The sequence below is a fragment of the Idiotropiscis lumnitzeri genome, chromosome 7 (genome assembly GCF_059441095.1).
Source record: "Idiotropiscis lumnitzeri isolate Australia: NSW breed Sydney's pygmy pipehorse chromosome 7, RoL_Ilum_1.0, whole genome shotgun sequence".
NCBI lineage: Eukaryota > Metazoa > Chordata > Actinopteri > Syngnathiformes > Syngnathidae > Idiotropiscis > Idiotropiscis lumnitzeri.
The window spans coordinates 11,565,451-11,637,539 of record NC_142397.1 but is presented as its reverse complement, the minus strand read 5'-3'; the positions used below and the strand labels follow the sequence as shown (position 1 = coordinate 11,637,539).

Sequence of the window (72,089 nt, the reverse complement as noted above, 5' to 3'; positions counted from 1 at the left end):
GTGTTTGGAGTGTGCGTGTGTGTGGGTGTGTGTGTGTGTGTGTGTGTATGCGCATGCACACACACGCACGCACAAAAACTCCTTTGGTCTTTTGATGATCAGTTCCAATAGACTAGTGTTAATATATAAGTTCAAGGGGAGAGGCAGGAATGAAAGGAAGAAAGAAGCAGTGGAAAAGGAAAAGAAAAGAAAGGGAGAAAAGGAGGGGCACAGCAGAGGTTGAGGGTCACCTAAACACATGGCTCTTTGGCTGAGTTTCCCTGGGTCAGAGCTTAGAGGGCGGGAAGTAGCACAACAATATCCGGCACTTCAGGTTGGGACCTCCCAGCCCCCTCTTGTGCCTCTCTCACACACAGGTCACCCAGTGTGCCTTGACAATGTATGTTGATCAAAGGCATGGTCTGACTTTTGGGTCGAGGTAGGGGTGGGATATAGGAGATTAGCCTTGGAGGCTGTGGGTGAGTCTGGGGTGTAGTGTGGGTCAGCCAATCTTATTTCACCAAGGCATATAGTCGAGAAATCAGATGTTTACATGCGAAAATAAATAAGATGGTGACGTAGCTCATTATGTCCACTTTTTCACTATTCTATGTGAAATTTATTCAATCATTTTACATGCATTGGTTTGGCTTCCACACTTCTAAGTGGCGATGATGGGTTTTTTTTTTTGCTTATTTAACTGTAGGGATTCAACGATGAAGACACTGGTTGGTTGACACGCTACATCTCATACAGTACATGTGGTGTTTGTGGTATTTGTATTTTTTGTTGGTACAAAAGAGATCTGCTTTGGTTTTTGTGGTTATTGTGGTACTCAAAAGCAGAGAAAAAAAATGTGTTGCCTGCCCATGAAACATATCAACACAATACATTTGACATGATCATTATTAAAATTATGACTTTTTTAATTGAGTAAAAAACAAATTCCCTATGCAGGCTTCCTTTTAAACACATTCCCGTTTATGACATCTACATTTTTGTTCATGGGTACTTTACAAAAAAAAAAAGAAAAAAATCAAAATGATATTCAATTTGTTCTTGATGGTCTTCGAATATTTGTTATTTTTTAGAGTGACTTTTATTGGAGCAAGGAGACGCACTATTGAATGTTGTTTGTTTGCCGGTGTTATTTTTGCAATTGTCATATACTAACAAATTACAGATATGTTATTTTTAGATTCAAAGGTGAATATAAAAATTGAGCTTTGTTGTTAAAAGAGGATTTGCTCATTCGCTCACTTATGTGAGTCTGTCACTGCTTAAAGCGGGATATGTCATAGACGGGACCGCCTTGAAAACGAGATGATTCATCTCAAGGGGTTATCACATCAATAAATAAAATTTACAAATAAATGTTCCGCCACATCCATCCACGTTCAACTTTGATTACACTTTGTAGCTTGCACCAGCATTTCTACCATTTTCATAAATGAAGGTGCAACTTAAATTGAAGGCGATACTGTGGCCTTCATATTTTTGTGTGTAAAGGTTTAAAACGGAACCCACAACTAATGTACACGCAATGCATTCTTGCACTGTGAATATTATGAAAACATCTATAAATACAAAAAATAAATGCTTCTAAATAAATTTCACTATTCTCGGGTATGTATCATTATTTTTAATGCAGACGACAGTGGAATCAAAGTAAAAACTAGGAAAAAGCACTGTGCAATCTAAAAAAAAAAAACCATCTGTTTTTATTTTAGGTTTTTTGTAACATTTATTTATGCAAAATGTTTTTCTTTGGTTCATTAGATCATATAATTTAAAAACATTAAATATGGCACTGTAACAATACAGTATACATATTGTAATGGAAAGGGTTATAGATGTTTTATTGTTTTGTGGTGTGGAGTGTTGCGACAAACATGTCATGTTCTGTTAATTGTAGTTCTCTTATTTTCGAGTAACTGAGCCTACCATACTGATCGCATGCAAGGGTGTGAAATAGAGAGAGAGGGGGAGAGAGAGAAGGAAAGAGGCAAAGAAAGAGGGAGGGAGAGAGACTGGGAGAGAGAGAGTGAAGGTGAGAGAGAGAAAGAGAGTGGGAGAGAGAGACGGGAGAGAGAAATACCAAAAGAGAGTGAAAGAGTGCGAGAGAGCAAGAGAGCGAGAGAGAGAGAGAGAAATAGTCATGAGAGGGAGAGAAATATGGGAGAGAGACCAAAAAAGAGAGAAAGAGAGTGAAAGAGAGCGAGAGAGAAATGAGAGAGAGAGAGAGAGAGAGAGAGAGAGGGAAATAGTTCAAAAGAGAGAGCGAAGGGGTGGGAGAGCGGTATCAATCCATTTTCTGTACCGCTTCTCCTCACAAGAGTCGCGGGGGCTGCTGGAGCCTATCCCAGCTATCATCGGGCAGTAGGCGGGGGACACCCTGAACTGGTTGCCAGCCAATCGCAGGGCACACAGAGACGAACAACCATCCGTGCTCACACTCACACCAAGGTCGAATTTAGATTGTTCCATTAAATGTGGGAGAAAACTCATGTCATGTCAGCTCATGTATGTTGAATTTACTATTTTATTTCATCAAGTGGTTGCACAAAACACAATCATCTGGATTTCAGATAAATTTTTAAGTAGATGCTTAAATGCTACCAAAAAAAATGTAATATTGTAATTATATGGTGATATGTAATACTTGACAAAATAATGACTAAATTCAACAAAAACTTTTTTTTCAGTGGACCTCATTTATTTATTTATCTAATTTATATATTTGTCTGTATTATTGTTGTATTGCACTGGAGAGGGGAGCCCTCTAATCTCGTTGCACACTTGAGTACAATGACAATAAAGGGATTTCTATTCTATTTCTATATTTGACATTTGAACTCAGCTAAATTTGTATTTGTATGTCAAATGTACTCACACGGTTTTCACCTGCATGCGTCATGAAGGCTCACTGCAGAGATTTTTTTTAAATGTCTCATGTGCTTGGCACTTGGTTTATTCAATCACAATAACACATGTCGCCAGCATCCTGTTGTTGTTGTGATGAGTACATCCCTTTGTTTGCTTGCTTGCTTATCAGAAGTGACACCAAAGATGATTTGACTTACAAACTCTTGCGGTGTAGTAGACAAAACACACATCAATAAAATAGATTTATGGGATGAAAGAAGAATAAAAGAAGTGGTGATCAACTGTGTGTGGAACCAAAAGGGAGGAAATTGTCCGTTAGTTAGTAAGTACAACATGTGGAAACGGAGTATAAACTTCCCGAGACTCACAGAACGCAGTGTGCTCTGGCACAGGGAGATAACACAATGACGGTGGAAGGCGAGGCTGGGCAGGTGGGTGGACATGGGCCAACATGTCGCATGGGGAACAAACCGAGGCTTCCGATAAGCCAAGCGCTGAGAGAAAGAAAGGAATTTTAATGACCCACAAACCAGCCCAGCAGGTCTGTACGACTGGAATGCCACAGATACCTTCTTCGTTCATCTCCTCTATACATCTGCCGCTTTACATGGACTCCACCTGTCGTTGGTCTACTGTAAACGTGTCAATTTAGGGCCAAACCAATAGTACTGCTGTCCCTAGCTTTGTCGTCCACCTTGTTTAATAGGATTAGCAAACTCACGTAATCCCATTTCTGTTCTTGCAGCCAGTGGTTCCTGTTTAGTTTTTCCTTCCCCACATCAGCTGATTCCGCAAGCTTAACTTTGTTCCAAGTGTGTGTAAGTGTGTGCGGATGTGTCACACGCTGCTTTCCTTTCTCAGTCAGAAGACCGAGGCCTCTCCCTCACAGGATCAAGCCTCACTCGCTCTGTTTCATTTTTCAAACAGCTGACTTACACTCTTGTCATTTGGCTGGCAGTATGCAGCGGTCACTTCAAAGTTCCCGGGGTCATGTGACTCAACGCTGCTTGTGAGTCAGTTTTGTTATTATGGGTTTAATCCTGGTGCTGTGCTCGGTTTGCTCAAAGTACAGTGGATCCTTGAATGTCCAAACAGGATCCAGGAGGCCAAATGTCCTCATAAAGGTGATCTCGAGCCTATCCCAGCGGACTTTGCATGAGAGGCAGGGAGGTACTCTCTGGACTTACAATTTTATTCTTGTTTCATCTCATTCTATTTTTGTCAGGCTTCTTGAAAATTGCTTGCTCGTTTTTTTCTAGATTAAAATCAGATTATCTTTATGACCACCAAACCTTTTGAGGATCGAAGGTCCATTGTTCCACGTCATTGTGGAATAATTTTTAGATACTGTATATGGCTTCTTTGAACCTCCACAGTAAAAGTATGTCCCTAAAACAGTAAAAGTATGCAATTCTTTTCTTGTTTTACTTCCTAGTGTCAACATGTATCCACAGAATTGTCATCTTCTCAAGCACAATCAGCAGCATGATAACGCACAGCCTGTGATTGTTGCTTTGATCTTAAAATTGAGTTTAATGAATTCGTTCCACATCAGCACTGAGTCAGACCAAGAATAGAATGAATAGTTCCCTAAAAGAATACAAAATAACAATTTAACAAGAACTTACTTTTACCGAGTATGTTTAATTTCAGACATAATCTGATTATTTGTGGTTAAAAAGTATGCCTGCGACCCTCATGAGGATAAACGTCTTAGATAATGGATGGATGTAATCTAATTCAGCTATAAAAGTAAACTTCAAAACTTATTATTAGTTAGATGTCATCAACGACATTTGCTTGTTGTTTTTGGGGAGCGTTGGTATTACTGCTAAATCCTCAACCTTTCCTCCTTTGCCAAGGTCACTTTGTGAGCCGCCAGATTGGTATGGATGCAAATTTAAGATTTTACTGAGTGTATTGTATTGTTCCTTCAAGTGTCATGTGATGCTGTATTCTTACGCTGCTGAGATAACTAGTTCACCACACACCGTTGCTAAGGTCAAAATGTCATATGACAGGACCATCATAAACCGAGGACCTCGTGTTCTCACCATTAATGCGACATGAGGTAGTGCATAAGAAGATTAGTGCTTGTGCCTGGGAGGTGTGTATAGTACATACTGTTCTTAGTATTTTTTTTTATTCTTATTAGCACCCCGTAGCCAGGGTTGAGGCAGTTGTCAGTTTGTGTTTTTTGTAGTATTGAGTTCTATCATTTTGATTTGATACTAATTGCATTAAGAGGTGGATTAAATCGGGTGAATTCTTACTGAAGGCCCAAGTATCAAATGTTTTCTATTTCTTTGTCCTGCTCTGTCACAATTATCCATCATTCCAAAAATAGTTATAGTACTAAGGTGGAAGGAAAACATGTATAGCAAAAGGGGAGTCTTTGGCTCGTGATGTTTCATATGTATCAATCGAAGTATTGATCGTGGCACATTAAATAGTGTTGTTGCTCTCAAGATCAGTCTTGTTCTCGACACCACTTTTTTAAGGGTCTCGGTCTTGTCTCGGAATCGAAGACATTATTACTCAGTCCCGGACAGGGGCGGGCTCAGGATTTCTAATCAAGACAGGTTGAGACCAGGCCAGTAGACCAGAAGCCAAAAGACAGGTAAAGTACCTGTTAAATTATCCACAGGGGCAAAGTTAAAATCAGAACACCGCAGTACAAGAAATGGAGCTAAAATAAACTCTTTTTTATCCTCAATCATTTTTTTTTTTTGCTAACATTCAGCCAAGTTAGCTTGCGTAGCATCGTCAAACGCAAGCTAACACAATAACAAACAACAACCTTGGGAGGTCCTTATGCAATGGAAACATATTATTCATTACACCAAAAAATAGGGCGACCAATGGGACATATTTCTCATCGACAGCATCCTCTGTGTTGGCGCTTCAGCTGCAGAAAGTTGATCGTTTAGCTCAGCAATGAACCGGAAAGCTAACATTGTGCTAACTAGTCCAACGTCAATTACACCGAATGAATATTCTCCAGCAAATTTGTTTGATAACGAATATTGCTTGAAAAGAAAGTTAAAGCATATTTGAAGACAATAAAACCTCATTAAAAAAAAAGATAATTTAAAGCAGTGATTTAAAAGTGAAAGTTGATTTCATTAAAAAAAAAAAATAATAACAAAAATGTGACCAAATTTTTTGGTCTCAATCTCGATACTCACAAGTATCAATACTGTACCGGCCTCGGTTCCTAATGTTAAGTTTGTACCTGAAAAAACTGTGTACTGATCCACTTAACGCATGCTCACAGAGCATTCTCTTGCCAGGAAAAGAGGTGATTGACTGCTCTGACACATCGGGTCAATGTGTTTCTCACACATTATGTACTGCAAAGAGAAGATCCTGCGCAACACCTTTATTGGATCAGCAGTACTACAACCCAAGCAGTGTGCAGATACACCAGCGGTCATCCATGATGAACGCAACAAAAGCACGTGCAAACACGTGTGACCGTTCACCTTTTGCTCCATCACTCTGAGTTAATATCTAACACTGGTTGTCATGCAAGCGCAGACACACACAGAACAATGAAGAGGACAATGCTTGTGTGTGTACACTGTGGCCTTGCTAAGAGACTGAGGGAGGAAGCAATAATCGAACGCTTTGTCCTGCATGGCAACAGGAGGTTTTGCAGTCAACACTGTGCTGTATCCTGGAATAGAACAACTGTTATTCAATACAATTCAATAAGGACTGTAACAAATGTGAATGTTTCCTGTCACGAGTTCAACAGATGTTACTTCCATAATGTCCTCACATCATTCTCAAACAATGTGTCTTTTTTTTATTTTTTACCTAAGACAGATTGAACATGTCAAAGTTAATTGAATGACCTTCTGTCTCTCATTTAGATGAACGAAACATCTAGGAGTTAAATAGCAGAGTACATGAAATCAAATGAGATAGGACTAAACAGCATAAAGGACGCTCAGATAATAGACAGCAGAAAGGAAGTTATCTCTCGAAAGAGTGCAGTAAATGTGAGAGGAGGACACTAAAATAGAGACGGGAGTGGGAGTAAACGCAGCAATAGGAAGGAAGGAGGCGGTAATGTGGAAAATGTTGCCTGCTACTGACTTTGTTCAAAGCCTCAGTCAAAGATCTCCATGATTCTCCAGAGGGTTAATGACCTTTTGGATAACGGATGTGCAATGGAGCCATTTTCATCCATTGTGGTGTCATCGAAGACACATGTGATGTGCACATTTTCCTTTTTCTTCAGCTTTTTTAGGTTTACTTTGGGAACTTGTTTCAAATGAAGGTTCAATAAGTGGAAGTAACTGTCAGAATAGTATTGAATGTTTATGACTGTTTTTGAGTATTTTCAGATTTTTGTCTTTATAGAACATTGCAAACTTAAACAGACATTTCAAACTACCGTATAAGCATACATGTTCATTTTTTCACGGGCTTACAAGCCTTTTCATACACTTTGCAGTCCGAACGTTCTGTCACTAGAAATTGTCTCGTCTTTTGTCCACAGCAGGGGTGGGCAAACATTTTGGTGGGCCACAATGGGTTATAAAATTTGACAGAGGGGCCGGACCAGGAGCAGATGAATGGAGTGTTTTGGTAACCTCACCTCACACTGACACACCACAGTATTTAGAAAATAAAACATTAACAAACTTTAATCATTTAATTTTAGTTTAACGGCATGTGGCCCCCGGGCCGTAGTTTGCCCACACCTGGTCTACAGAATAGCCATAGAAACAGACATACAGTAGATATTTTATTTATACATTTTTACTATTGTGTAAATGAAGCTCAAAAGGGTTTTTAACAGTTAGGTGGTGAATAATGTATCTCAGTGTACATTTCTGTAAGTTTCAGCAAAATTGAGTTTGTGTATAATTATATCTACAGCAACCAACAAAAGATTCCAGAAAGCACATTTTTTATAAATTGCACACTAAAAAGGTTTCAAGCTGGTCTAAAAAAGAGTAAGTTTGATCCAAGATGTGCTTACATTCAGCCTTTATTTGTACTGCAGTATTTGGACATGTACAGTATGTGATTATACGTGAGAGATTATACATTTATGTTCTGCTGCTCAGTGTGTGTGTGCGTGTGGGTGTGTGTGTGTCTCTTTGTGTACATGTGAAATCAGTCAATGCTGTCTATGCATGTAGTACAACTAAAGTAAATGTCCTTTCCCCAACAAATACAAATGTTAATTCCTCTGTCTTCTTCACTAAAATATGTTGTTTTTCTCCAACATTAATGTGTGCAAACATGCAGTCACAACAAAACACGCCACGCTTCTGTTGGTAATGCTTTCCCGTGCATGTCAGAAAGGCTGTCTGCTTTTCTGGTGTCAGACCCGTCTATTCTTCATGCCAGCAGCTTCATGGCCTATAGTGCCTAGCGTGCTTGTGTCTGCATGCATGTGTGTGCGTGTGTCTGCAGGCTCCAAGACTGCCAGCTGTACGAGCAACATGCCCAGGGAGAGCATCGCCTCGCGGGATAGACAGAGAGGGGCCGCGACCCACCTCTTTCCACGCCAACACTTCCATGTTAACACAAGCCCTGCGTGCATGTGAGTTTGTGTGTGCGAGATAAGAGACGGGCAGACAGCACTCAATGCAGCAGCGGTAGGGGGGTTGGCAGAGGTGACTTGGAGGGCTTTCACATTTCATTAGGACAACCGTTCACACATGTAAACGCACACAAGCATTTGCACATTTTGCCCACCTTCTGATCCACACCTCATTTAGCGGCCCATTCAATCACATGTTTATTCTATGCGTGCTCATATGCAAACATGCACAGACATCCTCCCATGAGAGTGTATCCTCTGTTTCAATCAGTCGCAAACACATCCACATATTCGCAGTCTCTCATGCAAACGTCAACCTCTCGTCTAAGCAGTAGATAAAGTCAATTCAAGGTCTTTAATGAACACATGCATGGAGAGCTTCATGATATTTATTACTGAGCCCAATCATTCCATTCGCTTTAGGTGGCGTTAGACATACCAAACTCAAGTTGCATATCCTCGGAGCTGGACTCCTTTGCTGAATAAAAGTCAAAGTCGGATAATGTTGCTTTTCAACTGCACAACACCAGCACGGCTCCATTTGGTTGCCTTGATTAGGGCCCGTTCGTTTTCCCACTTGAAAAAAGGCTCTTCTGTTCACTTCTCTGCATGTGGCGGTTGGCAGCGGTAGGGAGAGAAATTGATTCAAGAGGAAACTGAGGTCAGCAAGAAAACAGGCTGGTGTAGCAAAGTGGTTACTGCAGTGGAGGACTGCAACATCCAAAGCCGAAGGAATCTATCAGGCTAGGGTAAGGTTGTATACTTTTGTCATCTTTGAAGCAGTGGTTTACATCACCTATATGGTATCACTTGAGCACACTTTGTCACACTTGTCATTCTAGTGCAGGGGTGTCAAACTAATTTTGTGCATGGGCCATATTATAGTCTTAATTTCTGTGAAAGGGCCGTTATTTATTTATTTATTTGACCAGTTTTCATTGTCTGCAAATGCTTTAAATAACATCTGCATTTGGAATTATGTTGAAAGTACATTGTGTATAGAATAAAACAAATTCATTCATTTTACTCAAAAGTAAAAAAAAAAAAAATAATAATAACAAATTGATACTTTTGTAGTGGTTTCATTTTTTTCCTGAGGTGTATCTACAGCTCCGGAAACTATATGATGAGACGATCACTGCTATATAATCTTTTTATAATACTAATTTACTGTAGACAACAAAATGAATGCTAAGTTTTGAAATCAGAAGACAAAGACAATTAGTTCAGCAATAACAGAATGTTTTGGGGTTTTTTTTTAAAGGTGATTTTAAATATCCAAAATCAACTTCATTAGAATTGAAGACAACGAATGATTTCACTTGACATTTCAACAAGAAATATGATGTAAATGCTTTGCTGGAAGTATAAATTGATTCGTTGTGGTAGTTTGACCCCTGTAAAAAAGCGGAAAGGCATTTACAGTTCATGTTGTTGAGATTTTTCATATTCTTAGCTACTCACAGTCTAAAAACAAGCGTGTTGGGATCACTGAATGATCTGAAAGACTAAGCACATGCTGCTTCTCTTGGTAAATCTGCATCATGTCTTGGTGGACAAGCATGTGTAATAGTGGCCAAATTGTTACAATCTGATTTTTTTTTTTTCATTGAGCATGTGATGTTCAGCTCACTTGGCTAGGTAGAGTATACACATTGAAGTACTTCACACAGCACAGAGAAATGCAGACTGCGCTTAAGGAATAATTCAAGACAAATTCTGTTATCTCACACATGTTCCGCAACTGACACATCTGAGGATGAAGAGGCTTCCCATATGGTGTGCTGCACACATCAGAGCTCAACACATCACAGGCATGTTGCTAGAAGCACCAGAAATGATAGCCAAGAGTACAGCTGCAAACAAACGCGCATGTGATTAACATCCTTTAATCTCTTAACATTGAACAAAATGCAGAAAGTCTTACAGACAAACCTCTGAGCACTTTGGGAACGCCCTTTTCTGTTTCCAAGGGCAAGGACAAAAACGTGGTTGGATGACTTTGGTGTGGAAAAACCCCAGAGTCTTGATCTCAACCCATCAAGCATCTTATTAACTACTGAAAATACAAATTTCCAACAGCCATTTTGGGGGGTTAATTTTAGCTCTGCTGTTTTTATCTACCCCCAACACAGCATCTCTGTTCATTTCTCACACTGGTTGGGCTTAAAAAAATGTTTGTAGAATTTAATCCATTTCATTTAGCTAAGAGGTTGCACAAAATAAAATAAAATATATTTTTTTAAGTCGATTATACATCGACTTACATATTTGGACTGTAAGCATGAAATACTGTCATTCGCGCAGCCAGCGGGTGTAATAAATGTCATAGCATTATGGCACAGTATTTATTGTAAAAAAAAAAAAAAAGGGCTGGATTACAAATGTCAGAGAACAAAAAAAAAGCATAGGATTGGTCACCGTTTGAATTTCAATGATTTCGATTCTGGTTCCCAATAATTCTTGATTTTGATTCTTCGCAGGATGTTCAACCAACAACCATTCATTTGACACAGCCCGAGTCATTTGCCTGCCTTGTACTACGGTATTTACCTTCTCAAAGAAGTTTATTCTCATCTCTCATTTCCTTGTTTTCTACCAATCAGCCGTTATTTGAAAAAAATATTGAACAATTAAAAAATCTTTTATTTTTTTTTTGTTTCATATATATATATTTCCATATGTGGCATTACAAAATATTTAAATTCCCAGTTAAGTTAAATTTATCATACAAGCCATTAGAATGGACCTACTCAAAGTCATTACTATGACAGGCACTGAGTACATTTTTGTCTCGAACAAACACACAGCTGCTTCATTGGCAGACGATCAACGGCCAAATCACCACCAATTGTTTTTTTGTTTTTTTTATCACAAAAAAGTCTCAGAGGAGACAGCTGAGATACATTAGTTCTGAAATGATTACATTCACTCACAAAAACTCTCATGTCTGTCCTTGCGCTAGTATTTTGTTTATTTAGAGCCAGAGCAAATCATTTAATAAGACACGCGAATCGGGTCATTGCACAACACAGGTCGAAATCAGCTGTTCCTGTTTTTCTCCGTGATCATGGAATGGAATGGGGCAGAAAGTGAAAGATAACGCCACTGAAATAGTGCACAGTGTAGTGAAGTGTAATGATGAGATAATATTTCAACTTTGACCGGCACTGTCAGGGAGGCAATCATTTAGCAATAGGATTCAAATTTGTGTTGGCATTTGCAACACACTACTTCATACCGTGAATTCCTTTAATTGTGCTGCCCTTTTCATGAAGTTAAATACCACACCACGACAATATTCTTCAACGAATGCTCTTCTATCAATAGAAAGAAAAACAAAGTGTACCGCAATTGTCTTTGAAAATGTTTTTTAAAAAAAAACAAAAAAAAACTGCTCTCTCATCGTCAGACTCATCAGATTGTGCAAGTTGTCATTGGCGAGTACAAACTAATTGTCTTTGACGATGGAGCTCAATTTGAAATGCTTGCCAGACTATTGCAGGGCACACACAGACACATTGAAACACAAGTTAGAGTCTTCAGTGAACCATGTTGCATGTTTTTGTAATGTGGGGCAAAGTCCCTGACCAAAAACCCAAGCCAGCTCAGGGAAAACTTGTAAAAACTCCACACAAGAAGGGCGGGATTAAAACCCCCAACCTCTGAACTCTGGGATAGTTGTGCTGACCACTAACTCACTCTGCTGTCTCATACAGGAAGTCCTGAAATCCATATTATAGTCCAAACACATTTGCCTACCTATTGTATGAGAGTTTTATGAACGACACAAGCACAAAGTAAGCAGTTTGTGTGTGTGTGGGGCGGGGGGTTGTTTGGCAGGGATCCCTACTACTTTGTTTGTGCTGTGTCCAGCACTTCCTGCGTCTTTGTTTATAGCCCTCCGCTGCTCTTTTCACACAGAATTGATAAGAAAGACACACATTTTAAATGCTTTTGGCAGGCAAGTGGTGACAAACACACACACCACACAAACACGCACATACACAATTCTCCCAGATCCACTGTGGTGACCTTTGAGATGCCAAATGCTCCACTGCCAAAATGTCAACATCTTTTGCTGCTGTTTTGCTTCTGATCCAAACTGAGCTGGCAGCAGGTTAGCCCTCATGTCGCTACACATTGTCTACTTACACACAACACATTCTGTGCAGAGCATCGCCAAGCATGAAAGTACTGAGACTAGAAGTATTGTTTTATTCCCTGTTTGTCAGAAAAAAACTTCACATGAAACTTTGTGGGAGTGTGGAAAGTGCCGAGCATGAACCTTTTACATTTTGGTGAAGATTCAAATTAAACTGGAAGAGGTTCCTCTAATCTGGATTCACACTGCAAGTTCAAGAGCTCAATTCTGATTTAATGCCGACCACCGATTTTGTGACTATTGTCTATTTCAAAAGTTCTCAAAAGAGTACCACCTCAAAAATGCATGCCTTGCCAAGATCCCCAAAAAATGCCCAAAATTAAAATATAGTAGCGTAGTAGTAGTTCATCAAAAAGAAGGAAGAGGTTTTAATATTAAAAGGGTTCAACTACTCGGGAACAGGCCACACAGATGAAAGAAAAAATAAACTTGCAGGCAGTACTTCCGGTTTACTTATTATTCAAGGCTGAAAAATATTTTATTTTGAAAAGTGACCGGCTTCACTCCATCAAATCCATCTCCGATGGATTCAAGATGCTAATTGTCTCGGTCCAATAATAGACTAACAAGCTAGCAAAATTAGTAAAAAACTGAATACGTACGCTGCTAGTATAGTTAAATAAAAATGTGGCTTTACTCTTATTGTTGAAGGCTATCATTTGTCCATCTTCTTTCATCTTAGGCAGCTGGCTAAAGTGAAGCCCTTTCTTTCCCAGTAGCATTTAGAAACAGTAATCCATGCTTTCGTCACATCTAGGCTAGATTATTCTAATGCACTTTACTTTGGAGTCAGCCAGTCCTCCCTCAAACGCCTCCAACTGGTTCAAAATGCTCCGACTCATCTTTTAAACGGCGCTCGGAAGATGGATCACACAACTCCAATCTCGGCCTCTCTTCATTGGCTCCCAGTGCACTTTAGATTCACTTCAAGATACTTCTGTTCAACTTCAAATCTTCAGATGGCCTCGCCCCAACGTACCTCTCCGAGCTCCTCCAACCCCACAGACCTGCCTGCTGCCTCAGGTCGAGACTGTCGCTGTCCTTCTGGTATCTATTGTTTATGTGTTTTAATATGCGTTCTAATTTCCCGATAATTTTTATTACACCATATAGAAAGTGCTTGGTTACAGCTCCAGCTGTTGTGAAATGCGCTATATAAATAATGTTGTATTGAATTGTATCTGTCACATATTTAACTGAGGAGCAAATGACTGGGCAAATTGACTGCTCTGTGTTCACACAAACAAAAACAGAGCAGCCCGTTCTTATCTACTTGTTGTATGAGCACACAGCAAAATCTGAGGTTTATCGGAGCGAAGGAATGGAACCACGTGAGAGTTTGTTTTGGGACTGAGCTCTGCCTGGAGGGTCACCATAACTTTGCGGGAAGCTGAGCCTGTGTCATCGCAGTCCGGATGGTTATGTATCTCGGTGCCCAGGTCTGGCTGACCCAATAAATAATCTGTACACCTCCACACGTACAGTATGAGTCACACCTCTGAGACACTTACGCACTGCTAACAGAGGAAAAATAAATAAACCGGCTTTTTCTTTGTTAAAAATGAATTGCCTCAAGGACTGCTCCAGAAATGTTTTAAGATTCATAAGCAATATTACATATTTGTGTGTGTGTGCGCGCGTGTATGAGAGGAAGAGAGAGGGTGGGGCTGCAGACACAAGTTTACATTTGTTCTCTTTGGTCACACGTGTACAAGCACATGTGTGTGCAGTGTGCTGGTCGGCACGCACGCAGCTCGGGGTGAGGAAACGTTTTATAGCAAAAGTGGGCATAAAGTGTAAACACATGTTTAAAGGACAAGTATTTAACTCCCTTTTCTCGAACCCCCACCAACACCCTCAACTCCAGCCGATCACGTACTCTTCTCTTGGAGCCAACCGAGAGGGGTCATTAATCACAGGACACAAGGAGGTACCGGTGCACTACAAATGTTATTTTGGCACGTGTAACATGAACAGATTTTTTTGGCCTTTAGCGACAATGTGTTATTGTTTAAGGATCTAGAGATGTCTGCATATTTGGCTTTTAACACCTCATAGGGTTCTTGTCTCGTTTTTTTTTTGTTTTTTTTCGATTGATGCATTTGCGTGTTAGCACAATATGTACAGTTGAGTACATGGAGAAGTATTTTGATTCTGTTGTAGACAAGAGGCGGCGGATTTGATATCTTCATCCATTTTCGATTGCGTGTGTGCCCAATGGAGTCGTAGGAGAGCTGGAGCCTATCATGGCTGACACAAGTTTGTAGTTTGGGCGTTATATCGTGGTTATTTTATTTATTTATTTTTTTTATACACGTGACTACAAAGACCACTGCTCTGAACTACAGCAGACCATGTCCGCCACTCTTTCAGTGAGACAGAGAGACTTCAATAATCGCATGTTCAGATCTTGTAATAGGAAAGTTGAGGAAAGTCACAGTCATGGGCTCCATTAGCGCCTTTTCAGCTTTAATAAGGAGAAGAAAGCTGTGCACTGTGGAATGTTCCCATTCTTGTGGAGGAAATGAAGAAAAACAAAAGACATGCCCATGAGCTCCCTCTCTGTGAGTCCTTTCACTTTGGAGCACATGCCACATGTCAGCGATAAAACATTAATAAAATGTTATTTTGCTTCAAACCATCAAAGGGAGCATGTGAGCACTTGTCTGCTCGCTTGTACACATACCAAATGTGCAAAATCATTTGTTTGCAGTCAAGGCAAATGGAATTTTAAATGAGCCCTGGTGTGTCGCTCTTAAGTTCATTGCTCGAGCTTCTGAAGGAACATGTTGCGGTCCACTCAATACATGTCAAAGATGACAATAAAAGACAAGAGGCATGCATATTTACAACTTGCTGCTAACCAGGGGGACAAAATGCGACTTTTAGGTCAAATGCCCCCGGGGATGTTCAATTTGGAAATTGACCAACATTTCAGAGAGGAAAACGGTGGTCAGTGATCATGTGTCAGTTCAGTTCAGTTCAGTGAAAATCAAAGGGCCAACTTTACATGAAGGCTTTGCTTTGTCTTTGACTTTTTTGTTACTTTTTTTTTGCATCACTTATTCCAAAAGAAGGACCAGAAGGGGTTTTAAAATAAGAAGAGAAAACAAGTAGCCACACATGTCGTAAAAATAAAAAGGAATATTGTGTCAGGGTTGAGGAAGGTGAGGACCCAAACGCAGGGAAGCCAGGCAGGGGTAACTTAAAGGGCATTTATTAAACAGAAAACTAAGGCAAACAAGGAACTTGGAAAAACTTAACGACAGGAAACCAACTACAGGGAGAGGCGACAGGAACTGGCGACAGGAACTGGCAACAGGGAAAGGCAACCGGGACAAGCGACAGGGACAAGCGACAGGGACAAGCGACAGTGAAAATGCCAATGAACCAACAAGAACTGAAAGCAACCAGGGAACTAAATACACACAAATTGACGAGACAACGAGGAGCACCTGGACAAGACATGGAGGGTTGGAAGGACCGGATTGGTTGACACTCGGGCTTGGGTAAACGAGCACAGGTGGACACAATAGACAAGACGAGACAAGACACATATACAAGGCCAAAACATGAAACCAAATACTAAACCAAAAATAACAAATACAAATCATGACAGTACCCCCCCCTTAAGGGACGGATCCCAGACGTCCCAAACACAAACAAAAGAAAATTGTCCAAAATCAGGGTGGGCGGAAGGGGGCCAGGAGGCGGGACCACAGTCCGCAATCAAGGCTGGTCAGGCGGGCGTCCGGGAAGCCAGACCAGCGAGTCCAGCCGTGGCCCTTCAGGCGGCCGTCCGGGAAACCAGACCAGGGAGTCTAGCCGTGGCCATTCAGGCGGGCGTCCGGGAGGACAGACGCATAAGTCCAAGGGCGGCCATTCAGGCGGACGTCCAGGATGACCCGAACACCGCATGGAGTCCGCTGACGAGGCTGAGACGAGACGCGGCGGCTGGACGCCGGATGCAGCCGAGACCGGAGCTTGGAGCAGCGACGGGGCGGGCGCAGCCGAGGCAGGCACTTGGAGCGGCGGCTGGTCGTCGAGCCCCGCCGAGACAGGAACGTGGAGCGGCGGCCGGTCGTCGAACGCCGCCGAGAATGGAACGTGGAGCGGCGGCTGGTCGTCGAACCCCGCCGAGACAGGAACGTGGAACGGCGGCTGGTCGTCGAACCCCGCCGAGACAGGAACGTAGAGCGGCGGCTGGTCGTTGAACGCCGCCGAGACTGGAACGTGGAGCGGCGGCGCTTCGTCGGGCGCCGCTGTGGCAGAGACGAGAAGCGACGGCGGGTCGTCATCCACCGCCCAGGCAGGAAACTGGAGCGCCGGCGGATCGTCGAGTCCCGCCGAAAAAGGAGCTTGGGGCGACGGCGGATCGTCGAGCACCGCCGAGGCAGCGACGGGAAGCGACGGCGTGTCCTCGGGCGCCGCCGGGACAGGGAAGTGGGGTGGCGGCGGGCCGTCTGGCACCGCCGAGGCAGGGATTTGGAGCGGCGGCGGGCCGGGCGCATCAGAGGCCGGGACTTGGAGCGGCGGCGGGCCGGGCGCAGCGGGGACAGGGACTGGTGGCGGACGCAGAACGTGCTCCGCCGGAACAGGGACTTGTGGCGGACGCAGAACGTGCTCAGCCGGAACAGGGACTTGTGGCGGACGCGTGGTGTGCTCCGCCGGAACCGGGACTGGTGGCGGACGCAGGACGTGCTCCGCCGGAACAGGGACTTGTGGCAGACGCAGGACGTGCTCCGCCGGAAGAGGGACTTGTGGCGGACGCAGGGCATGCTCCGCCGGAACAGGGACTGGTGGCGGACACAGGGCGTGCTCCGCCGAAACAGGGACTTGTGGCGGACGCAGGACGTGCTCCGCCGGTACAGGGACTGGTGGCGGACGCAGGGCGTGCTCCGCCGGACCAGGGACTTGTGGCGGACGCAGGGCGTGCTCCGCCGGAACAGGGACTTGTGGCGGACGCGTGGCGTGCTCCGCCGGAACCGGGACTGGTGGCGGACGCAGGACGTGCTCCGCCGGAACAGGGACTTGTGGCGGACGCAGGACGTGCTCCGCCGGAAGAGGGACTTGTGGCGGACGCAGGGCATGCTCCGCCGGAACAGGGACTGGTGGCGGAAGCAGGACGTGCTCCGCCGGAACAGGGACTGGTGGCGGACGCAGGACGTGCTCCGCCGGAACAGGGACTGGTGGCGGACGCAGGGCGTGCTCCGCCGGACCAGGGACTTGTGGCGGACGCAGGGCGTGCTCCGCCGGAACAGGGACTGGTGGCGGACGCAGAACGTGCTCCGCCGGAATAGGGACTTGTGGCGGACGCAGAACGTGCTCCGCCGGAACAGGGACTTGTGGCGGACGCGTGGCGTGCTCCGCCGGGACTGGTGGCGGACGCAGGACGTGCTCCGCCGGAACAGGGACTTGTGGCGGACGCAGGACGTGCTCCGCCGGAACAGGGACTTGAAGCGCTGGCGAGGCGCCGGAACGGGGGTCAGCAGCTCTCGGGAGGCCAGAACGGGCCCCAGCAGCTCGGGGGGAACCGGGACGGGGCTTATCAGCTGGCGGGGAGCCGGAACGGGACTCATCCGCTGGCGGGGAGCCGGAACGGGGCTCATCCGCTGGCGGGGAGCCGGGACGGGGCTCATCCGCTGGCGGGGAGCCGGGACGGGGCTCAGCAGCTGGCGGGGAGCCGGGACGGGGCTCAGCAGCTGGGGAGGAGCCGGAACAGGGTTCAGCAGCTGGCGGTGAGCCCGAGTGGGACTCTGGAGGCTGCGTGGTTTGCTGCAGCTGGCGAGGAGCCGGGACGGGACGCTGCAGCTGGCGAGGAGCCGGGACGGGACGCTGCAGCTGGCGAGGAGCCGGGACGGGAGGCTCCAGCTGGCGAGGAGCCGGGACGGGAGGCCCCAGCTGGCGAGGAGCCGGGACGGGAGGCCCCAGCTGGCGAGGAGCCGGGACGGGAGGCCCCAGCTGGCGAGGAGCCGGGACGGGAGGCCGCAGCTGGCGAGGAGCCGGGACGGGAGGCTGCAGCTGGCAAGGAGCCGGGACGGGAGGCTGCAGCTGGCAAGGAGCCGGGACGGGACGCTGCAGCTGGCGCGGAGCCGGGACGGGACGCTGCAGCTGGCGAGGAGCCGGGACGGGACGCTGCAGCTGGCGAGGAGCCGGGACGGGACGCTGCAGCTGGCGAGGAGCCGGGACGGGACGCTGCAGCTGGCGAGGAGCCGGGGCGGGACGCTGCAGCTGGCGAGGAGCCGGGACGGGACGCTGCAGCTGGCGAGGAGCCGGGACGGGACGCTGCAGCTGGCGAGGGGCCGGCACTGGAGGCTGCAGCTCGTGAGGAGCTGGGTCGGGGGCCGGATCCCTATCAGCCTGCCGCCATAGGGATTCAGGGGAACGGGAGACGCGAAGGACACGAGGGACCGGGACTACAGGGGCTGGTGAACGTGCGCTACAAAACGTGGGTCGAACGGAAGGTGGTGCAGAAACCGACTGTGGACGAGGTACAGAAACAGACGGACGAAGTGAACCAAGTGAATTGGAAAAACGTGACTCAGGGTGTAAAAAGTGGGTGCTATTACGAGAGGTGGCAGATCCTTTACTCGGGCGCCGTCGTTGACCACCTCGCGGAGGTCCAGGATAGATGGCCAACCGGGTGCCCAAGTAAAGGTCTGATGGGTGTGATTCAGGTGTGGACTCAAAGGACTCGAAAGGAAACCGTGACAAAAACTGACTGGGAGAAGAAAACTCATGAGAAAAATCAAAATCTGGGTCAAACTCGGAATCAGACAACTGAAAATAGGGGTCATCATCTAAATCTGAATTAACAAAAACATGGGGGGACAAAATGGTGTCGTAATCAAAGATGTTAACACAAGACGAAGAAGAGTGGCAAACTGGCTTGGCGGAACATATGGAACTCACACGAAGGGGTTGGTCGGCAGGCTGAGGGGGGTACCAGCTTGGGCGGCGACGGCGAACTCGTCGCCGTGAGCTTCCTGCTGGGTCCAGTATTGGTTGGTTCATTCTGTCAGGGTTGAGGAAGGTGAGGACCCAAACGCAGGGAAGCCAGGCAGGGGTAACTTAAAGGGCATTTATTAAACAGAAAACTAAGGCAAACAAGGAACTTGGAAAAACTTAACGACAGGAAACCAACTACAGGGAGAGGCGACAGGAACTGGCGACAGGAACTGGCAACAGGGAAAGGCAACCGGGACAAGCGACAGGGACAAGCGACAGGGACAAGCGACAGTGAAAATGCCAATGAACCAACAAGAACTGAAAGCAACCAGGGAACTAAATACACACAAATTGACGAGACAACGAGGAGCACCTGGACAAGACATGGAGGGTTGGAAGGACCGGATTGGTTGACACTCGGGCTTGGGTAAACGAGCACAGGTGGACACAATAGACAAGACGAGACAAGACACATATACAAGGCCAAAACATGAAACCAAATACTAAACCAAAAATAACAAATACAAATCATGACATATTGAACACAAAAAATAAAGTCTCAGTAAACTGTAATAAGTCCGGTAAGCAAGGGACTAAAATTAAGATGGATTGGTACCCCGGCCCACTCAAAATACTGCTCATTGCCACATCCATAGCGCAAAGTGACTTTGAGCACACCCCCTTAGCAGTGCTTTGACCTGTCATCTATAGGGATTTTGGGGCTTTACTAAACTAAACCAAAAAAAAAAAATGACCATCAACCAACACTACTGCCAGATAATGTCACACCACCATGTGTTCACACGGAAATACTAACACACATACAGTACACACTCATACACGCACGCACAGTGTAGTGGCATGCAGATGTAAAGTAGGACTCCCACAGCTTAGCTTTAGGCAAGTGTCACAAAGTCATTGAAAAGGAAGGCAAGGGCTCTACTTTAGGTGATCTGTCATGCACACACTGAAGGCTACAGTCAGAGTATTGCCAGGCACACCATCCTGAGGGTGTCTGGCGTGTGTGCGTGGGAGTGGGTGTGCGTGTGTCGGTCAGTGTGCTCGCGGTGTCACCAAAGCCAAAGTAATCAACACGAGGCAGAGTGAGTGAACCTGGCATTGTGTTGGCAGGCCATTTGGGATCCCTTCCTGCTCCTCCTAGCTTCCTCCTCCTTGCACCCCTGAAGTGCAGTTAATCCTTAAAGCTCTACCCCCGTTTAAAGACAGGGACATCACGCAAACCTGCCTGGATGCATCACACTCGCTCACACGCACACACGCAGCCTGCTGCAAACCGAGTTAAGAAAGAGAGCAGCGCGGCGGGGGGCTAAGCTATGATGTGGGGGCAGCAGCGGGTCAAATATCTGTCTGCTTATTTTCAATTGGTCCCCAGCAGCAAACAACGTCCGTGACAAGCTTTGGATGACGACATAGGTACGAGAAAGGACACGTGAGCAGCTGCATGATCGGCTCGTGCAAACGCTTACTGGAATGTCTGTGAGTCATTTTTACACTCAAGACTTGAATATGCCTATTATTGGAGAAGTCATACGTGTAGAAACATTTAATCGAATGTTCATATTACTCTTCACGCAGCCCAATGTAGTCACGTTGTAATCGACACCGCCCACTTAGATCAGAAGCTATTGTATTGCTGCATGTGCTGCACTCGGGGAAATGGAAAAGCAGATACCCCACTTAACGCTTGAAAGGTCATACCATGAAATGTTCTGGGTGAAATTAAATTAAAAAAAAATGCTGATGACATCAGTAAAGTGTTGCATAGCTACAGAGATGGGAAGTAAGGTGTTGTTCCATTACATGTATTAAAATAAATTACAATTATCTTTATCTTTGTCTTTGATTAGAGTGCAAAGTAGCTTTACTTTTTACTTATAGGTACTTTAATATTTCTGTAAAGAAACACTATTTTAACCCAGTTACATTCAGCTACATTACATTGAACTACTTTTATTTTTATCTATTATTGACTGCTTGTTTTGGTTTGTCAGAGAATTATGTCACATGACTGTGTTTCACCAGTCAGACTCAACTACTACTGACGTTTAACTTCATTTGACCAATCAAACGGCGCCAGGTTGTCACATGACCACACAACTAGTAACTGCTGCCTCACCAAGGAAGCAATGATTTTCTTGTGGGTAAATAGGGCAACATTTGGGTTATTTTATGAGGATTTCTTTTTATCTGACATTGTTTGGCAATGTATAGATTCATGTTCCCATTTTATATTTTTGTCTATTCAGTGTTCATGCTCTGATTACATTTCCTTGAAATTTCCTTGAAATTAGCATTCAAATGAAATTTAGTTGAATCTGTGCAAAAAAGAAATGGGAAACAGTGTAAACCAAGCTCAATATAAAAAATTCCATCCCCTGTGTTTTTTTAAAATATATTTTTATTAATTAAAGTTTTAAAAAAGAAAAATGTATATCAAAGATCCGCTCCAGTCCTGTAGGCGTCGGTCGTTAAGGCACATTATTAGTATCACAAATGACCGAAAGGTGAAGCAAAAATGTCATGGATGTCGGTAGATTACACTTTATTTATTTATTTATTTTGAATATATTATTCAAACAAACAAACCAGAAAATTGCACACAAACAATCAAAGCAATAAGGCATGCTGTAATTTCCCTCGGCCTCATCCTTGGGCTTGTTGGAGGAACTTGTGTTTTACGTAAAATCTAATTTTTTTCTCTGTCACGCGGCTCTATGGTTAGACTATTCGACTTCACCCTGCATGTTGTTTCTTGTTGCTAAGAACATCCAGTTAGTGGAATGTGAGTAGCAAGAAGTAGTGAGGTACACTTCTCCATTATTACGTAAAAAGAGAAGTGGAGTTTACAGTATGTTGGGAAGGAAATTGATGAATGACTCGCAGCTGAAATGAACTGTGTCATGCAAGCATCAGGTTCTTTTTTTTGCTCTAAAACCATTTCTTCTGTCCAAGTAGAAACAATGGGGAGGCAGTGCACATTCAAAGATGCTGATCTTGCAGTAATACAAGTTGATGTAGTAGGAAAATAACTATGAGTCATGATGAAGTAACGTTTCTGCTGAGAAGAGAATGGAACAATCTGCTGTGTCATGTTAACACATTGCTATGCAGTTTTAATGTTTCAATTGTTTGATTGTTTGAACCCTAAAAATAGAAAGTTGTTGAGGTTATGCACCTTTAAAGTTGGTTAATCATGTTGTAATGTGTGTAAAATTAAATTCAGTTAATTTTTGTTTTTAGCACAAGATTGTTCATTTTTATTAGTTGTATTTTTTGAAAATGCTTCGCTTTCTTTTAAATTTTGCTATGATTTGTTATGTTTATATTTTTTCATATATGAGCATTTGTCGAGTGAAAAAAAAGATCACTAAGGAAGTAATGGCATTGGGTTTTTAAGTATTGTAGCATAAACTATCATTCCCAAATGACTTCTTCTGTATGGCCAAACAGTAATATTGAGATAAATAATGTAAACGAGAATTTTGGACATTAAAGCTTGGACCGCTACTGACTGTAAATATGAATCCATAATGAAAATAGAATATGAAAAAAAGAATCTGTCAAATTAGAGTCCATATTGTTTTAGTGATTTATTGTTTAATGTTATTACAATATTGTTTTTACCTGTGTTTGTTTTCTTCATGTCTTATTTCTATTTCATGTACAGCACTTGTATGAATCTGTGGTTGTTTGAAAGTGCTCTATAAATAAAGTTGAGTTGGCTTTTAAGAAAATGTTAGATGGATTTTTACTCACGTAATATTTTACAAGGTAACTTTAACTTTTTCCAAAGTTATTTTCTGTCAAGACACTTTTACTCAACCATCGTTTGTCAGGCACTTTACAAGACCGATTGTATTTTTCCTTCGGCTTTGTATGTTCATTTGCAATGATCGTGTTTTACCTGTGGAGGGCGTCGTTGTAATTGCACGCGATATCTCGTTGCTGAGCGAACAACCCGAAGAAGAAAGCGAGTGGTGTACTTCCGGATTAATGCTGACGCGTCCCTCTTGAGCTCTCCTAGCGACGTGTCAGTCCTCTTGTATCTGCAGCCGAGCAGTCAGACGGGACTCTCAGTGACTCCTCGCAGTTATGGCGCCTAAAGTCAACAATAAACAGCTGTCAGAGGAAGACCTTCTCCTCCAAGACTTCAGCAGAAACCTCTCGACAAAGTCCACCGCTCTCTTCTACGCGAATGCTCTCATTGTTTCTGCCATCCCCATCTGTGAGTACTTCGCTGCTGCTAATTGCTAAGTGCAAGTCTGCCACGCTGTCAAACATCACGAATCAATGAAAAGAAAAACATCGCATACGGTGTTTGAACTATAATGAAGGCTGTTTGTAATCAGCCACAAAATAAATCTAACGTTGTGATGAGCTAACGTTAGCATAACTGTGTTACTTCAGGTAGGCTTTTCCATAAAAAGGCAGCTCACTATAGGTCGTAATTAGAATGACATATTTGATTTGGTTCCTGTGTGTCTCTAGGGTTGTTCTGGAGGATTTGGCACATGGACCTGGTCCAGTCTGCTTTCCTGTACACTGTGATGACTCTTGCCAGCACCTACCTGGTTGCTTTCGCGTACAAGAACGTCAAGTTTGTTCTCAAGCACAAGTAAGATGGGTGTCCACAATGTCTGGACACAGCTGAAATTTTATACATATTGATTACTGTATTAAATAAATATACTGTCTTTGTTATTTGTGTACGTCCTGCAGGTTTTTGAAGCACATAACACTAAACAGTGCACTTTGGAATGTATAATTTCCTCACATAGTGGATAAAGATATTTGTTCAACTGTTGAGAGTGCTTGGTGTCTATTTGGAGTAAGGCATTTTTCAGCACACATGCTTCTTGATTATAATTCTCTAACCACATTGTAAACATGAGCTTTACAGGTGCCACTTCTGCTATGAGGCATTTGGTGATTATTTGAGGAAATACAGTTTCTCTGTCAAAGTTCTCAAACTTGATATGTTGTGATTGCTTGGGTTGTTTTGCTGAAATAAACCATCAGCTACAGTTATTGTTCCAGAATTATCTTGTCTTATTTCAAACAGTCCTTCTCATGAATTCTTGTCAAAACTCTTTTCTTTCCCATTCCATCCAGAGTTGCTCAAAAACGCGAGGATGCTGTTTCCAAGGAGGTGACCAGGAAGCTGTCCGAGGCCGACAATCGCAAGATGTCCCGCAAGGAGAAAGACGAGAGGTGACAAACATATACATTTATATAGATAGAGATACATTTTCATACTCGCGAACGTATATACACAGTAAACGACACCGCAGACAATATTGTCCCCATTTCACACGAGTTAAGCCACTGTTTTCTGTTGGCTCAGAATCCTCTGGAAGAAGAATGAGGTCGCTGACTACGAGGCCACCACGTTCTCTATCTTCTACAACAACACCCTCTTCCTGGTGCTCGTCATTGTTGCCTCCTTCTTCCTGCTCAAGAACTTAAACCCTGCCGTGTATCCTTTATTATCATCCCACACAAACAGTTGAATAAAAGTGTTCCTTGTGCAACAAGCAAAAAGGTAGCTTTTGCCTTAACACACGTTTTCCCTCCCAGCAACTACATCTTGTCAATTGGTGCCTCCTCCGGACTCATCGCTCTGCTGTCCACTGGATCAAAGTAGATAAAGATGATGCAGATGGTGTTAAGGGGACGAGAAAGGTTGGGATGTTTGGGGTTGTGTACTTTTCACTAAAGTTGGGAATGGAGAACAATGTCACATTTCAACTTCATGAAATTCATGATCAAAAATCTGGAGGCTCTTACTCTCTGTGTATCTTTTTTGTAACAATAAAAAAATAAGCCATAATATTTGCTCATTGTTTTAATTGATAAATTTCTTCACTTGGTTGGATTGCTTATTTTGATCACAAATCCTCTACTTTATGACTACAAAAAATGACAAGACAATTTGTTTCTACTTGCAATGCCATTTATTCTGGACCTCATTATTTACAGATAAATGTTCTGCAGAGGAAATAACGCTTATGGTTTGCATGTGGCCTCAACTAAAAATAGGTTCCCATCCACAGTTGGTGATGTATTTTCCATCTAAAAAAGAATGGAAATTTGTAATTCAAACTAAAATCAAATCAACACAGAGTCCATTCGACTACTGTAACTGATATACTTCTGACCTTTGACCCCCTCACACATATTGAAATGAAACTCATCCTCCTGCGGTGGGGGGGGGGGGCTCTCATCAAGGCACACCGTTTAGTGGTAAAACTTACACACGAAAACACTGTTAAGTCGTCTTTCCACACACAGGGGAGGACACATTGCCCATCACAGCAATTCACATGACAGCACATCATCGGGTGAATTTATCAGCTTCACTGTTGGGTTATTATATTGTCAAATGGTGCATTTGGTTCCAAATTGGTTCACGAATTGTTGCGTGGACCCTGGGGATCCACTGACTACAGTTGGAGGACCACTGTTATAGAGCCCAAGATGTTGCCAGATTTATCTAGCGCTTTAATCCCCACAAGAACGACCACCAGCCCAGAGGTGACAATTCAGTCAGTTGAACTTGTTGAATCCTTTGTTCTGACACTCGGACAAATGAAATATCACCATGAGCTGTTTTGTTGTTCAAAATAAAATGTCCTTCAGAATATGACAATGAGTGACTCAACAATGCAACTTAAAAAACATTATTTACATCGTATTATTATATTAACCAATAACCATATACAGTAGAGTACAGTTTGGAAATGTACGAGGCTTCTGGATGTTTGTTAAAATGTTACAAGGCATACCCTAGAAGTCTATGTAACGTACATGAAAATAAACTTGTTAAACTACAGCTCTAAATGGCACACGCGTACCCTAGAAGGAAAACTTTTACAGTAGATCATGTTAAAATACTTGTGCTGGTAGCCATTTTTACATGAAATATAAATTATAACGCCAATAGCCATGTCTTCTCCAACCACTTAGCAATGCTGATTTCGATCATCGGTAGAGGCTTTAACAGAGAAGATGTATGAAAATAAATGCACCGTGAGGGAAGGAGGCGCACTTTTCTTCTCCTGCCATTCAGTTCCTACACTAACCACCAGGGAGCGACATCTTCCCATCGGGCCAACGGAAACACGACATTCTTCTACACAAATTTTAGAGAGGTGGTAGTGGTTTAATAAAGCAGTAATGCACTTGATTTTAATTGTGTGCTTTATTTTTTTTATTATTTTTATGAACTGAAGCAGCTGAGAAAACATGCATCTATTAATTTCTATTATGTTTATATTGAGCCTTTATAGCCATTTTATGTAGGCTTTGACTCAAGGTACTTGCTAGGTAGATAATTAGGGATTAGCTTTTTTTAAACCGCATCTTTGTTGTCTCCATTATTACATTTTTCTCTGTGTGCGCGCATGTCAGTGTGTGTATTGCATTCTAAACAACGTTGATTTTGCTAAAATGAGCCAAGCAGATTTGAGGGTATGAGTGATTTGGCAGCATACAAGTGGGTAGTATGACACTCAAATAAAAGCCCCTTTCACACTGCCATAAAGAGACACAAAAAGTCACTCCACTAAAGTCCCTCTTCTGCACAAGTCGGAGCGGCTGCACAAAGGTGTTCCATGAACATTCAATTTTGAAAGCAGCATCAGAGCCATAAACGAGATCGAACGTGAAGCTCTAACACTCGACACTGACTTTAGCCAACTGTCATGTATTATTTGCTGTTCAAAAAGGGTTTTTTTTCCTTACTCACACACGGTGCAAAAAAAGTCAACATCTCCCTGTTCAAATGTTGTTTTGTGTTATAAAGTGAAAAATTTGACCAAGAAAAAAAACATTTAAAAAACTAATCAGAATTAACCAATCAAATTCAAACTCATGTTAAATGGAGTCAGCACATACCTTACCTGGCACCTTTTATAGATAACCCCACAAAGGTTCAGATGTTAGTAGGATTTTCCTGACTTTTTCTTTTCCTTCTTTTTTTTTTTTTTTGGTTTCTAGCAGAAGCCCTGACGGTTTTGTGGTAATACTGACTACTATATGGAATGGTTGATAATTTCCTCCACCTTGGCTAAGGCTTCAGTTCCAGATAAGAAAAAAAAACAGCCCTAAAGCCTGATCATTAAAACTTCACATTTGAACAGGGGTGTGAAGACGTCTTATATCTACTGTAGATATCCTGCTTTGCTGAGTTTTGCGTGAAAGGCAAAGATTGCTAAATGCTTTTTGTGTTCTGATTTGAATGCTGCTCATTTGTGGCAACTATGTGTGAAAGAGGCTTAACCTGCTCCCTTACTGTACTTAGAAGTTGCTCTCAAGCAAGGCACTTTTTCTTGAAACACTCGTGATGTGCCACTCGTCATGTAGAAGTCGCCGAGAGCAGGGGTGGACAAAGTATGGCAAGCGGAACACATACTGTAGAACCCACAGTTGTCTTTAATCCAACCCATTGACCATTTACAGTACACGATCGAGACTCTTGTAATATTTGTTGCTTTTATTTAGTTGTGCCGCTGGGAAAATTGTTTCAGTGAAATACATTAATTAATTCTTTAAATTAATTAATTTCATTCAATCTTAATAAGAACACCGGAGCTGTGCGGTTGTGATTTAGCGACTGTGATTTGTTCCTAATTGTCCAGCTCTATCGCAATTGGCAACGTCACTCGGTGTGCGTCGGGCCTAAAAAACTCAAAAGTGGCTCCTTGCGCACAAAAGTTTGCCCACCCTTGCTCTAGACATACTGTACTTAACAGGGTGCGCCACATGTCCAGACGGATGCTAAACAGGCCACGCTGACTAAGCTAAACTAGAAGCGTCAAAGAGAGGCTTATCAGGGTGGCACCTGATGTTAGCCTCGAGGAACCGAGCAGGACGGCTCACACAGACCGGGTCATGCAATGCGGGGACTGTGCCAGTCTGAGGTGGGCCGCAGCAGGTCCATGAGAGCGGTATTACAAGTCCGTAGCAGTCTTAACCTCTTGGTGGTCCTACAAGCAAGCTCTAGGAGCGGTAGTCCTTCTTACTGTATGGCCTGTTTCCCAGAATGTGGTCGATTTCAGACACCACGTGAGACGTCATCTTGGGAAGGACCTGGAAGCAAGACACAAGAAAAACTGATAATGGTCGGATGTGCGAAATATACAGAAATAAAGTTTGATTCAAGGGAGGCCTGTTGACGAGATGTAATATTTTGAATAATATTTCGGAGGCCAACCTGTTGATGTGCATGCATATATCTATGATTACGACAACAGGAAAATGCAGAACAGTGGACTAGTGGTTAGAACAACTTTCTGCGGTTGTCCGGCCTTCCTGTGTGGAGTTTTTTTGTAGTGTGGTGGGGGATTTTCCTGTATTTCATTTTAATATAAATTGTATGTTTAATACGCAGCAGTGATTTAAAGACAAGCCTCCCTCTATTTTCAATTTGCTTTTTTCTAGTCATGGCCATAGGGGAGCTGAAGCCAGTCGCAGTCGACATGTGAGGTACTACAATTGTGTAACTTCACCATGCGTGCATGTATTTGTGTTCTCACCTGTATGGCCCCAAGGTTCTCTGTGAGCTGCTCGGGGTTGGATGTTCCTAACAGGACTGAACTCACACCTTCATTCCTTAAGCACCAGGCTGCAGACAAAGGACGAGGTGAAAACATGAGCTGTTGCCGCAACCGCAGTTGCTTCCCATTAGGTGGCACACTTTTACTACAAAAGTTTTGTAACATGTTTAAAAGAACTTTATTAAAACATATAGTAGTAGTTTTTACACCCTGAATATTCATTGTGCGCGTCCTTCTGGTGTGTGTGCCTTGACTGCCAGGAGGCAGTATATTTTAGACTTTCCAATACAAATGAATAAAATGGTCAAAACTGCTCAATCAGTTGCATTAATATTTGTTATTTTCCCCAGAGGATAAAGAATATATGCCTTTGGGTATTAATATATTTTTAGTCTGCATGTATTACTGCACCATTTTTGTTCAAAAATCCTTTGTAAAGCATTATAAGAACACAAGATAAATGCTAGTTTGCTTTCTCCATCTTTTGTGCTTAGCATTGTGTGTTAGCATTATGCTAACAGACTTTCTTATGAGGCAAACTATGCAGTTTGATTAAATACACAATGTGTAATTGTCTTGTTTAGTCAGCTGTGAGTGGCAATTAAGAATTTAAGGCATTGTCACTGTACGTCTTTGACTTTTTCTATATTTGACAACACATGCATGTGTCAAGTGTGGGCATTCTTGTTTTGCATGGAGCCTTTAGCAGAGTCAAGATGACAAGTCTCGCTTACCCACAGCCAGTTGAGGTAGCGTGCAGGCCAGTTTCTCTGCTATGTGGTTGAGCTCTTTCAGCTTGGCTTGCTGCTTTCGTCCATCTTCGCTCACTATTTTTTCTTTAAGCCATTGATACGACTGGCATAGCGAGGAAATGGAAAAGCAAAAACGTATTAAATGTGAGTTGACCTTTGTGTGTGCATTTCACGAGCTGGATGAAAAAAGGAAAAACTGTGACAAATACCATGGAAACAATTGCCATGGAAAAAATCTAGTTAGTGTGCATACCTTCATGGAAGCCCTGGAAGATTCAGGAATGCCATTCTCATATTTCCCTGTGATGATGCCGCACGCCAACGGTGACCAAGTCATCGCTCCAACTCCTGCAGAAGGCAAACAAGACTATTTATGTTAACAGGAAAAAAAATAAAGTGGAAAGTAGAAAATGTGAAAGGATGACAGCAAAGACTCCTTTCCTATCTTGTGATAAAGTTCAGGCAGTTGCACTTCCACTTTTTCCCTCTGGAAGAGATGGTACTCCGCCTGCTCACACACTGGAGGGATCAGATTAAACTGTCTTGCCACTGAGTACGCCTCCTGCAAGAACAAAGACGGACCAAGATTTGGGAAGCCAGATGGATTCATTAGTCTGCTTCTTTGTCACTATAGAAGAGAGGAGGGAAAAGAACCAGAGGAGGACAGACACTGATGGGAGAGACTTAAAGACGAATGTGAGGAGGCTCGTCAAATGGTGGCAATCAAGCATTCATTCAAATGTTAATTAAAGACAGCAAATCAATTTTCCATCTTGTTGTGACTCCATTTGAGTAGAATTTGAATTTTGGTTAACAATGGCTATTTTTAAAATGCCATTCATTGCAACCGGCTCCATTGCAAATATGTTGTCATTTCTGTTTCTTTTATTTTTATTCTGCTTACCATGATCTCCATGGCTGTCCACCGAGATGTTCCCCAGTACATTGCCATGCCTTGGTTGATCACATAAGTCATGGCCCGGACGATCTCTGTTGGATACACGCAAACCATTAGCAAGTTGCAGCATTTTTTTAAAATGTGTTTTTTGTGTTTTAAATTCTTTTTTTTTTAATTCCTCATGGATGGCTTCTCAACATAGAAAAGAAAAAATATTGCGCTTGGATGATTGTTTTTTTTCTACTTTGTGAAAAAATATTTTGTAAAAAAAAAATGTTTGGGCTGCTATGTGTGTGCAGTAATATTTTAAATTTTGAGGGGGGGGTTTAAAATCAATTAATTCATCGCTGATGTTTTTTGGTTTTTTTTATGTACAGGCTATCCGGTTTTTAATTTTGGTGTATTTTTTATTTTGTAATGGATGTGTTTTATGTATGTTATATGTTCTATGTATGAGTTATATGTTGGGCCCACACATAGATGGGCACTTGCTGGTCCGTCCCACATCCACCATCCGCGACCTGGGCACCCTTCCGTCCTTACACTTTTATCCTTATTCATAAAAATAATCACCCTCCATCGCCGACCGTCTTTGTCCTTTGAAAGCTGGGACTGTGTTAAGTGTCTACAAATAGCTCCTCTCCCAAAAAATGATAAGTCAACGACAGATGAATACAGACGGGAGAGCGCTCTCATCCACAGCAGCATTTTTGAATGTATTTTTCTGACAAGTCATTACCGATCCCAATCTACCAAGCTAACAATGTCATGCAGTGAAGCTTATGTTCAAGCCTACCACAGCTCTAATGATGCAATTAGCCTCAAACTGTGCTCACAGCGCGTGCCAACAAAAAACTCAAACTTGGGACTGTCATTAAGGCCGTTCATCATCACCCCGGCCTCACTCTAATTACACCGCAATCTCCCTCCGTGATAGCGTCACATTTATTTCCTTGCTTCTAGGTGGTTTTGTAAATATATATAGATAGACACCCTTTATTTTTGTAAATTACTATATTGTCACTTTTTGGGTTTTTGGACTTTTGGGGGACTTTTCACTGTGTTGCACTTTGGAAGGGCTGCACAATAAACATCACTGTTGCACATATTCTGGCTACGCCATTTGTTTTGGAGGAGGTCGAAAAGGAACCCGCGACATTTGTCCTCATGAACTTCACATGCATGTCAGTGAGAGGAAGTCAGAAAACGAGGATGAGTGCAACCTGCATACTCCACACAAGAAGGGCAGAGTTCGGATTTGAACTGACGACCTCACAATTGCGAGGTAGACGAGCTAACCACTCGTTCATCCTGTACCCATTATGCACTATGTGAAGTTTAAATGCATCAGTGACTTGTTTTATTTTTAAAATTGGAAAAATATTTGACATTTTTTCACATCTAAATATGTGAAATTTGATAAATAGAAAAATAGATAAATAAATAAATAAAACTATAGAGGATGAGTGATTAGCACATCCGCCTCTGAGTTAAAAGAAATTGTGGTTTGAATCCTGGCTCCGGGCTTCATTTGGATATAAGAACAAGAAAATATGCGTTGATGTAGATTTATAGACATCATAATAATGCAATTGTGGTTTCACGGACGTCTCAGACGCTTAGTGCCTCACCTTCCATAGGAGTGTTGCTATCAGGGCGGTTGGCAAAAACGACATCGACGTACTCCAACTGCATCCTCTGTAGAGAGCCTTTCAAACCTGAAGGGCACACGTGAGGGTTCAATTGGATGAACAAAAACGTCTTATATAAGCCAACTTTTAAATCCAACAAGTTGTAGTGTTTTATCCATACCTTCAATTATGTGCTTCCGAGACAGGCCTCTCTCTGTCTCTGCTCTGACGGCCCCCCCAAAAAAAAAAAAAAAAAGATGTACAAAGCTTTAATTTTCTTTTGCCAGATTATCAATACAAGGCAAAAGTTACTGTCCATTAAAAATGAGGAAACTGTTATAAACACATTGAAAATAAATTCTTACAAATAAAAAAGATTGTTGCGCTGTAGAGCTCCTCACTTACTTTCCTCCCCAGTAAAGTTTGGTTGTGATGACCAAGCTGGATCTCCTACAAAATAGCAAAACAGAAAATGAAAGGAACCTTGATAGACTGTTGCTGTATTGATTTTAAACTCAGTAGTAAATAACCTTCCGAATCAATATTGTGTCTTTCTGTCTGTCTCTACTTTAGTTATTCAAGTCTTCAAATCAGACTTTTTGCTGTCTACTGTCACTATTTTAAGTTTAGTTGCTTTGGCTTTCTTGTCATCACAATTTATTACATTTACACGCTGCTTGTTGTTTTTTTTGTTTCTCTTTTATGACGGAACGATGGACTGATTTTATATAGTATATAAAAGTGTTTTTATTACCTCCAGCACTTTTTCTTCATAATGGTTCCAAGAATCACTTCGGCCCTGCAAGACAGAAAATAATTCATACTGTGAAAATAAAGTCACAATCCAACGAGAATGAAGTTATATTATTCTGAGGATGACTTATCTGATGAACAGTTTCTTTACTTGCTGGATCTCGTCAAGGTAGTGATAAATAATAAAATACTTGGCAACTTGGCTTGATTTAAAAAAAATAATAATTAAAAATATTATTCTATTTCCTGAGGTATGAATCAGATCCAGAGATAAATAAAAGATGACACGTAAATCGCCAATTTCATATTCATCTTTCGATGTGAAACCCAAATGTTTTCAGTCAAAATTAAAGGATATGGATTAATAATGTCCCAAAATGATTGGAATGAAAACGATTTGGATTATTTAAGAAGCCAATCAGCACCATGGTAATCACTTACTTAGTATCCCAATGACACACATTACAGTGTTTATTGTTGAATAGCTATCTTTTTTATTTTTAAATAAATTCATCACAAAGACTGAAGAAAAAAACTCCATTTCATGACAATATGATGACAATATATCCAAAACTAGTGGCTGTGAGTTGGAAAAGCAGAGACGCACAACAACACCCACCTGCCGCCCGCATAGACTTCAGCTGTGTCGAAAAGGTTGACCCCACTTTCGTAGGCAATGGTCATCAGCTGCTCTGCAATCTGGTAACATAAGTTTCACCATGAGGACTAAAAACTCCATCTCAGGAAAAGAAAAAATAAGCAGCATGCCTAAATGTTTTTTTTTTGTTGTTTTTTTTTTAATGGTCACAAACAATAACGTTCTGTCATTTTACTTCATTGACTCAAATGGATGCTAGGAAGAAGTTTAAATGAGAACATTTTCAGTTTAATTTTCGACACCATGTTATGGCATTTATAATGCGCAACCTCCACATTTTTTGTGCCGGTTCTTATGCATTTCCATAGAAATAAGCGTTCCGAGTAATAAACAGTAACGAGTAAAACATTTCCTTGTGCTTAAGTCGCTGTATTTTACGAACAGTATTTTATTTGTTAAATTCAATATTACCATAAAAAAAATACTAGATGAAGGCTTCCATCAAAGATTTATAAGACAAATGTTCTTTGTGTGTATGCTTGTGAGCAGTGTTTTTACTCCAGGTCAAATGGATCAGCCCTAAAATTCAACATCTTCCCATTAAATAACTTCACGATGAAAGATGAAAACATAACAAGACCATAAAAATGGGTACTAAAAATATGATTCTAGCAAGCTATTATTGCAGCCAAACTGCTCCCATGCGACGTGGAGCTGCACAAGCTCCACTTGGAAAATCAATCGTGAGCCGATGATGAAATAGTCAGTGTGATGTCATCTCGCAGTCTCCACCTCAACTCTGGTCCTCACTTTTATCTGCTCTTCAAAAGCCTCAACAACACCCAGTCAACAGGAGAGCAAAAACAAAAAGAAATAGCCTTACATAGATGATGCAAGAGTTTATCTACTTCTTACGGGGGGGAACACAGCAGATGGTGAGAAATATGAGGAATGGGGCACAGTGAGGTCCGGCGGGCTAAAAATATCCGGATTTCACAAGGAACCAAACCGTTTGGCTCGTTCATAGTGTTCCAAAGTTTAATTTGGAAATTGAGGAAGGTGATCATGTTCCATGTGAACTATATGACAAGAATGAGAATCAATGGAAATTTACCGGAAACAGGAAATTAAATTGATATACAGTTGTAAACCTCTTCCATGTAGGCTTCCTCAAAGTCTGACTTCATTTTGCTGTACTGGAAGATTTATTTTATGTCAGTTCAATTTTGTGTGGCGTGTATCTGTGAATAGTACAAAATGTGACCTAAAAATATTGAAATAGTTCTTAGATTATTATTATTATTATTATTATTATTATTATTATTTTGATATTATTATTATTATTATTATTATTATTATATATTTTATTATTATTATTATTATTATTATTATCATTATTATTATTCATTATTATTATTATTATTCGTATTGTTATTATTATTATATTTATTATTATTATTATTATTATTATTATTATTATTATTATTATTATTATTGTATTTCTGACGCACCTCATTTGATGACTCAACACTCGAGAACCCCTTGTGAGTTTAATTGCAGAGAAGCTTCGTGTTTAGGTTGTTGCTATAGATGTTTTTCTCAGGTGGAGTGGGACCGTTTGATTTCAGAAATAAAACAAGTACATTTTCTTGGTTAATGCCAGAAACAAGGATACTCAAATTTCCCACATGCAACGTACGCAATACTGCCTTCATCACACTACACCACATGCATATACACACACGCACGCACACACACACGCATCCACGCACACACTCGTCTCTGTCTGCATCAGTGATAACAATTCTGCTCAAAAAAGAGTAAAAGAAAAACACATTAAATATTTAAGAACGCACACACGCACTTAGCCAACAGTGTCTTTAAGTTAATTCGGAATGTTTAAATGCTGTTAAGATAAGCCACATGTTAGACAAGCCTTTTGGGTTGCAGATATCCCATGATGGATTACAACAAGGCTCCAGCCTGATCGTCTACCTGCTGAGCAAGGGCTTTGATGTAAGCAGAGAAACAAATGATCTTTAATTAAAGGACAACAGTTTAGCCTACCACATTGAGCCAATGATCATCTATCACAATAAAATACGTTTCATTGCCAGCAGCTATTGTCTGACAAAGCCTGTGTATGTCCCTCCTTAAACCTAATCAGAACGGAGGCATCGTATCTATCGATTGACGTCAACAGGAATGTTGAACCAACAAAGCGAGCTTCCTAATGGCAAGAAAATTTTCACAACACCCCCCCCCCCCTTCTGATCTGAGTCAGCAAAGGCCCGATTCTTGAATGTCTCTGATAGATCATCCCGGCCCATTATCCAATGTGTGAGGCATCCAAGCATGCTGCTTCCGTCCCCTGGTTAGAACTCAAACTGTGAAAGTGACAAAATGTCACCAGTGACGTTGAACTGGCGAATAATGGCTGGGAGGAAGGCGTGTGATTCCATAGCACTATGTCTTCAGGGTAAGACAAATAATACAGTTGCATAAGTTTACTGTTTGTGTGTCCTTTGCATTGCACACGCTGTGTGAGCGTTCGTACGGAGATGAGGGTCGTGAGTTGACAGGAGCCCTGAGGGACAGTTGACATTGACACATATCAATGACAAAACAATGCTTAGGACATTGCAACACCATCATGTGAGTATTATCTCACATAGAGCCTCTGACAAGCTGTTTCTGTCTGGTGGCTAGTAGCACAATACAAATATTTCTAATACTCTCCTATATTTTTTATCAAGAAAAGGGCAAAGTGTCCATTTAGTTCCAAAACGGCATTTTTTTTCTTCAATAAAAACATGAACGATGAAGAAAGTGAATCATACCTCATCCGTTATCTGACCCCCAAAGGTCACCCATGTACCTGAAGAGAAAACAGAGACACAATTGCATTAAGGCTTTCGATGACGTCAGTTTGTGAGCTGTGGCATATATGCGAGGAAACTAACGAGGCTGTCGTGTTCTCGAGAGAAACTATTTATCCTTCGATTAATGAATACTATGTGTGAATGCCTATTAGCGCTTCATATTATTATAGCGATGTACAAAGAAGCTGTGTGTGACCGAGTGCCCCATATCTTGCAATGTGTATAATGAACGCGTATGTCAGAATGCGGGAAGCTGATTAGCAGGTAAACAAAGCTGATGGCATGCAAAAGGTTACGCCACCACAAGCAAACAGACAGCAAATTCCCTCACTGAATTATCAAAATAGCTCTGTTGTGGGCAAAAACACTTACTGAAAAATTGTTGCAGCAATCCAGGAATTTACAAAAAAAAATAAATAAAATGCGGCAGGAACACCTATTTATGACTGCTTCAAACCTTTAAATGCTCCATGGCTTTAGTGTCACTCGAGGGATTTTAAGGGCTGCTTGACAACAGATAAGGATGCTGGCCAGCAACTTCTTGGAGAGGTGACCTGCCACCATCCTATTTCATGCACTTTCATGTTTATTTTCGGGGGGGGAAAAAAGGTGCATTAACCATTTGCTCTTTTTCCCCTCGGGACCTTATATGCTTTTTTTAAGATTCACATAAAACAGCATAACTTGTGATTCATTATACAACTCCACTTTTAGCTATTAAGGCATTGTGGCATTTGTTTCTAGGCAGAATCTATTAGGCTCAATAATGACTACGGGATGAAAGCTGCTAAAGGGTCCAGCTCACCTGCAGCCCGAATGAGGACAAATGCAAGAGAAAATGCAAACACCATCTCACCATGTCGCTCGGTTTCCTTTCACACTCCCACACATAATAATTCTTATATGTCCATTGTTGACATCTGTTGCTCCACTGTCAACGAGGGATTGCAAGGCATAATAAAAAGGCAGTTCACCACATGCTCAACTTTATGACAACAGAAGCCATTAGTCCACACATGGGTTATAACAGATCCTCAGATGTTCAATTTAGTGCAACTTAGAGATGATGCCCTTGGAAGTGTTGTGGTAGTAGCATGAGTCCAGCTGCTTCTGCAGCAGTGCACAACATCGACTTCCCTATCATCACTGGCCAGGGGGGTTAATTTGAGAAATTGTTGAGATCAGTAACCATGGCAACTTCACATTATTTCACCTACTCTATGCCCATAGCCATTATGTGATTATAACTGTGTGTTTTTCGATAGTATATACATTTCTTTTCTACATTTTGCACATACCTGTGAAATGTGTCTTCTGAACAGCTTTCTGGTGATGTGCGTGTGTGGGGGTGCGTGTGTGTGTGTGTGTGTTCAGTCAGCCCTTTAAGCTGTTTCCAGTGCGGCAGATTTGTAATCACTGCTGCGGATGTCCAGTCGTGGCTTTGTGTCTGAGTGGGAGGCTCAGTGTGGGAGGAAAACCCTGCAGAGCCCGAGTGTAAAGGCCACTGCACATATGGGATCAAGAGAGTTTTTGCTATTTGATGGAAATTGAATCCCCGTGAATGTCAAACATTGCTTTTTCTCTGTTGACTGCGGGTGTGCTGGTGGATGTAAGTAAGGTTGCTATGCAACAATGGTAAATCTGATAACTTTGTGACACTTGTTGGTGAAACTGAGAAGCATTTAAAAGGCAAAAAGGCTGGCTTAAAATTGACGGCTGGTAGCTAACGTTGCAAAGTCGTCAGCACGAAACACACAACAACCTTTGGATTTATTGTCGGGTGTGTTGTACGGGTTTATCTACTGCACTGCCTCTTCAAAATTAAGTTTGGCACACTTTTGGTTGACTATTTTGGTTGTTGTTTGAAGTAGTTTTGAATTGCACATCATCCTAGGATCTCTTACCAATATTACATCCCACTTATAAAGATTAACGAAATAAAATATGTCTCATTAGATTTTGCAGATGAACCGAGCCAGTTGTTGCATTCAGAAAAGGTAGCGTGAAAGGGAACAATTTGTGGAGGAGAGAATTTGACAAGCCCAGTGAGCGAGAGGGTCCATTAGAGTCCAAGAGAAGCTGCAGTAACTCATCAGCGCAGGTGCGTTTGCTCACATTTTTTTTTTTGCACTGCAGGCGTTTTCATCCAGGGTAAAATATTGTACAGATTCATCAATCGATGGCACACATTAGTCAAAGCTCTGCTTTGTCTGTGACAAGTGGACATAATAATTGGACGAAAATAACAAGCTGATGTGCAAGCGCTGAAGGTTCTGATAATGCTAATCATGATTTTGTAAGCGTGTGTGTGGGTGTGTGTGTGTGTGTGTGTGAGCAGTCCCCAACCAATTCACTATTTGTTGATGTCACAGTGAAGCAGCTAAAAATTCAAATTTTTATTGAAAAAAGTATGGACTGATCGCACAAATGATGTTGAAAATATTAACTTCCATTTCAGTTAAATTGGGAGCGGCTTAATTTAGACAAGGGAAGTTCTTCCAAATATTTGACCAAAGAATTAATTAAATTGTCTTCTGCCGGATGTGGAATAAGTGTAGAATACATTTTAATGGCCGTCAGTGTCAAGTCAATGACTCACATTATGTAAATAAATAATCAATTCAAATTTCCCAAGGGCAAGTAAGTTACAGAATGACAACGTGAACGAAAAAACAAGAATCCCTTCCTAAGTCATTCCATGCCAATATGAAACGCTTTGAGCTGTCCGGTTTTAAAATATCTGTCATAAGTACTCTAATGTAACAATATGTTTCTCAATGAAGTGTGGGAAATTTAATTCTATATTACATCATTGTATATTGTAAAAAAATATTTATTTGGGCTACATTTAGCATGGTGGATTCATAGATAGAATTTAACATTACAAAGTCATTTTAATCTGGGCCTGCTGGGTTGCTTCCATCTTGTTAGTTACAATGCATGTGTCTCAAATTAACAGTTCAAAGAGGCATATTCATATGTCATTTAGAATGGAACTCTCAATGCAAAGTTTTTTGCACCGTAATCTCTGACTTTTATACATCGCGTAATGTGTGTTTTGAAACGTTAAAACACAAATGCAAAGACCCGTAAATTCACACATGCAGTATGCACAAAGACATCCAACAGGCATGCCCTCAAGTGACACATGTCAGAGTGACGGGCAGCTCATCTGTGTTGCTCCCCTAAACGGTGTGGGGGCGTTTAGTGCCTCGTACAAGGGCACCGTGAGAGTGTCCAGAGAACACACGGTCTATCCTTCTCGTGACAAGTATCAATTTATATTTTCATGATCAAGCACACACACACATCCGGATTGATCTTGGCAACATCTCTTCGTTTTTTTTTCTTAGCCCCTCTCGTGTTCACCGTAGGCGCAATATGTGGCAGACAGCTGGCATTCGGATGACCTTTTCTCTACTGCACAGCTCCGTCAAATTGAAGCAGACCACTTAGACTAATGTGAGGCACACAAGTCAACAGTGATAATAGCTGAGGGATTTGCTTTGTGTGTGTGTGTGGGGCGGGGGCTCTATTTGGGACATTTATGCCATGCCTCTGTAGATGTGACAATTTATTAACAAACTTGGTTCACTCAAACAGAAAAATGAGTTCTTTTTTTCTTCATTTTTCATTTTCATTCTAACAACAGCTTTTTGCTCATGATTTTTTTTAATGACTCAATATACAGTTAAACATGTTGTCCCTCGGTGAATGAGACAAGAAGAAAGTGAAATGTACTTACCGAGTCCTAGGCAAGACACCCGTAGACCTGACTTTCCAAGGTTCCTAAAGAAAGGAAAAATATTAAAACTGTCAAAAACAGGTGAGCCATGATTGGTCGTTCGCTGAGCCCTGAGCTACTGTGATGTCATTTTCAGTTAACAGCAATTACCCAAAAAACGGGTGGATTTTACTGCTTAACACATATTCCACACACACTGCATTCATCAGAATGCCGTGTTTCAACTGGCAGAGCTGCACAGACCATATTCTTGCTAAAACACTTTTTGGGAGGACTTCCCCTTTAATGTCTGTCAATAAGACGTTCAGAGATTTCCATTAAGCTCACATCGTCGAGCAACATCGCATCTGCAACGTGCAACAGTTTATTTGACAGCATATTAATCATAGCTGTCGCCAATCTCCCCGTTAAACCCGCCTGTCAAAATCATTGAAGTGATTTATTGCTGACATGACTTCCGTGTCGCTCCATATCCCAATGCTTAATTGGACGTCCAAACTACATCACCCAAAGGTAATCAATTTTGGATGATGCGCTCGATCTTTCGCTATGTAGACACACCTGCAGCAAAGCACTGATTGTGGGTTTATCCCATCTCATCCTGACATGAATATGGATGAAATTCCATCATGACAGCCTAAAAAACGAGACTTTGCAAAGACTCCAGCACTTTCCAAGTACTTATTCCCAGTATTAGTGGTTGAAGATGTTCAGAGTGCTCTTACTGCTTTTATTACAAAAGTGTTTTACTTCCTGGACTTTATTCTTATTCCAAAATTCTTGCAGAGAGGTTCATAACTGTTGCTGTGCTCTTGTATGCGCCCTTCAGTGAGCCATTGTAGAGGTCTGCCTCACCTTGTTTGGTTGTCTAAAATCTGGTTGGATGCAATCAGCAAAACAAAATATGTAACACAAATATTAAATATATTATAGACAATTACCTGCCGTTTACAAAAGATAGCAACAATAGCCTAGCTAGAGTATAAGTACTAAACATTAAAGTTTATAATGTTATGCTTTTATTGCACTTTACCTTTGTCAACTCTGCATTGCGTCATAAATTGACATAATTTGAATTATTGATGACAATAATACAAATGTTTAACAGTATAGTGTTCACTATAATGTTTAAAAATACCTTATATAAAAATAAAAAAAAATTAAATGCATCCCAAGAAGTAAGAATAAATATGTTACTATAAATCAAAACCCAAAAGCACACTCTAAATCTGGACTCTTGGAATATTATTGTGCATGGTAACCTTTGGAATTTGCATATTGACAATGTTCAATATCATACCTTGAGCCTTCTCATGATTTTTTCTATTCTTTTGTTATTTTTCTAAACTGGCCAATTGATGATTTCGACCTTTCATTTTATTTGTGTACCCGACAATAAACTCGTTAGCGAAGCATCCTCTGATGACTCTCGCTTTAGCGTCAACTTGTATTAGTACAAACTGCACCAAATTAATTTTCATAGTTTGATGTTTGAGGAGCAATTTAATAAAAAAAAAAAACATGTATGAAGAATAAATGTATCCTAGATAATACCATAATGAATAAAAGCAGCTTTATTTGGAAGCAATTTGAGGTGGAGTTGGGTTTTATTAGCCTTTAGAACCACCCAGACAGAAGTGAACAACTTGCACCCCCCTTGCCTTTCTGGATTTGGTTTATTGGCTCTCCAGCGTTTCTGTTTTTTCAGAGCATCGAGCAGTAATTAAGTTGTATGCGTTAAGATGTATGCCTCCTCTTAGATTCACGGATAGGAAGATATAAAGTCAATGTTTATTCCAACTTTGAGGTTATATTATCAATATGCTCATAAACCATTCAGGTTATGCGCTGAGTGATTTTTTTTTTCTTTCAGATATGACGTGAGGTGCCACTAAAAAAAAAAATAAATAAATAACGCAAACTACTTTTAAGTTTTCTTGGGTCATCTTATTGGTTCCTTAAATATTGAACCCATGTGAGCTTGAGAGGTGGGATGATGATTGCAGCAATGCAAATAAAGACAGAGAGGACGAAAATAATATTTCCCACTCGGTAGATGCACTGAGAAAGTCATCAGCTCCTTCATTTGTAATCTGTCTCAAAAGGCCCTTGCAAACACTTCTGGGCACACCACCACCACCACTTAGTGTGTGCACAGACACTCACACACGCACAGTGTGCAGCCATCCTGGCCTATCAAATATTTATTGAAATTTTAAACCCCTGTAATCACTTTTCCAAACAGATCGAGCATATCAAGCCATCCCTTTCAATGAAGCGATTCATCTTCACCCAAACGTGTCTTCATTTGCTTGATGATGGACAGTAATGATTTTCTCAATTTCCCTGGCAACATTTAGCTCCTTTTCTTGCCCTCTTTTTTTTTCTGTTTCAGTGGTTGCATCATTGGCTTGCTCCTCAGCTTCAGAGCGAAATAACGTTGCACTTAATGCCAACTATAATTGGTAGAATCACCGAGTCGATATGCAAATGATGTAAAAAATATGTTTATATTAGATGCATTGCATGAACAGTTCGGAAAGCCAACAAATTAGGTGATAACATATCCTCTTGTGGAAGTTTTTTCTCCGGTGTGAATTATTCTTCAATCCAAATTAATTTTACAAAAATGCTGACTAAAATAGTGAAAACCTGCTTGACTCCAAAAACCCAGCTAGGCATGTTTTGTGGGACGGGGATTTCCAAGAATCATTTACTTTTGTGAACAGCCTGAGTGACCGCACAATTTCGGGCAGCTGAGCTCCACAGCAAACATCTTACAATGTTATACAATGAGTTGTCCCAAAAGTCTGGCAACGATTTCTTTTCTGCCTGTAATGCCCTAACATTTCCAAACAGAACTCAATTCTCATTCTTTAAGAAAAGCCACACTCAATCGATATCTCACAAGCTGTCATAAGGTATGTTAAAAATTAATTATTTACTTCAAGCTTTCATATTTCATTTCTGTCAGGATGTCTGGTTTTACACAGCATCTGTTTCTTCCCACTCCCACACACCCCACCTTTTAGCAACAGCAAGGGCAAAGCAAAACAGACAAGACTCAAACGCTCAAAGCTTTGGCTACCAACTGATGTCATGTATATGACCACAAAAGACAAATCTTGGAAGAAGTTTTGTGAATCATTAATCAACATTTATCCAAAGATCCTCAATTTCATCTTGCACCACAAATGAGATCATATTGGCCACAATAATACAATATACTCCCTTCAGACTAACAAAGCAATATCTATGGTGAATCGCAATACTATGATTTTTCATTAACTATGTAATGAATTGCTTAAAACACAATCAACCATCATTCATTTAAATTGAGTGCAATTGGGATGACAGCATTTTAATCGAATATTGTCCAGGCTTGACGTAACCAGCAATTTGACATAAAAGGAAATGCAGAGGTGACAAACGGAAATTGTTTGCGACAATGATAAACTGCACCAGCCGTTTATGAAATAAAGCATGCAGGGGACTGAAAACAGGCATCATTCAGTAATTAAAAGAAGTAGTGATGCAGTGGTCAGTTGGAGGCTTACTTTTTTCCCCCAGTGAAAGAACCATTCATCATACTATAACAAGTTAAAAAGTTGATGGACCGGATATGAAAAGACGGCGTGTTACTTTGCGTGTGAAGTCACTCCACTTCATCCAATTAATTGACCAAAAATCAAAGCGGGCATCATCCGTGAGCCCAACAATGAATTGGCCCTCGCTCGAATCCGTGTTGAGTCAGCTCCATATGCATCCTGGGATTAGTCCCCAATAAATACTTTGTGAAAATGTCTGTGTTCAGCTGTTTTGTGACCCAGTTGTATTACTTCAGTAAGACTCATATAGTCACATATAGTAACACTGAGACTAACACCCACATTTTTTTGGGGGGGGTGGGGGGGTTCATGAAATAAGTCTTACTGGTTGATTATTAACAAATAATTGTCGAAGTAAATTAATTGCAACGTAATTCATTGAGTTCACCACATCCATCAAAATCTATTAAAATTCCCATCGATACATATATGTATTTGTATTTGACTCCTAAGCCATGCGTCTATTCATCCATTTTTTTATAGCTCTTGTCCTTGTCCACGGTGATCAAAATAACACAGAACATAATCTTGGTGGCAACACAAGAACCCTTAGGGATAAACAAGGTTATACTAATATATATATATATATATATATATATATATATACTTTTTATTTAAGCAAGTAGAATCAATCATTGAGTTGTTAAATCTCATCTAATGCACGTCAATCTTGACCTGTCATGATGAGCCATTTCAAAAATCCGCCAAACCAACAATGCTGCCTTCGGATGATCTCACCAAAATGAGGTCTGCTGCACGCAATGAATGCAAACTGCTAATGAGTTCATATAGACTCTGACCACGCTAAGCTTCACCACTGCATTATTCACTACATCGCTTTCCAGCTCGCTCAGCCATGAGTTCACTGCAGTGGCTGTTGTAGCATAGAACCACTGCAGCCTTTTAGATATGACCGTTTGAACTTATGTACACTCGTCAACCATAGCATTGGGCACAATTAGATCCAATGTGTTCTATAGAACACAATCATCTGAGAAGTGAAGAGAAAGAAATACATTGGATAAAATGGGCTCGATTTTAAATGTAATTTAAAGCACATCATCAGATCAGAGAACCTCACCGCGTGTGGGTTAAGAACAGTCAAAAAGTGAGCACAGTCAAACTTCATTGCTCCCTTAGGTGCTTTCCAGGTGCTGATCTAATGTGCTCGTTAGCTTGTCAAGGAATGGACGTGAATAAGGCCTTAATGAGGCCATGCAAGCATTTAAATAATGTGATCACTAGTTAATGAAGCCCTGTTTTCATCACTAAATAAATAAATAACCACGATCTCCAGATCTTCCGTTGTCTCTCTACACCTTTCCTGCTCTTTTATCCCAAACGTCTGTCAACCCATGTTGTCTCATTGTTGTGGGGCCGAAGATCAACGCGGGGGAAAGAATGAAGCAAGGAAGGAGCTGTAATTACAGACCAATTAAGGGGGCTTGAAATAGGAAGGGGGTTCAGTAAAGCTACAATTAGCAGCATGTGAGAGTATGTTGTCATGCAGATGTGTACGGCCCTAATCACATGTTTTGTCCTCGGGAAAAGAGTTGGTGACAAAGACAAAATTGTGGGACAGACACTGGTAGAAAAGGGAAGATGCTTAAAGCATAAGCTGTTGGGGGTTTCATTTAAAACAAAGATGAAGAAGTATTTGTTATGGTGTGTACAGTAGTGATGGGAAAATGAAGCTTCAAATTTGCTTCATAAATCAGCTGTTGTATTTCTAGATGGCACTGTTTGTTAAATTAAAGGTTTTAAAAAAATGGCAATTCACAGAGAGTGCCATCTAGAGGAGTCCAAAAAAATACTACAACTGGTTCATGAAGCAGATTTGGAGCTTCATTTACCCATCACTAGTGTACAGTAATTCTAAAGTTTTTCTTTTCGTTTAGTGTCAAAATGTCACACCGATATACAAATAAGTCTTCCCTGGACAATATTCAGGAGAATTTGAGGTCTGTGTCTCTTGATATTGACCAACTCAACCCCCCTCCTTTCTGTGTGAAAATTGTCATGCGTTTCCCTGTTTTGTCCATTATGAAAAAATTAAGAAGATGCACCCCAAACAGTGATTCCAGGATCTCCTCGAAAAACCACACCAAAGAAATTTGTGATCATCGTGAGATGTGTATTGCCCCTGGAGGTCTATACTCTAAAGTAGTAAAAAAAAAAATTATTAATGTCAAAAGCAATGCATGAAAATGAGTGCATAGGTCAAACCACTCCTTGGAAAGATTTACTTTGGTGTTGGCACATAACAGGATGGGAAGAAATTGGAGTGGAAGCAGAGCAAATCAATCTTGGGGGGATTTGACAATCAGCTGAGGGGGTCCCTGGCACACGGTGTGATTGAATAGATGTCCGTAGATCTCATGCCAGCTCTCAATCACTTCCTCTCGTTCAGTTTCACACACTGACTCTAATGCCACACGTATTGTACGATCACTCACTTTTCAATTTCCTTTTAATTTAAGATGTGTGATTTGTGTGCTTGTGGAAGTTCGCATACAAAAGCAGCTTTTAAAAGATGACACGATCTCCTCACTTGTCCAGAAAAAAAAACAGCACATTCCCACTAGGTTATTTTTTTTTTTTCTGGCACCACGTTTGTGCAGACGAAACCTCAAATCCAGAGTGTATAAAACACCACCGCATAACCTCCACTAAGACACACAAACACACATTTGAGAAAAACCCCACACAACAGAGAGCGTCTCGCTCGCAGCTTTTTCTGTCATTCGCATCTCCATGGAGACAGAAAGTCAATTACACGGCCTTCGTATGAATACAAAACACACTCAGTCGCTTTTCCTGTACTGTGGCCTGGGAAATGATCCTCAAACACATCGGCAACTTGCATATTTTAAAAGCCTTCTTGGTTTTTGGGCGCTCTGCTTATTTAACTTTTCTGGCTTCTTCATGTGAAAGTTGCAAAGCACCATGCAACTTGAGAATTTTTTGATGTTTTTCACCACATCGCATCTCTTTTGACCCCTCGTTATGGCAGTAATGTCGTGTTACTCACAAGGACATCAATACTGGCAACCAAAGTCATCTGGGATTACCCTTCATGGATGCTATAGTTCAAAGGTTGTCTTCAGAAAAACATATTCTGTGACTTGAGATTGTGCGGGTCCCCGCCAAAAGCATAATTAGCATAAATAGTGACCAACATGGTAGACACAGCTGTGTGCATGTCATTTTGAAATGATTTTGATCAGACTCTGAGAACTTCAATGATATAACGCTCACAGTTTAGCTTGTTTTTTATTTACCGTACGCAAATAGGCTTAGTATTACAGACAGCGGTAGGACTCAGAGTTGCAGAAATCATTCCTTGCTGACACAGTTCTCAACAGAGAGGGTCAAATGGTTGCTGTTGCGTCTAATGCGCGGCTGCACGTACATATGTAAAAGCCAGGCAACCATGCGGAAAACATGCCATCAGCCTCAGGGCTCAGTTAAGTGGTTCTTCTCGATCACAGCACAAAGGAAGACATATACACCTGCACCTATTCCTCACCGCCACCTTTTGAGGACTGAACGAAAGCAGAATATAGGTGCGTGTCAGTGTGTCTTGTGCCCACTTTGGTTCACAGTGTTATGGGCAGCAAGAGACGAAGATGGGCACTTGACCCTTTTTTGACGGTCAGTCCCTCATCCTCTGGCTGCTATCGCGGTACCCATCCAGAACGTGGGCGGGGGCCAATTTTTATCGGCCCCTGACCATGTTCCGCCCCATAAAAAAAAAGTCCCTGCATGACGCCACCGCAGGATAGAAGCTAAAACCAAAGGTTTAGTTAAAGATCATGGTTTGTGAAAGACAGAAGCATGACTGCATTTCCTTATTCTGACATCACGTAACCCGCACTACTGCGGCATACCATTACAAGACGGGGGGGACAATATCGCAATCCCTATAACAATCATTATCTGGCTAATTTACTATTCAAATCCGCTTACCTTATTATGGCCTTAGTAAGATGGTAAGTGTTTCGTCAAATCCCAGTGGGTTAACGGTTTGACTTTCCCTCTGTTTTCTCTTTCTGTGGTATTTCCCCTTTCCCTCTTGGAATGGTACGGCCCAGTAGCAGGCGGGAGGTGCGGAATACGTGATGTCATAATAAGGAAATACAGGCAGGCTTGAACGCACACTGCTGTCTCACGTCTCTTCATACACAAACAGTTTGTAGTGGCGCTTTTGACGTGTTGTGGGTGATTTCTTTTGTCGTTTTCCCATTTTGCAAGTAGGTTCGTCAGACGCACGGGCCGAATTGTGGGCCTGATGAAAATCCACTTCCGGGTTTGTTAATGAACCCTTTTTTAAAATTTGTCACCTGCCACCACCCTCCCCAAAATGGGTGACCGTTCCGCCCCCGGGACGAACTCCCCAGCTGTATAAACTACTTCGTAAAGCAACCATTACAGAATATAAAATCACATCTTTTGCACAGTCCTGCTAATTAACGAATCACCAAACCACACTGACCATGATCGAAACCTAAAAACAACTTTTGTGCTTGATTGAAGAAGTGATGCGTCATGCCATGAGGAAGGACGAACAAAAGAAAGTGTCAGCATGGGAGAGTGAGTGCATACGCACACGTGTGGATGCATTTGTCTTCATTTATAGGCTGTGAGGGCAATTTGTCATCTGGGATGCTTTTCATTTTGCTGACTTGCACGTGCACACGTGTGCATACAGTGGAGCTCAAACACTCAGGTTTGAATCACTTCATCACCAACACTTAATTGCCTGTAATTCTGCTTCACATCATCATCACAATGACATCCCTGGAGAATAATGAACACAAGCAGAAGAAGGTGGACTGAAATAGATGCAAGGTTGGCATCCACATTGTCTCCTTCCTACAGGATTATAATACTTGCAAGATCAAAATAGACTCAAGTCGCATTACATCAAGACAACTCAAAGATGCCACGGTTTGTAAGAATTTTTGATGTCTCTCATTCTGCAGTTTTTTACACATTTAGAAGGATTAGGGCAGACATACTACACAAATAAGTCATGTGAAACCACTTGACAGCATAGTGCACATGCATGCCATGCATGTGGTATGTCTCAGTTCTGCAGGCATGCCAAGATTGTTGATGCATGTCTGTTTTTGCATATTATTCAGATTTTATTTGTAAAACAATATTTCCAAATGTTGAACCAAAAGATGTCAGCATATTACAAGAGACTTTGGTTTGACTTCAGTTGTGCATGTATCAAGGTTTACACGAATTCCAAAATAAGGGCTGTTGAGAGAAGAACATGAGAAGTAAATAATAACAGGAGGTGACAAATCACTTGTTCACAAAATTAAGGCTAATGAGTGCATTTTTATGCTTGTTAACATTTAGAATTGTGGAACAACTAAGAATGACTAAATTATTTGTGTATTCTAACATTAACAAGGGTTTGCTCACTTACCTTGTACGCCATTAAGAATGTTACATTTAATGAAAAAAATGCCTATAAGGTCAATAAAAAGGTTTAGAATGGATTGATCAGTTCCGGATTTTTCTATAAAAATATATTTTCAAAACCACATTGCAAATGGACTCTAAAAAACAAAGTCCAGAGAGAGCCAGCGGTACAGCAGCGGAGAGATGGTTCGAGCAATCCCACTTGGTTGTTCGGTGCACATTTAATGTTATAAGACCCTCATGGTGGTGTATCATCCAATTTCTACGACTCATCCTGTTATTAAGGGTCTCGCCGGTGTGCTCAGAGACTATTTTTGTCGTGGTTAGAAATCATTTATCGATTTCACACAGTCTTCAATGGCATTTTCGGAATTCTTTGAGTTTCTGCATGGCTGTATGTTTGCTTTGTGATGTTTCACAGCCACTGTTTTGATCAGCACCGAAAAGCCCAACAAAGACTTTTTATTTTTCTAGTCATCTATTTTTGCCAAATAAACCATTTTCAAGTAAAATCTTCAGTATGGACTAGTTATGTTTTTTGCCATGCAAAGAGGTGCTGTTCACCTGTGTTCTGAGGTAAATGATAGAACCAAAAGAGTCAAGGATATGATTTCCATAGCAACAAGAAAAGAACATTGGTTAGTTGTGAGGTAATTTGAAACATGACGAGCACGCAATAAGAAATGCATTATTACAGTATTTGCTATATCAGGGTCAAAAAGGTTCAGGAGGTTCCATCAAATGTAACTTTTTGCTGATGCTCAATTGCTTCGCTAATATCGAGCACTGACACGTTTACAAGAATGTGTAAAGTGGCCTCTTTTACATTACTATGCAGTGCAAATATCTTGGCAGAGGAAGAGTCATTGAGAGTTTTCTGCAAAATAAACTGTATGCAAAGACCAAGAGCAGAATGTAGAATGTAGAGTTGTTGGTGGTGGGGGGACGAATCAATTGACTGTATAAAAATATACATAACTTTTTGCTGCATGCACTTTCAGATGCCGTTTGACATTGTATATTTCAGTCCACTTTTGTAAATGCTGCTGAAATTCGTAGCATAAACAAAATATGAATTAGTATTTATTTACACCTCCTTTTATTCGTTTGCATTCCTGAGAGGAGAGGTGCAACATACTGATGAATAGGCACCGCCTCACAAGGGACCATTGACACGAGCACCATGCATCTACTTTATGAAAATATCAGTTACAAAGGAGCCAATGATTACTGACGATATTTTACGGTTCCATTATGAGAGGGTTTTTTTTTTTTCAATTCTATTCAATTAATTTATGTTTAAAGTGCTGCGTCGAGATAGGAGTTGAAGATGTGACATGACCAAGCTCATCTCAAATCATCTTTTCTGATTGAAATTAATCCACCCCCCAAAAAATAAGAAAAATGTATCTTTTTGGCTGGATTAAACATCACTCTATAATATTACACAAAGTACTGAATTAATTCAATAGAATGCAAACAAATTAAACAGTTTTTGCCACTTGTTTCACTTCAATTCAATGGACTAAGTGCTGGTCCTTATGCTGTGTCCATCTTGGCAACATGGGGCGCTATAATGCAAACAAGTTGATAGACTGTATATGGAGTCAATTTCAGCTCCTCAGTAAAATGGAGTTATGTTTATCATTCTTTGCAGAGGATAAAGAGTATATGCCATATTCTGATTAGATGTGTTGTCTCACCGATGCGCTTTGCTTAGTGGCATTTCCAGTTATATGATGCTATTAAGCAACCAGACTTTGAAGAAAACGTACGTGTAAAAACACAACCTGTAATTCTGCGGTTGCTAGTTTGATGATAAAATCAACTGGGAGTGGCAATAAACAGTTTGAACCCGTTTTTTATTTTTTAAGTATTCAAGTTCACCATCTGCCAAATTGCTACTTGTTATGAATCTCACTGAGATGAGTTCAGTTCTTCACATCGACTGCGTTGATACCATCATTGGCGTCGACAAAACGTTGTGATAATGTTGTATTGAATCGAAATGATTCTCAGTGTGTTCATTGCCAGCATGGAATTACAGGAAGACGCAGCAGTCTCAGGATTCAGTAGTGGCGTACCACCTTGAGGCATTGTCTGATTATCTTAAGATGGATGGTGCAACCCGCTATCCTATAAAGTTGTAGTGCACCTTGTTAAATAGCATCTGCCTGCTACACTGTTTACTCAGTGAACTGAGAGGAAAGGGGCACTTATTCTAAGTGAGGTCTTGCCAGTTGACTGCCCCTTCTAACAGGCTTTTGGTCGTAGCAGAAATGGAAAAATGACTCTGAATGTGATATATTATTGAACAGAAATCCTTGAAATAGCATTAAAATAGCAAAGGGTTGTGTTTGGACCACGTCAGCTACATGGCCCACAGGTAAGTGGCACAATATCAACCTGACAAACAACCAAACAGATGTTATCCATCACCCGGCAGTGTCATTTGAAAATGAGTTAGAGCTTAAAATTAAAAAAAAATAAAATAAATCATTGAGGTTAACTGACAGACAGGTTTCTATAATGGAAGTGTTTGCGTGAAAAGGCAAGACTGTAAAAGTGTCAGAGTGCACGAACACACACTGGCTGATATAAAGCAAAGTGCATTCTGTGACGTCTGAAGTTTGCCTCCATTAATTTTACTTTCATTCTTTTCTGATATTCCCCCATTTTTGCTACTCATGCCTTGACTCACTTTCCTTGTTGCTGGGAATTCAACATGCTTACCGCTAAATTACCATGATGGCAAAACTGCACCTCAAAGCTCCGGCTCGTTTCAAAGGCAGCCAGGAGATAATGGCGAACGAAAGTCATGCATTTCAGACATTAAAAAAAAAAAAAAAAGACAAATAAGCAATGTTTACCTCACTTAATTTTCAAACGTATATCGGTATAATGTAGGCCAAATGCTAAAAACATTTTTGTACTTGCACATGCGCAAATCAATACCCTGTGGCATTATAAGAAAAATAATGCTGTTTTTAGCATTTACGTACTTTGCAAATACATTTGTTTACACCACACTGGCAGTTCCACGCTTCCATATGTATGCTTGCGGTATGTCTCATATTTTTGAGGAAAAAAACAAAAAAAAAACTTTCAAATAAGTGAAGTTATGGAAATCGGTTTTTTTTCCTCGGCCCCTCACCCACTCATATCTCAAGACTCCACCGCCACCTTAGTCCAAGGAGGGGGGGGGGGGGGGAATCCTGGCACCGTGACTGGTTGTTTGTCAGGCTGGAATGAATCTACCTTTTGAATAAGTATGCACATTAAAGTCAGCTCACATGTTATTTAATTTCTCTTTTGAAATGTGCAGATTTCTACTTATGCTGTGTTGAACATGAGCTAATCCAAGCCCCACTGTTGTTTGTGCAAGACGGCATGCGCACATTAGTAGCACTACCTCTGGAAGCAGGTGGTGTGCACAAGCCCTAGTTCACTGACTGATGAAGACTTAGATGGTCATGCAGCTCCCATGCAGGAGAATCACTGTCTGCTCAAAGCAACGCAGACCTGACGGATTAGCATGAACATGGTTTTCTGCTCGTGTTAACATCACCAATTGCTCAACATTTACGGGGTTGGTTGCAACTGCTGAATTTAAGTTTGCTTTCAGTCCTCATGGTATGTTTTTGGTAATTCCAGAAGATGCTTTTTGGCCCAATACAATGTGTCTCTAATGACTGAGATGTGAGTGAGTGAGTGAGTAAATGGCCTAACCACCAGTCGACTGACAGAGCGCTATTTTCGTAAAAACGTGAGTAACTTCATTTTCGTGCCAACGCAAGTCTAATCAAGCGTTTTTGGGGCAGTATCATCTGACAATTTGGTAACAGAACGTTATCAGTGCTCAGCGGGCGACATTCAAATGGCAGTAATAAGTGAATATATGGAGCAAAGTAAGTGCTGTGTGTAGAGAATTGATATTAATTAGACCCCGCCATGCATTTCGAGTGTGGGCTCTGGTGACGGCTCTGACGGTTATTGTCTACTACCACTGACACACCCGCAATTGTGCATGTTTTTGCAGAGTCATCTAATTTCATTTTTAGGAAAACAAAACCGATTGAGATCTGACACAGCTTGGACACTGACAGCCATATGAATACATGTAGATCCTATTTGTTATCAAGGCTGATGGGTCAATACACCTTCTAGTCACACTCTGCCATGAAGTGTCATGTAATTTCTCAGTTACTCGCACCCATCTGTCACGCATATTCATATTGGAAGGGTGAGCACTCAAAGCAATCGTTTCAGCTTTCTCTGTGAAGATCAATACATTTACTGTAGTTACATTTTTTAAACAATCTAGAAACGGGCGACAAGGTGGATGATTGGTCCAGAGTTTGATTCTGATCTTCCTGTGTGGAGTTTGCGTGTTCTCCCCATGCCTGCGTGGGTTTTCTCCGGGTACTCCGGTTTCCTCCCACATTCCATAAACATGCACGGTATCTTAATCGAACACTTGTGTGCCCTGCGATTGGCTGGCAACCAGTTTAGGGTGTACAGCATCCCCATGACCGTCGTGAGGAGAAGCGGTTCATATGATGGATGGATTTACAATCTAGTAATCAATATACAGATTGACAATTCCAGTCATGTCTTTCCAAATCTAATCCACCATGACAAAATACTTCTTGTCTTGCTTCCTGTCAGTTTTCTTCCCCATTATCGTGTACTGCTGCCGCCACTACAAGAACGCGTGGTACCCAACTCATAGAATTCCCCCCTGTCTCAAAGCTCCCATTACTGGCCCAGCTGCACCGCAGCCCAACTTGGATTACATATTGTTCACACAGTGAGTAATTTGAGTAAGGTTGCGAAAAGAGTGGACAGTGTGACACCTGTTCTTAAAATGACCTGCTTCCCAAAACTATGCTTTGCCAAGCTTGAATGTTACATAATAGTCATCAGTATGCTTGGAGAGAGAAAAACATACATGGAAATTGCACTGTATTTCCAGCCATCCATTCATCCATTTTGTACCTCTTACCGTGATCAAAGTCATGGGTAAAGAGCGGGTGAGAGTTTGTGAACACCCTGGACTTGTCACCAGTCAATCGCATGTCAATGCTTATAAAGTTGAAATACTGGATAGACAGTCCTGGATTTTACCCATCTAATATGGTGAGTTGAGCCATTTCAAACCTGTCAACCTAATGAGAAGGGCATGTGGCCTCAAAGATGGATGCATAACAGCAAGTATTGTAAATCGCAATACTTTTGCTGTAGTTTCCCTACCTTGCTATGGTAAAGAGTTATATCGACAAGCATCAAAGTACTTAATAGCATCACTTTTCCACCAGCTATCTGCCAGACACCCCCACACATACGCTATACAGAGCTTAAGAAGATGATAGCGGGATTTTACTCAGCATTCTCAGCTTGAGACCAAGAGAGTCAAACACACAAGATGGCAGAGGTCAAATTGGATTCAGACGTTCTGCCCACATTGCAGATCTGTGTCATCAAACCACAGCAAAAGGCGTGGAGGTGTGATTTTTTGGGCGCGTGGGAGAGAAGCCGAAGCATATGAGCTCTATTCCATTCATGGCCCTTGAAAGCAGGTGGAACATTAGCGTGTTGATGAGGAAAAACAAAAAGGAAGGTGACAGGCAGAAGGAAAAAGAAAAAAAAGTAGCCTGCTAATGAGAACCATCAGGTACCAATCTGGTGGATGTATTCATAAACCAAACCTTGTCACGTTTGACACAATGAGAAGCTTCCGTAATGAAGTCTCCTCACTTTGCGTTTGAAACTAATATCACATTGTCAAAAATTGTGCTTGTCTTGTATTCTCCACTTAACAATAAAAGTACCATCTATAAATTGAATATATCATGTTCGGTATCATTTCAGGCTTACTTACTGTAAAACAAAATCTGGACATTTGTGTTTGCTAGATTATTTCCATCATCCAAGATGGCAATGTTCATCCTTTACAGAGCGTTGTTTCTCACAGACTAGGCCCGAACCCATCTTTAGCCTTCAGCTTGATTGCCGTGAACGTGCTAGAATGACCACCGGCTTGACCAGTGGAATGCCAGCTCTGCAATGTGAAACCAGACTGTTATTGCTCTCTAGAGCACTTCTACATATTACGCACTACGGCGGCTTTAAAAGAAGACAGAAAATAAAAAAATTTAAAAAAATGCATTTTTTTCCTCTTATTGCTTGAGACTTCAATCATCAAATCCACCAAAGAATATCAAACAATAGTTAGTAGCAACAGCCAGATTAGGTACTTAGCATGGGAACACATTACACGGGACACAACACACACACACACTCAGCGTGCTGCTCGTCCTTACAAATAATGAATTTCACAAGTATGAAATTTGCTGGCAAGAAACGTTTTTCCAACACAGAAATAAACTAAACACAAAGTTGTCATCCTGTGTTTGTTTGTATTTTTTTACAAAAAATGCAGTGAGGTGATATAAAAATAACAATGTTGCTTATGCAAGTAACAAATTTGAATAAGATTGTTTTTCGCATGGTAAATATGATTTCGTCTTATGATGACAGAAGATAATTACTCTGAGTGCGGCAGTAGCTGTCAGCAAGTACGGACACGTAGAAGATTCTCCAAATTAGTGCTAACCTCATTGCAAGTATCACCAACTTTTCTGTTAGTTCATTACTTATGAAATTCCAGCTAAATAGCAAGAGATCATGACAAAATATTTGCAGGGGGGGGGTAAAAGTCAATCAAGCCACAAACACACCTGTACTTCATTCCCGTGTGTTTCCCGGTGGACTCCTTGAGGGAGATGTGGCGTGGAGTGAAGGAGCCAAAGCTGCGAGCGATGATGGCCACCGTGCGGAACTTGGCCCTGGCTTGGTTGACCACATTGGGGCTGGTGGCGCTCTGCTTGCTGTGGTCCCCATTGCCCCTCTTCAGGTTGTGGTCCGTGCAGGCAATGGACACCTGCATGGCTGAGCTTCCGGCAAGGAGAAGGGCTTGAGGTCAGCGGGGAAAAGAACTGATGGCTCCGATCAGTCCCGTCTTCTTTTGAAGAAAGTCTGAATGCTCAGGCTTAAGTTTTGCAGGAGGCAGATGGGGTCTTCATTTGCCGCTTCTCCATGTGCATCACTTTGCTCTATGAAGATTTCGCTCTTTTCTAATGCTCTAATATCAAGTCAAGAGGAAAAGAAATTTAAAAATCAGCCATGAAAAGCCTTGTAGACTGCATTTCTTAGTTGCTTACTGAGCAATCAGCAAGTTATCCCCTCGCTCGCCGGACTTTGTCTTTGCCAGTGTGATGCCTCTAATGCCGCTTCCAGCTGCAGAATGACAATCGGAGGAGCTGGAGGGAGCGATGGAAGCACGAGAGAGAGAGAGAGAGAGGGGGAGAGATGCTGCACTCACTGTGGAAAGCGGTGGTGTGTGAGTGTGGAGGAGGAGGAGGCTGGCGTGGAGAGGGTCAGAGTAGAAGCAGGAAACAAGATGGGGGTGGGGGAGTCACACTGAGGTCCTTCCAGGGTGCACAGTTACATCGATGCCCTCAGCACTTTTACGACTCACTTCTTTCTCCTGGTTCCCTGCTCACGATCTTCAAACGTTGTGCCACTGGCCGCTTCATCACTTCCCACTGTCTCTGCAATGTGGACCTGAGTCGGTTGCACTTCCAGCTCTTCTTCAGTTTTTTTTTTTTTTTGCTTAGCAGCTCCATCGACAGCACACAAGAGGTTTGGGTTACAGCACGCACCTCCCACTCCTCTCTCTCTTGTCTTTGGCTCCCACTGCACTTGTCTCACTTGCGAGGCTTCGAGACTTTCCTCAGCTGTCCCACAGCTTTTGAACAATCACTCACATCTGTATTTTTATTTTTTTTTTTTTCATTTGTGGCTCAAGTCGTCACTCTACGCAACATACACTTAGCTTCATTTTTGTTTGGTGCCTGGCCCTGCTCTCTTTTTGAATGTTTTCCAAATACAGAAACCAACGTAGGCACTGTCCTTTGGAGTGGAGCAGAAATGGACTGCATCAAGCCGTTGCTTAAAAAAAAAAAAATAAATTAAAAAAAAAAAAAATGTTGGACAAGCCAGGATCTGACTGGAAAAGCCATTGCAATGTGAGCAAGAAAAAATACATGTCATCATTTTGTCTCCTGATTCCCTCACACTCGCTCAACATCCAACTCCCACAGGCAGCCACAAATCACAGCAAACTGGCAAGAGTTGGATGTTTGAAATGGGGGAGGTGTAGAGTGTTTAGAATATGAAGAGAGGAAATAACTTAAAGCGACTAGCAAATCAGGCTAAGGCGACTATTTTTTCGCATGCCTCGCTGCAGCACAGTGTCTTTAAATGTTTGCACAACGTTGCGTGAATATTTGATGCTCTCCAATAAATAGAAAAAAAGCACTGTAAAGCTGAGGTGAAGGGAGCATTTTTTTAATGTATGGTCTTTGGCTGTAAGTGCCACTTTTTATCATCCCAGTTAATGTGTAGGGATCAGATGTGCAAATAGAGTCAACACACTTAAAGCCCTATTTTCATTCCCAGGCCCGATGGGAAGTGTTGCCTGTTGACTTTCAGGGGTTGACGTGATGTCAAAGGCTGGCCAAACCGTTGCAGGTCGAAAAGCAACACATTTCCTCTACAGTGATGGAAACGGGCCATTGGTAGTGTTGAGGTTCTCATATCTGACGTTTGTGCTGCCGGCATGGACTCAGTTCCCGTTGAACGTCTCATACGCAAACACCAGCGACTACCGACTGGCAAATAGTTTGGGATGTTCTTGCCCTCTTTTGGTGATGAGTGAGCGGAAATGAGATTTTTATGTGAAGGAGAGCATGAAATGTTTCTGTTTTTCTGCTGCTAATGTTTTATGGTGATTTTCAATAACAGGTAGCGTTACTCGTTTTTAAATTTGATACTTGCATGCTCAATTATAAGCAACATTGTTATTTTTATATCACCTCACTGCAAGTTTTGTAAAAAAAAAAAAAAAAAAAAGTTGATTTAGCATGACAAGGCCCCTTGAAACAAAGAAAAAAATGCAAAGAAAAGGTCGTTACCGCAAGTATATATTGTGTCGTATCTTGGGATTTTTTATTTTCTGTCTTGTGGTGTTTGGGTGAATGATTGCACGGTGGGGATTGTTTGGATTTGCAATATTTGCATTTTTATGGGAAAAAAATAGGAGCCAATTACCTTTTTTAATCCATGTCTAACTGTCTTTATGATTCGATCCTCTTTGGCAAGCACCATTTTTTGTTTTTTATTTTTTATTTTTAATGTCGATCCTTTGGAATGAAATTTCAGATCAATCGCACGTACAGTAGATGGATCAAATCTAATTTATATATGTATTTCTAACCATATCCAGTACATGCATTCCTTTGAACCCTAACATACTTTATTCTCTAGTGTACTTCAATTACACCCCCCCCACCCACCCCAAATGAGAAGCGGAAAAGTGCTGAGTGGTGAGTGGATGCGGACCGACTTACTCTGCTGAAGTGTGTGCAATACATCTACGCGCAAAGCTAACAAAGCAAAACAGCAACACATTGAGGTCAGGCTGCTTTATAACACTCCCAAAACTGGCACACACGACACACACTATCGTATAACGCCACTGTTCAATGACATAAATAGCTGTGAATTATCCCACACTGGCGTACACATTACCCTCAAAACCTCATTTTTGTCTTCAGAAGTCATTGACTACTTTATTGCCACTGATGCAGCTCATAAATACAGTTTGTATATTCATTTTTTATATCAATGCTATTTGTGCAACAATGCTGTTCCGCTTTATTGCTACCAGTCATACTTTGTACTTGCCCTGTAAGGATAAAGGTGTGTATTGAGAATAATAATAAAAGTAAAATCCCACCCATCGTTTTTTTTCTTGAAGCTACCAACACTGAACAAATATGCTCTTGAAAATATCGATGCTTTGTGTACCAAGCAATAACAAAAAATATATTGTGGTCTGGTTTAAATGTCTTTGCCATCAAAGGAAAGGAAATTTCTACACAGTCCACATTAAAAACAAAACAAAAAACACTGCTTCCTCATGAACAAAGAAGTAGAATGAGAACAAACTTGTGGACAAACAAAAATATACTATTATAAATAACTACTATTGAAAGCACAAGTTACCACGTAGAACAACATGGTCATAAAACCTCATTTCAAATTCAGTAAAGCAATCATATTCCTGGCAACCAGTTCGCTGTCGGATTAAGGGTCCAGATATCGCTGACATGCACACATTTATGAGCCTCTACATCCCCTATATTGTGCTCGTGCCTTTGGCTCAGGCTCCTCTCCAAGTTTTATGAAATAAGTAGACAGGGCTACATCGGGCTGTCAGCCGTCTGTCATGTGACTGTCAACTGCCCAAAGGGTTGAACTGTTCTCACGATGTGCTCTGGACTGAAGGGGTTGTGGCAGCTGTATGAATGAGGGGGGTGTTGGGATTTGGAGTGGACACTGCTGTAATGTTTCAAGTATTAAAATTTGCTCAATATATAATTTTTAGAGGGCTGCTTCCTTCTGAATGAAAGAATGAAGGCCCTATAGATTAGAAATTAATTTGCACAAAAATAATCATGGTCTCTATATCCCACGATTCTTTGTATGCTAAAAACTCCAGGGGCCCTAATTAGGTGCCCAAGGCAAATTTAACTCAAAGTGTCAACCAACTGTGAGTAGGGGTGGAGATTTGTTTCCGCCATTGTGAGAGCACACACGGGTAATGGAAGCAACACCTTTCAATACCTTTAAATTCAGTGCAGGAGAGGCACACGGAGTCCTGGACTCACTGTATATGAAACTAGAGCAGCAGACCATAAAACATAATCTTAAAGATGAACATTTTTGCGAAAATGTTCACAGTGTACCAAATCACCACTCACTACAAGTGATGACACAAGTTATGTTCGCTCAAGTTCCATTGTGATTGTTGAGATGTACACATGTGGCAAGAGATTGTTATAAAGGAAATAGCAATAACAAATGAGTACATGGGAAAAAAAATTGTTGAATTTATTCAAATTTATTTCAACAAGTGATTGCAAAAAATGCACCTGGATCCAAATGTGTTTTTTGGAGTAGTCGTCTACTACTCATCCTGTTGATCTTATTTTCTGCAACCACTTGGCGAAATGAAAATGAATAAATTCAACACTACATTTTATTCTCCGGGGGAATGTATTATAAAACTAAATAGAGATGTCACATTGAGGGCACAGTGTCACATTGCCATGCTGAGGGGAAGTTGCTCAAAGGCATCTCGACAGCACTCAAAACAAACAAACAACAAAAAAAATGCCTCTATCCATGAAGCAGCCATCCACAACGAGTGTTGAAATTACATCCCTGCAGTCCAAAGTCACTTTTCTCTTAGGTATTCTCATTTGAATTATTCCATTATTTATGGTAAATTAAACCAAGTTGCCACGAGGCATAGACTCATCATACTGTCATTGGTGCAGCTCATAGTTGTGTTGCATCATTAGAATCCATCAGCCTGTAAAATTATGAATATTGCATATCATCTCGTAATATTTACCCTTCTTCATATTCGATTGTAACCCCTCTGCAATTATCTATTATTAGTGGTGCATGCATCCTGACGAGCTGGCATGTATGCTCATGCTTGCTGATGTCACACAGGTGTGGATTTACTCCCGGATCATTTGTATCCATGAAACATGACGGCCGAGACACCGTGTGGCGTGGAGGCCAAAGCTATAAGCATTTTATAGTGATGGGCCTTGGCCTTGGGAAGCAATGAAGCTATCACCCCACGTGTCTGTAGTGAGCATCATTTCCTGCTCCATCCACCAGCTCAGCATGTTAGTCAGGCAGAGCACAGAAGAATTGTAAATTGTACAGTGACCCTTCACTGAGCTGCATAATTGGGTGTAATAGACTGTAATCGTAGCTCATTTCATATCGCGGTAACAAATTGAGAAGTCGTTGGAGAAAGCAAGGCAATTAAAATAAAGTGCAGGTGCTTTAAGGCACTCTCTTGAGTGGAACGAAAACTGAAAAAAATATATACCTCACCATTAAATTGAAATTTTGAATCTTGAGTGGTTGACCGTATTACAGTCAGAAAAAAAGTTATCCTCTACTCAGAGTCAACATTAATCTTTAATATTAAACCACATTGCTCCCAAATATAGATTCTCCAAGCAAGGTGTGTTTGGGCTCATATTCTGAATAGAAAAATAATTTTTTTTAAAAATTAAAAAAGCAAAGGATTGTTTATTCAAACATGTCTGTGGTTCAAATATGAGTGGTTATTAACCTTTTTTAAACTGAGAGAGCATCTTCTCGGGTACTGATTAATAGGAAGGGCTATTAGTTTGGTTACACACTTCTGGAATAGCAAATTTGCTGAAATTACCTCTACTAATGCTAATATTACATGTTATTAGGAATAATTACTTATTCATTTATGTGAAGACACTGATCATGTAAATGATTTCTCACCATAAGAAGGAAATAAGAGAAACATCTCTAATATGATATCATGTAATTGTTTGCACATTTTTAAATAATATGCAACTCTCCAGTTTTGTCCTGTAAATATTTTCTAGTGTTAAATGATGATTTCTAGAACTTCACAATATGCCATCACTGATAAGCTATTTTTAGAACAGGACCTGATATAGTCTGTATAGTCACGTTACAAAAAATACAAAAATACAAGTAAAGTAAAGTGATCAATCTGGGGATAAAATATAAAGAAAAACATGTGGAATACATTCATATAATAGGAGATGCTGAGTAATGTACTGTAGTTATTACCCTTTTTAATATTTTTAATTTTTATGTCAAATAATTAATTGGCGGTTCTGAGTGAATAGCACATGCAATTTACAATTGCTTGTAATTTTGTCCGAGTGGAACACAGTAGCTTCCGTGGAAGTGATCATTACTTAACAGCAGTCAACTTTCCTCATTGCAAAGATCAATACATGCTTACACATTATACAGAAATAAGTAACTTCTTAATGTGGATTTCAATCAATGCACATTTTCACATTTTTTGAGGTATACTTGTGTCATTTGTGACTGAATCACCGGCATAATAGTTCTTATCTTGAACCATGTAACCTAATGAGAACGTACGCCCACGCTACAGCTTAAGAGTCTTCAGATATGGACACTTGACACTGAAGAGTGGCAACATCCACACAAAGGCATCATCTCGATAATAACATTGCTATGGAAACAGTATGGAGGTGTGTGCGTGCGTGTGCGTGTGCGTGTGCGTGTGTGTGTACACAGTAGCAGTTCATTTTAACAGAGCAGAAAATTCATAGCATATAAAATCACACACTGGCGAATGCATTTTTGCTGGATAGCAGAAACCCCACTTGGTTTTAATCGTTTTTATATTTCACGCTAAATCTTTTCTGCTCGGCAACTTTTACTTGTTGTCATGGACTACACACACATTATAACTGCAAGAGTAAGAAGGAAAAATACTGTATAGGCACTGTATCTGACAACAGAACGATAGCATTGTTATGTGTTAATATGTTATTTGAAATGCTTAATTTGGATTTCATCTCAAACACAGATTTAACAGAATAGAATATTTTGCAATCTGATATGTGTTATTTCCCGCAGAACTCAAAGAATTTGGGCCATTCCATCGAATCAGTGTGATGTGTTTGCTGTAACGCTTGCTAAAAAAAAAAAACGTACATTTCTGCCTTGACTTCTTCAACTTTTGACTTTGATTGATATAAAATTATTATTGGCCTATCTCAGGCAACATGTCAAAATAGGAGGGAGCATAGCATTTGCAAAGACATAAAATATCCACTCATAGTTGAAACGTATTAAAATTACAGATAAATAAAGGTGTGAACTGACTTTTGGCCTTTCCATGGCCTGCAGAGGATCTGAATGATGCAACAACTTTGAAAACTAACAACTAAAGTGTGACTTTAAACAAATTTCATTTTTCGTTTTGTTTTTTGTACAAAAAAAAAAATAATAATAATTCAAATGGATTTAAATTGCACTGGGACGGTAGTTCCAGTGTTAAATGTAGTTTAAATTTACCGGATGTTGAAAGTGTAGGGATTTGTCTCCAGAAGAAGGATTTCAATCATGAGAGAGTAGAAAATAAAACCCACGCCAAATTAATGGGAGGCTGAAGGAGTTTGTGCCATTAAATGAAGATTGGGGCAATAGGATGAATCTGATTTTAGACAGTGGGATGTGCATGATGATTTGCGTTATGGTCGCACACAACAACGGAATTTCCATCATTGATGGAGACATTCAGTGGCACGTTGTATTCTATGTATTGCCTAACTTGCATTGTCTGTTGGTGTGTATCCATCAGTAAGGTGAAACATATGACATATTACCGTATAGGTCCATTTTTAGTCTCCTCATGAATAAAATTTGTCTCTTTTATATTGAGATATTGTAAAAGTGTTTCAAGAAAAACAGGCGTCAGACTGTTTTTTTGCTGAGCAAAGTACAGGCCAGCATGTCTTGAATATACAGAAAGTTGCAACGCTCCAGAAATCAGACATCATTGCCCCAAACAGGGAGATAGGAGACGGCCCGACTTTATTCACATCCTGAAGAACTGTTCATGTTTCGAACCGTTGTTAATAATGATTGAGAAATTGAGAAGAAATGTTAGGTGAAATGTTAAGTTTGGTGCTTCATTGTTTGAAACCGAGAGGCCGGTTCGACCCCACACAGATGACTAAAAATTTGTCACGCTAGATTATGATGGATGGATGGGTGTTGTTGAAAATGTGATCTTTGTAATGCGTTATAAAACAAAGTGTTATTATAAAGTGTAACAAATCTGCAAGCAAGGTTAAACCGCTGCACAATGTGAGAAAAATGTGTATGATTCGGGAGCTGTGAAATACCTGCAATTAGAAAAAAAGTTGCCTTTCTCATTAAAAAAAAAAATACATAAAAATGAAAAAATATTCGCGTATCATCTATTTTTCTGACATTTTCCTTTGCTTTTTGACGTCTTTCATGAGCAGCCAAAAATTGCTGCAACTACACTGCATTGCTGCACCAAAGACTGCAATGTGCAGTGTGAGAATGCTGCTACGTATATAATGTACTTTCTGTGGAGTCCACCGTATATAACGGAGGGATGTCGAGGTGATATGCACACTGTCCCTCTCTTCTCCAAATAGGCCTGAAGGGAAAACACTGGAGAGTTTGCTTACAAGTTATAAGACCATAACCCAGAACAATCCAATCACACACACACACACACACACACAGGCGGCTCATTTTTTTTTTTTTTACTGCAGTCTGGAAAGACGTAGAACTAAAGTGCTGATACGCCTAAACTTTGCATTCGTGTTGAGCTATACAGTGACCCTTTAAAAGTAATGTATGACCAAATAACTAGTGGAAAGTCCAAAGCGGAAGGATACTCAAAAACAGAAATGTGTTCGCTAGAAAAGAAGAAAAAGGAGGTAACAATTTTTTACCCTATGTAGGTGCTTGAATGTAAATTGCAATTCCTTCTCTCTAACCAAAAAGATCGACCTTCAATCCACAGAGGGTCACCCTCCAGCAAAGCACACCTGGCACCCTTAAAAGATTTCACTTTCAAAACAATTCCTCCTCTCTCAGCAAACAAACACCGCCAGAGGACCGATGACTGGCAATCAAAAGGAACACTGACAAAGCAGTGCTTGGAAATATACAGCACAATCCTGTATAAGGAGATGTCTGTGAGGATATAGAGAGGATCTATGGGCGTCAGGGCTTGTATTTGTCGCAGTGTTAATTTTAGATCCACCTTTAAAATGAATCATGGGAAGTGGAAATGTCCACAAGAACTACGTACTGTTCAATCTCTTGACACGACACACTCATCTGCTCATGCACACGCTTTTACGTACGCGCGTACACACGCACACGCACACCATGGTCGTATGTCGCAAGACAACGGCTCCCCCTAGCGGCAGGTTTTGCAACAAGCAGCCATTGGAGTCTCTGTATTGATACTCACTGTAATGTGTATAGCAGCCCACTGAGCACACTATCTCCTCCATTTACCCCTTTAAAGATTCTCAATGTGTGAACTTGTGTTGTCATTGATGATCCATCTGCCCTTATTATATTGATATCATGTGCGCTTATTGGCAGGGAGCTGTCGGTATTATTTGCAAAAATCTGCAGGGTACACGGTCACCTTGAACATGAGTTGAAATATTCCAATCAAACAAAGTGTGTGCGTGAATAAGAATCTCCGATAGGCACAATGCCATCCTTGCTCAAGGCAGTGTAGGGGAAGATGTTATCCTCGGGCAGCCACTGAAAGCTTCTGCCCCTTCGGTGACATCTATTAGCAATTATCTTTTAGAGGTCCATACAGGGAGAGGAGGAGTGAGCAAGTGACACTTTAATTCCATCCATTCATCCAGATTTTATAAGGCGATCTTCTCATTCAGGTTACAGGATAGCTGGAGCCTATTCGAACTGACTTTCGACAAGAAGGCTCACAAGGCACATTTAAACTCATATTAATTCATATATATATATATAGCAGGGGTAGCTGGATTGAATGCAAACTGCTCCCCGGGGAGCCCAAATGGTAACCAGGATGTCTGAGGGAGACATGCTAATCAAGAAATCACTGCGCTGCCCTGTTCAATTGCACCCTAATTTGTACAACTTGGAACTGATTAAAAAATAATAATCATGAAAATACAGCTACCAAGTTGCACAATTCAACAACTGTCATAAAACTCTACATAGCCTGGCTCGCTGCTTTACGTTGCTACTTGTTATCGAAGATAGCGTGTTTTATTCATTCATTGTTTTACATTTCTTTTTACAAATGTGTGATGTTAATATGCTGCATTCCCATGGATCTTTATTTTCCGATTATGTGCAGCTGCAATCACATGATTATCAAGCTGCTTGAAGATGGTCTTGTAGCCTTTACATTTAACATGCTTGTCAATAACTTTTAAGTTCCTGAGATGACTCTCAAACTTTGCTCCTTTTCATCCATGCTTAGTCTGGTATAAACCATGTCACCAAACAGCACAACCACTGACAAATTGCTGTCTTTTAAATACACCAATTCTGCTTATAGGTTTGATTGGTCTTCCACTTGTTTAGCGCTGTTCCATCTTTTAAGGAACTCAAAGCGCTTCGCACTAATGTCGCACCTACCAATGGGAAAATAATTTTCAATCTTTTCTATGACGAGACCATCATTTTTGTTTTGATGACGTTTTTTAAAGTCGGCTTTAAGTCGGCTTTGCCTCATTTTGCCTCATTTTATGTTTAATAATAATAATAATAATAATAATAATAACAATAACACCCACACTCAGTTTAAGTTTAACATGGCATGTCCCAAAACAGTCTATGATCCAATATATAATAATAATAATTATTATTATTATTATTATTATTATTATTATTATTATTATTATTATATAATTATTATTGTTGTTGTTATTATTATTATTATTATTATTATTATTATTATTATTGTTATAATTATTATTATTATTATTATTATTATTATTATTATATATTGGATCATAGACTGTTTTGGGACATGCCATGTTAAACTTAAACTGAGTGTGGGTGTGTACTGTAAGTCAAAGATAAACCCACTTAACGGCGCTAATGCGGCAACAAAAGGTTCTTAAATTAGTCATGATTGGAGCATTGACTTCCCCTTTTCTAAATTTGAATGAGCGGTTGTATTGGCGCTCGCCCTTCTTAGAATCACGGATTAGAAAAAGTCATTAAGCACAACATACCATAAAACTCAAAGGAGATTTTCCCACCAGGTGCTCTCTTTCGTGCTATGAAAAGTCATTTGTCCCAATGTTGCTTGAGAGCCAACTATTTCAGAGGATCTTCTTGGATCAACCACCAGACACTCACATTTTATCTATGATACTTCAGCCATGAGATGTTTGGAATAGACATAACCCTACACCAAGTTATTGTGGTGATACATTTAGAAACTGGCACGCAAGGATGCCCATCTTTAGAGTGTGGGAATTTTGATGAGAAGAAAAAACAATATGAACACTGTACTGTAAAAAGAGTTGCGATGATGGGAATCCATTTTAACGATTGAATCCACAAAATCACACGTGAAAAATAAAGTTGTCTTAGCTCAATGAGTGCCCAAGAATTGACTGGCCGGGTGTACCCCGTCTCTGATCTAATACGTATTTTGATGGGATCGGCCCTAGCTCGAATTTTATATATATATATATATATCGAATATATATATATATATATATATATATATATATATATATAATATTTATATATATTAAATAAATCGTCTGTCAATTTTGTTTTGAAAATCGACCTAATCCAAGTGTTACCAGCGTCACAGGACTGTCCTGACATGTTCTGTCCTGTGACGCTGGTAGTCACGTGCCATATTTTAAGTCACATTTTATCATCATATCACTTCCAAGGTACCACTGTACATTGATTCCAGTTTGCACTTCTGCCACAAGTGTAAACGCAACTGTAACCCAGGTCCTCATGCATTCATTTGCCCAAAAAAAAACAACAAACAGAAGGCTTTATTATATTACAAAAAAAAAAATAACCTTTTAACCAATTCACTGGCAAGCCCTGCTGCTGAGACATCATCAAAAATGTGAAGGTCTTGCAGCTAAGTGAGTCCCACCGTCACACCCAAGGTGGCAAGCAGAAATGTTCAATTTAAATCTTGTAAATTGAGTTACGAATGGTAAAACGATAGTTAACCGAAAGGAAAGTAACAGACAGACCAAATGTAATGACACTAATACTGTCACCTTCACACTCTGGTCTGTCAGCACAGTTCATTTAATCTGATGGATTGACAAACATCCAGACTGTCACTACACACACACACACACCCACGCACCCCCCCCCCACACACACCCACACACACACACACACGCATCAATGTGTACATGACATATGCTTTCTCGTGTCACCTAGTGCAGCCCGGAGGTCTAAATATCCCCTCAATGTCACTGCCCTTACTTCCATGAGGCTCCTTTTTCCAATAATGTCATGTGCGTGTGATCAAGCCATGTCAGCAACTTGATTGAATTGATGTCCACTTTAATTTGGCATGTGTAATTAAAGTTAAGCTGCTGGCATTCATTTGAGCATCTATTAGCATTTCGGTTAAAAGCGGATGTACTATCTTTATGCGGCTGTTTAATTAATTCACGTCCCATTTTGGTCAACGCTATTTTCGGTGACAAAAAGTAAGCCTGAATGCTGAGTAGTACTCGTTCAAGTAAAATGGTCAGCTTGCAACTGATTGTGGTGCGTGTGAAGCCGAAAACCATTGTACTACGAACGCTGGCAAACATTTTCTTTTTTCAATTGCCAAACATTTTAATGGTTTCTTTGTCATTTTGGGCCAGTGAATGTGAAAATTATATAAATTTCTTTGACATGTTTTAGAGATATTCATATTTTTTTAACAATTTATTTAGGCGTAAAAAAGTCAAAGTGAAACAAGTTTAGTTAATCGTTAACGTTGCATAATTTTCGGAAATTTTTCCTGAAACATGATTTGACTATTAGGTTCTCTGCACGGACAATTTCAATCTTTCATGATATCGCATCAAAAATGAAAGAATACTGTATGAACATGTTTGAAAGGACAGATAAAGCCTCAGAGTTGTTTCATAAAGAGAATATCAATGTCAAAATGTGCACATTTTTTGCTTTTATTTTTTTTTTCACAATTTTTATTTTTATTTTTTAAATGTCATTCTTCTGCATAAATTATTATTTTTTGTAATGTAATATAGGTATCTCAAAATCTAGAGCCAATTCAGAAAAAAAGATGTAATTTTTGGATTCAGCAACATTAAAATACCATTAAACAGTTGAACCTTTCTAGGCACCAAAATGTTTGTTGCCAGTATAATATAAGACACTCCTTCCGCACGTTCTTGATTTGAACGATGACTAAGAAGGGATGATCAAAGTTGCAACACCAATGTTCCATTGAAAATAAAAAAGTGTGCATTGCAATGTTTCAATTCAAGTCATAACTTAATTTGTCACTATTGCTTAATTCTCCCCAAAGAAATGTGAATGTATATCTTCTGTGATGAACACAACTCCTTGAGATGCATCATAAGAATATTCCACATACATGAAAAGAAAAAGCCGATGTAACATCCACATTGTGCTTCCGCAAAGTTTTCTGTGAATGAACACAATAACAAATAAGCCTTTGGGGCATCCAGCTGCTTTGCTATATGCTGTAAATAAATACGTTGCTACCAAGTAAATGAAAACAAGCGGTCCAACATACACACACACACACACGCACAATCCTTGAAAGTACATATGCCAAGATCCCAGGGCAAAGTGCGAACAGCGTACGGCCATATGAGCTCTTAAAGCCAGGTTGACCCTAAAGGAATACAGCTTGCCAGCAAACCCTGCCCCCTCTTTGATGGAGGGCTTTACCGTCTCATATTCTCATTTCTTCTGCACCAACACAACAGTGGACTTTGCTAAGGTCATGTTATTTTTGCCCTCATTGATAGTTGCTCGAATATGTCTGAAGAATGAGCATAGCAACAATTGGACGGACTGAAAATGTGAAGCCTCACAAAGATTGTTTGTTACATGGGTGGGATTGGATTCAATAAGAAGTCGGTTTATTTGAGATGTTTCTAAGCTGTAGTCATAAATCATTCATCCCTTGTGCCTCTGTCTAGATTCTGTTGAAAATTCATGTTGTGTGTCAATATCACCTTTGTCCTAAGTGTTGATATGGTTTTATACAGTAATCAAAGAAATGCATGACTACAACTTGGGTGAGTCTTCATGTTTTTGCAATGTACAGAACTCATTCTTATTGGTGGAACTGACAGGTGAGATTTATTGCCGTTTATTTTTTCATAAGATGCAAGGTCATTTCTTTCTGTTTAAAAAAAAATGTATATAAAAATATATATTTAAAAAAAAAAAAATACTTATATATATATATATATATATATATATATATATATTTAAAAGACTAAAAAAAATCTAAGAAAAATATACAATTTCTGCTCTGATGTCCAGATGTTTCACTCACAGACCGTGGCCATATTTACCAGTAGCTCATTCCCAATGAGTCATCGTGGAATGCATTTTGTGAAATAACATTAAATATTAAGAACAAGTCCATGTGACAACCAAGCACCAACTTCTCTCGAATAGAATCAAGCACACATTTCTCATAACGAAAGAACAAACAATATCGACAGGCTGATGGACAGTTCAATCTGGGTTTTACGCAAGGATCAATCAAAAGTGCTTGTGGCGCTGTGGTCATTACGTAATCAAGCCGGACGGAAGAAAAGAATGTTACTGTCCATCCATCCATTCATTTTCTACAGCGCTTATCCTCATCAGGGTTGCAAGCGATTCACACGCACACTCACATTCCCACCTATGGAGCTCAGTCAAAACATGCAAACAGCGTACAGGAAGGCCAGATTTTGAATTCAAAGTGAAGAAAATGGACTCATATGTAGGCAACAACCATCTGTCGCAACTGGGATTTGCAATGACTTTTTGAAATCGCATCTTTGGAGGTCTGCATACACACACACACAAACATGCGTGCAGAGTTACCTGTACACCATGCCCGTCTGGCTCTTGATGGAGTCGTGCAGCGACAATGTGTGAAAGTTAAGAAACTCCTCCAGCTGTTTGAGCTCTCTCGCATTTTGCGGTTTGTTGCCGCTCCAGAGCATGAGAGGCACGCATGCTCGGGGGCCTGATCCCGCACACGTCTGACCCACCGGCCTCCCTTGACCGAAGCTCGGGGCCTGAACCGCGCTCTGCCTTCTGGACGCCTTCTGCTTGGGGTTGGGGATATCCGGGCATGTTGCTTTGTACAGATACATCTTCTCACTTGATTCAATCTTTCAGATTAGTTTTTCTGTGAGCAGGTCCTAGTAACACGAACGCTGGGGGATAATCCAGGTAGGCCCGCCGCCCACACGGTGGTGGGCATGCGAGTAAAGCTCAAAGCAAAGTGAGTGATTTGTCTCTGGATGAATTCCCACATAGATGAATCCTCTTGTTTGAAAAAAAAAAAATCAAAGAAAGAAATGCCAAAAATTCCAAAAGTCCATCATGAAGCTGCTAATAGTCACATGTGCTCTTGCAAGACGGCTGTCACATAAGTTCTTTGTGCACATGCCAATGAAGAGAGCAACACATACATTCTCTATCTCTCTGCGCTCTCTTTCACGCCCGACACACACACACGCGCACACACACACACACACAAACTGTCACTTTGCCCCCTGCACAGCCAGTCTGCATTAGAAGCACACTTTGGTTTTGCTCCCTATTAAACGGTCTGGGAATCTGGGACATTTTTTTTCCACCCTCCCTCCCTCTCCTTTTCACTCTCGCCCTCTCTCTGTTGAGTTTGTTTCTTTCTATCTCTCCCCATCCTTTTACCCCTTCTCTTATCCTCCCTCCCACCCTCGCATCCTCCATCATCCCCCTTTTGTGTGCCAGTATTCCCTCTCTGTCACTTACTCCCGATCTCCTCCATTGACTCTCCTCCAACATTTCTTCCACCCATTTTCAGTTTCCCCATCCGGAATAGGCCATTCTTGAAGGTGTTGTTATTATTATTATTGTTT

The 72,089-nt window shown here is 40.9% G+C and overlaps 2 protein-coding genes across 4 annotated transcripts; one reads left to right on the top strand and one right to left on the bottom strand.

The window, feature by feature from the left end:
• Nucleotides 1–23,542: 23,542 nt before the first annotated feature.
• On the top strand, nucleotides 23,543–25,395 carry ssr3 (signal sequence receptor, gamma). The gene is made up of 5 exons (XM_088300060.1): nucleotides 23,543–23,790; nucleotides 24,054–24,180; nucleotides 24,678–24,776; nucleotides 24,910–25,041; nucleotides 25,143–25,395. Exons 1-5 carry the CDS (start codon nucleotides 23,658–23,660, stop codon nucleotides 25,207–25,209), a joined length of 558 nt encoding a protein of 185 aa, XP_088156186.1. The 5' UTR covers nucleotides 23,543–23,657; the 3' UTR covers nucleotides 25,210–25,395.
• A 2,119-nt stretch (nucleotides 25,396–27,514) lies between these two features.
• kcnab1a (potassium voltage-gated channel subfamily A regulatory beta subunit 1a) lies at nucleotides 27,515–71,745 on the bottom strand. Of its 3 annotated transcripts, XM_088300059.1 has the most exons (15): nucleotides 56,652–57,021; nucleotides 56,169–56,572; nucleotides 40,382–40,425; nucleotides 36,595–36,632; nucleotides 33,776–33,855; nucleotides 33,158–33,202; nucleotides 32,809–32,853; nucleotides 32,585–32,628; nucleotides 32,404–32,490; nucleotides 30,779–30,864; nucleotides 30,318–30,436; nucleotides 30,128–30,224; nucleotides 29,857–29,977; nucleotides 29,102–29,190; nucleotides 27,515–28,655 (listed from the first exon to the last, which is right to left on the bottom strand). In XM_088300059.1, exons 2-15 carry the CDS (start codon nucleotides 56,375–56,377, stop codon nucleotides 28,566–28,568), a joined length of 1,194 nt encoding a protein of 397 aa, XP_088156185.1. In that variant the 5' UTR covers nucleotides 56,378–56,572; nucleotides 56,652–57,021; the 3' UTR covers nucleotides 27,515–28,565. The 3 variants fall into 3 exon arrangements, with proteins under 3 accessions (XP_088156185.1, XP_088156183.1, XP_088156184.1); XM_088300057.1 differs by lacking the exons at nucleotides 56,169–56,572; nucleotides 56,652–57,021 and adding an exon at nucleotides 71,062–71,745; XM_088300058.1 differs by having other exon boundaries at nucleotides 56,169–57,021.
• Nucleotides 71,746–72,089: the final 344 nt, after the last annotated feature.

What these genes read in the sequence shown, in the direction of transcription:
- ssr3 (XM_088300060.1), top strand. Translation starts at nt 23,658, where the DNA reads ATGGCGCCTAAAGTCAACAATAAACAGCTGTCAGAGGAAGACCTTCTC. An exon ending in TGTTTCTGCCATCCCCATCT is followed by an intron (nt 23,791 to 24,053) that starts GTGAGTACTTCG and finishes GTGTGTCTCTAG; the next exon opens with GGTTGTTCTGGAGGATTTGG. An exon ending in AAGAACTTAAACCCTGCCGT is followed by an intron (nt 25,042 to 25,142) that starts GTATCCTTTATT and finishes TTTCCCTCCCAG; the next exon opens with CAACTACATCTTGTCAATTG.
- kcnab1a (XM_088300057.1), bottom strand. Translation starts at nt 71,336, where the DNA reads ATGTATCTGTACAAAGCAACATGCCCGGATATCCCCAACCCCAAGCAG. An exon ending in CCTGAACTTTATCACAAGAT is followed by an intron (nt 30,225 to 30,317) that starts AGGAAAGGAGTC and finishes TTTGCCTTCTGC; the next exon opens with AGGAGTTGGAGCGATGACTT. An exon ending in GCTACCTCAACTGGCTGTGG is followed by an intron (nt 29,191 to 29,856) that starts GTAAGCGAGACT and finishes CTTTGTCTGCAG; the next exon opens with CCTGGTGCTTAAGGAATGAA.